Genomic DNA, 50,821 nt, shown 5'->3' with positions numbered 1-50,821 from the left:
CTCTGGTCTCTGTCTGTTCCTCTGTTCTTCAGGTCAGAGAACCATCACAGCTGAACCTGGACAGAACGTCACTCTGACATGTCGAGCTCCCAGCAGCACAAAGATCTTAGCTCTACAGTGGACCAGACCTGATCTGGATCCAGAATATGTGTTTTTGTACCGGGACGGGTGGTTTGATCCAGTAAACCAGCATCCATCTGTTAAGGAGCGGGTGGAGCTGAAGGACTCACAGATGAAGGATGGAGACGTGTCTGTGACTCTGAAGGATGTGACGTTTACTGACACTGGGACATACGAGTGTCGTGTCTTCCAGGGTCAATCAAAAGCACCTGAACTCACCAACATCATCGACCTGAGAGTCTCAGCAGGTGAGTGTGTGTTTGTCTGAGCAGCAGAGCTGAAGCTGCTTCCTGGTTGTTGATGTGAGACCAGATGTTTGTGTTTTCTCCAGATGTTGTTGATGAGACTTTGTAGAAAACAGCTGGATGAGTGATGTGGTCAAAGTGCAGGAGATAATGTCTGACAGGAGTTTGTTCTGTTCTTCAGTCATCACCTACCTGACACCTCACACCTGTTCTCTCCTGCAGGTCACAGAGAGGATGGAGGAGACCAGGGTGGACGAGTCAAGGTTGCTGTTGGAGTGACAGTTGGTTTGTCGCTTGTTCTTCTTGCTTTAGTTGCTGCGGTTTCATATATATAAAAATATGTTTAAAGGAGTAAAATCCCCAAACTCAGCTGGACACAGGCAGGTGTGTTGGTGGACACACAGTAGTAGAAGTACTGAGCATGTACAGTATCTACATGTACGATGAAGTTTTTATTCCTGATGATTTCAAACCTTCTGCATTGAATAAAATCTCTTTGAGTCCATGGTTTCTTGTCTCTACACATGAATGTAAAAGAGATGTGTTGACAGGCTGGTGATGCAGGTCAGACTAGATCCCGAAAACCTGGAATCCTGCTGGGTTGGGGTCTAAGAAACCGTCTGACTGTTACCATTTAAACACATATAGACACAAGACAACAAACAGCACAAAGCAAAAGAAAAACATGGCTGATGCCTCTAACAACATGGATTTCCAAGGTTAGAAGTTTCCAAAGTGTCTACATGTCCCTGAGACCAGACAGAGCTGTTGTCATGTTTTATGTTGGCCACTAGAGGTACCAGTAGTACTCTCATCTGGATCTTGTGCCTCTTGTAATCTGTGCTATTGTTTTCACATGTGCCTCGTTCTGGGCTGTGTATTGTACCGCATTTGCTTCCTGCTTCTGAAGAGTGCAGACACTTTTCTGCTTGCTCCTGCTTCTGCCAGCTTTACTTTGCTTTTATTCCTTTTCATTTCATTTATTTTTACCCAGTGATTTTATTTACCCCTTTTTTTAACTACACTTGAAATTTTAGTGAGGATTTTATTTTTCTTTTTAACACTTAATCTGACCTATTGAGGGACTACAACCATGGATTGTTTAAAAACACATTGTGCCAAAACTGCTGGATATATCTTTAGAAAATCAATGTGTTACAAATGAAGATTCTTGCTCTGGAATCTGAAAGAGGACTTCACGACACGCTTCTGTTCAGACCCAGTGGTAAGAAGCCAAAACCTACTATCAATAATAAGTGTTATGTTGACCAAAACGCTGCTCTGAACCTGGACGATACAGACAAAACTTTCATGAGTGGGAATTGATCAAAATGAAGCCACCTGGCATAAACTTGGTGCCAAGCCAAAGCGTCACAGAATTAGAAAGAAGAATGGTGGCACCCCAGGACCACATGTAGCATCAACAAACATACAGCTCAGTAACAGGCTTCAACCACTGTCTGAACTAAATCTTATTGAGCAAGAAATGTCTGCTGTGCCTGAAAACCAAAAAAGCAATAACTTTAAAAACAGGAGCCATGGAGCCAGTTAGAGAAACAGATACAAAGAATCTATGACAAATGTGAAGGACAGAGATATCCTTCTGCTTGGAGACGGTGCTATCAGTGACATAAACAACAGCAGAATTATTACATGCAGCTACCCAAGTGCCATGGTCACTGATATAGCAGCTCTCCTCCCCCAGGTCATCTCAAAACACCAAGGAGTCAAACAGCTGATCCTGCATGTGGGTGCAGTGGAGACCAGAGGCCCAGGGAGAGAACACTCTCCCCTAGTGCTATAGCTACAGTCAAAACACGCAGAGTGGCTAAAAGAGAGAGACTGTCCAATCAGAGAAATCTAATTCAAATCACTTGCAGACAGATAGTTTCAGGTCCTACTCAAACTAATTTGAAAGTTGCAGTGCTCAATGTCAGATCTCTATGTAACAAATCATTTTTAATCAATAATTTTATCTCCTTTTACAATCTTGATTTTATGTTTTTAACAGAAACATGGTTAGATAGCAGGCCAGCTAATGCAGTTCTTATTGAATCCACCCCCCTAATTTCTATCAGAAACACGAGAAAACAAAAAGGGTGGTGGCATTTGTGCCTTTTTTAGGGATAATATGGTTACCCACAGGCTGTCATTTGGAGAGTTCTTGTCATTTGAGTATGTATCTTTTAAAATGGAGCAAAAATGATCTCCCTCTGTACTTTTTATTATCCTCTACAAACCTCCCCAATGCTGTCAAAATTTTATTGATGAATTTACTGAGATGCTTTCAGTCGTCTTCACAGAGTTTGACTGTTTGGTTATTACAGGTGATTTCAATGTTCACATGGATAAGGCCTGTGACAGATATGCCAAAGAACTTTCTGCCGTCCTTGAAACGTATGGCCTTAGCCAGCACGTTAGGGAGCCGACCCAGACCAGAGGTCACACTTTGGACCTTGTCATTACTAAGGGTGTTAACGCTTCTAATATCACTGTGATTGATGTTGCTTTGTCTGACCATTTTTGTGTCTCTTTTGATTTGTCCATAATTCCCAAAGATGCAACTGGACCTACACTTGCTCAGAAAAGACATAAATGACAACACCAGGAAACTGTTCATGGAGATGATTAGGTTTGAAAATACCACTTTCTCTCATGTTGAAGATTTGTTGACTTCATATACTTCTAGTGTACTAAATGTCATAGATGTGATTGCTCCTGTTAAGGATAAATTAATCAGGAACAGGCAAAAGCCACCGTGGAGACATGATGACTCGGTCAGGGCACAGAAAAGGGAGTGCCAGAAGGACGAACGAAGATGGCGTAAATCAAAGCTCCAGGTTCATTATGACATTTATAAGCAGATGTTGTGTGTGTTCAATGAAACTCTACGTAGAAAGAGAGAAATGTATTTTTCTGAAATCATCAACAACAGCAGTAACAACTCACATGTCCTGTTTGCTACAGTGAGTAGGTTGACAAACCCTCCATCTCCATTGCCACTGGAACTAATTTCAACATCCAAATGTAATGAATTTGCTTTTTTTTTTTAAGATTCAGGGTATTAAGTAAACAATAAATTGCACAATTTATTTATGGATCTTCTGTTGCTGTTTATCTGCAGCTTCTGCCATTTTCCTCTGATTGTCAGCTCCCTGCTTTCCTTCAGGTCATACAGGTGCATATGATACACAGTTTCATCCAGGTGCAGACTGAAAGACCCAACCTGGTTAGTCTGAAGCCGAACCCACCGAGTCCTTTTCCTTCTGCTCTGAGCTGCAGGTGCCAGTTTAGAACAGCAGGTGGCAGAGTTGTCCCATTTAGCAGGAACCTGCTGCATTTAGTTTGACATTTCCATGTTAATGACTCTGATGATGATCAGACAACAAGTAGCACAAACAGTAACAATGAAGTATTTTATACTGCAGTATTTACAGTACAAAACTACAGGAGCTGCTGCTGTTTCAGACTGGATCACTTCAGAACTGATGCTCTGTGGTGACGTCATCATAGTCATCGTCCAATCCCTGCTCAGCATGGGTGGGCGGGGTCATCACCATGGAGACAGACAGGTGATTTCCTGCAGTCAGAGCAGGTGAGAAAGAAAATGGAGAATTTATCAACATTGGACACAAGAAGAGTCAGAGACAACTGGTATTGATTGATTGATTGATTGATTGATTGATTCAGAGTGTTACCTGTGGGTCTGTGTCGATACAGAGACACCATGAGGACAGTGGAGATGACGTAGGGACAGAACACCACCAGGTAACGGACCACTGGGAACACCTGCTGGAAGGGGGTGGAGTCTGGGGGCGGGGCTGCAGTGGTGGGTGGGGATACAGTGGTGGGCGGGGCTGTGGTTGTAGGTGTTCCTGCAGACAGAAGCCCACCTGGTCAGGTGAACATGTGGCTGAAATCAGTGTCAATCAAAGTGAAGCTGCTGACCTGTGACAGAGATCCAGCTGGGTGGAGACTCTCCATGGCCCCTGATGTTACACCTGTAGACGCCTTCATCGGCCTTGGAAACATGGAGGATGGTCACGTGACCCGTAGGCCGATCGATGATGAGGGAGCCATTTTTATAGAAATCAGCTGGGAGGTCGGAGGATGTCTGGGTTCTACAGATCAGGGTGATGTTTTCTCCCTCCGTCACAGGGAGGACAGGACTCTGCAGGATCACTGCTCCACCTCAACACAGAGACAAACTACAGCATTTCATCCATTTCCACACAGCTTCATCAATACTAACTCCACAGGCTCATCTTACCACTGACAGTGATGTTGATGCTCTGACTGGTTGCTCCCTCTCTGGACTCACACCAGTAAACTCCACTGTGCCAGGGCAAGACGTAGCTGATCTTACAGGAAGAACCAGCTGATGTTCCCCAGTCAGCTCCACACTGAGTCCTGGTTTCTCTGGTTGTGTTCCTCCTCAGGGTCCATCCAGCAGAGCTGTCATCCTCCTCACAGCTCAGAGACAAAGAGTCTCCTTTAAAAAACTGGGAGCTGCTGGGACTCAGAGTCAGACGAGCTGTGGGAACAGGGGAGGATTAGTGCTCTGGACCTTTTCGGTGAAACTAAATATTCTGTGAAAAACTAGCTTTTTAGCCCATAAAGTTGGTAAATGAAGCTCATGTTCATAAATATTCAGATGTTTTGGCAGCTAATGGAGACACAGGCTGGGAATCAGCTGGAACAGGCTTCTGAGGGTCTCAGCTTTAACTGGGACAGCAGAAGAAGCTCACTGACCTTGGTCTGTTGTGCAGCTCAGCAGAGACGTCACTAAAAAATGAGAGTCAGGTCAGTGGGAGGTTTAACATGGAGCAGAGACAACTGGACCAACACTGGAGAGGGAACGCAGCCATGCTGGTTAAACTGGTGCAGGAGGAACCAGCTCAGTGTGAGGTTCTACACCAGATCTTACACTGGGACATCTTCATCAGTCTGACCCAGTGTTTCCTCAGGGACATCAGATAATCACAGTTTGTCTGGATCCTGCTGCTCCTACTCTGTGTATTACTGTGTTTCACTGTATAAAGTACTACAGGAAGTACCTTCAGAACCTCCAATAATGATCCTTCAATTCATAAAGAACATCTGACGTCCAACGTTCATGTTTTATGTCTGTTAGTCGACTCACAGAATATTTTCCACTGGTCTTTGTTCTTGGTGTCAAACTATGAGACTGTTCTTTTGAACACTGTTCTACAACACTGTTCTCCTAATGAGAATGTTGGAAAAACATGGCCAGAACATGTCAAAAGAACTTCCTCATGATCTGATGTTAAATGTTTGGGTCTCAGTGGATCAGAACTGTCTGGAGTTCTGCTCAGACTGAACGAACCTGTCGAGAGAGAGAGATTTACTCACAGAGCAGACGGAGCAGAGACGTGGTCTCCATCTTCACACTCACTGATGTGAGGTCTGATCTCAGATCAGTTCCTGGTGACAGGAAGTCAAACCCTCGTCCTTCCTGTGTGGCTGCTCTGCTCGTCTGTTTGTCCTCACACAAGAAGAAGGTTTGTCTGTTCAGCTGCAACAAATCAGACAGTCTCAGATCAGACTGGAGCTTCAGGAGGAAAATCAACCAGAGAGTCAAAGAGAAGAAGAAGATGTGCAGGAAGCGCTGACCTGAGGCATTCTGGGATTGTAGTTCTGACCTGACGTGTAATGAAACACGTGAGTGTCGTCCTGAAACACTGGGTCACAGTCAGTCTTCAGGATTAGTGAGAAGCTGTAGATGATAGTGGTCTCTGACTGACAGGAAGTGACACTGAGCTAATGTGGTTAGAGGCCCGATGCTCTGTGGAGCTGATCACACTATCAGCTGTCAGGGCTCACTGCTCTGCTTGATCAGACTGGACACAAGGAAAACCAGACGGTTGGCGTCTCAGGTCTTTGGTGAAGTTTGTCCTGAACGTGCAGGGACAGACTGGGAACAGTTTCATTTGGAAACGTGATAGAATCAACATGTTGTTATTTCCTACTGTGACCACATGATGGCGTTATAATCCCAACACACACACAGTCCATGAGCTACAACCTGATGGGAACATGGAGGGGCTGCAGTGAATGTTAGATCCCAAGACACAGGTAACTGGTTAGACTGGGATCAGATCATATTCACATCACAGGACTGGTGAGTGTTAAGGTGAAAGTCAGTGGAAACACTGAATCTACTCACAAGTCTTGGAATCTAAGACTAGTCCAGCTTAGAAGAAGTTGATGTAATTTCCAGTGGTGCAACAACTATTGAGACACTTTACTGAAAAAACAGTAGTAATAATAGTACTGCATTCAAATATTACTGCAGTAGAAGTCCAAAAGTACCATCATCCAAATGTACTTGAAGTATCCAAAGTAAAAGTACTCATTGTGCAGAATGGCCCATTTCACATGAATGGATCTGATATTATTGGACTCTAAATTTCAGAACCAGATATTAAGCCTCATTTGAGCCTCATGGATTTTTATCCTCATCACTTAGAAACAGGCAAAATGATCAGAGCAAGAAAACCTGGTTTTAATGTGAATGAAAAAACGGGAACTTTAGCATCACTTCATGGTGCAGCTGTGTCTCTTAGCTCCAACACAGTTTCTTCAACATCATGTCTGTGATGTTGACGTTTAAACAGCGTCTTCATTTGAATCGTGAATCTTAATCTCAGTATTTCACAGATTAAAGAAACTCTTCAAAGCCACAGTCTGTGCTGCTGCTTCATCTCTGCAGGTTCAAGCTGTCGCGGTTTTTATATGTTTGTTCTTTTTATCTGCTCAGCAGAGAGGTGTGGATCGGTTAGCCAAAACCAAACCAGAACAAGTCAAATTTTCCATCAGACAACTTTATGAAACCCACAGAACCACACGAGAAAACAAAACAAGATCAAGTTTATTGATCCTGCAGAGAAACCAGATCGCTGCTGCAGCAACAAGAACATGGTCCAAAAACCATCAATAAAATATAAATAACAGTAAAATCACTGAGGACATTATCCACAAAACAGCTGGTTATCATTCAGTTCTGTTAAGTATAAATACATGTAAATTGTACACTACAAACTGTTTTCATGTGGTTAAAAGCTTAAAATATAAGTACTTCTACTTTTAATCCTGTTTTAATATTTTCATTTCACAAAGTTTGCATTAAAATATGATCCACATTTGAGTTTCATGAGTCTAATTCATTTAGAGCAGGACACACAACTTATAAAATGCTTGAAAAAATGAATGGAGTCTGGTGTGAGTGGCTCTGGGGACCATTGAAAGACCAGCAGGAGGATGTTGGTGGGTGGACTGGTGTGAAGGTCTACCTCCTTAGTGACGAATATAGGACGTCTGGCTGTGCTGGAAACTCTGGACACACACACACAATTCAAACAATATGAGACAACAGGAAAAAGAGGCAACAACTAAATGAAAGAAACGGACAAAGTTAAAATCTAGACAAACCAAATAGACATTATTTCCTTTCTACCACCATTCACAGATTGTTTTTTGTTTTTGGAGAAGCATCTACTGTGGGTACGGAAAGTATTCAGACCCCTTTAAATTTTTCACTCTTTGTGTCATTGCAGCCATTTGCCAAAATCAAAAAAGTTCATTTTATTTCTCATTAATGTACACTCAGCACCCCATCTTGACAGAAAAAAACAGAAATGTAGAAATTTTTGCAAATTTATTAAAAAAGAAAAACTGAAATATCACATGGTCATAAGTATTCAGACCCTGTGCTCAGTATTGAGTAGAAGCACCTTTTGAGCTAGTAAAGCCATGAGTCTTCTTGGGAATGATGCAACAAGTTTTTCACACCTGGATTTGGGGATCCTCTGCCATTCTTCCTTGCAGATCCTCTCCAGTTCTGTCAGGTTGGATGGTGAACGTTGGTGGACAGCCATTTTCAGGTCTCTCCAGAGATGCTCAATTGGGTTTAGGTCAGGGCTCTGGCTGGGCCAGTCAAGAGCGGTCAGAGTTGTTCTGAAGCCACTCTTTTGTTATTTTAGCTGTGTGCTTAGGGTCATTGTCCTGTTGAAAGGTGAACCTTCGGCCCAGTCTGAGGTCCTGAGCACTCTGGAAGAGGTTTTCTTCCAGGATATCTCTGTACTTGGCCGCATTCATCTTTCCTTCAATTGCAACCAGTCGTCCTGTCCCTGCAGCTGAAAAACACCCCCACAACATGATGCTCCCACCACCATGTTTCACTGTAGGGATTGTATTGGGCAGGTGATGAGCAGTGCCTGGTTTTCTCCACACATACCGCTTAGAATTAACGCCAAAAAGTTCAATCTTGGTCTCATCAGACCAGAGAATCTTATTTCTCATAGTCTGGGAGTCCTTCATGTGTTTTTTGGCAAACTCTATGCGGGCTTTCATGTGTCTTGCACTGAGGAGAGGCTTCCGTCGGGCCACTCTGCCATAAAGCCCCGACTGGTGGAGGGCTGCAGTGATAGTTGACTTTGTGGAACTTTCTCCCATCTCCCTACTGCATCTCTGGAGCTCAGCCACAGTGATCTTTGGGTTCTTCTTTACCTCTCTCACCAAGGCTCTTCTCCCACGATTGCTCAGTTTGGCTGGACGGCCAGGTCTAGGAAGAGTTCTGGTCGTCCCAAACTTTTTCCATTTGAGGATTATGGAGGCCACTGTGCTCTTAGGAACCTTGAGTGCTGCAGAAATTCTTTTGTAACCTTGGCCAGATCTGTGCCTTGCCACAGTTCTGTCTCTGAGCTCCTTGGGCAGTTCCTTCGACCTCATGATTCTCATTTGCTCTGACATGCACTGTGAGCTGTAAGGTCTTATATAGACAGGTGTGTGCCTTTCCTAATCAAGTCCAATCAGTTTAATTAAACACAGCTGGACTCCAATGAAGGAGCAGAACCATCTCAAGGAGGATCAGAAGAAATGGACAGCATGTGAGTTAAATATGAATGTCACTGCAAAGGGTCTGAATACTTATGACCATGTGATATTTCAGTTTTTCTTTTTTAATAAATTTGCCAAAATTTCTACATTTCTGTTTTTTTCTGTCAAGATGGGGTGCTGAGTGTACATTAATGAGAAATAAAATGAACTTTTTTGATTTTGGCAAATGGCTGCAATGACACAAAGAGTGAAAAATTTAAAGGGGTCTGAATACTTTCCGTACCCACTGTATATGAACAAATACACCAGACAACATAGTGAAATGCAGGAAGACGACAAGTTCTTGCACCAAAACAAACATGGCAGCTTGGACTGTCTCTGTGCAAACGCATTTGATCCCCATCCTCCTCCCACAGGTCCCTAAAAGGCCAGAAGGTAAATGTAGACTGGACCCTCTGGTGTTATCACAAGATCAACACAATCCACCTCTTCAGTCTGAGGTTGGACAGTAGGAGGTTTCCCTAAGCTATGAGGTTCCTCTGAGCTGCTGCTCTGTTTTATAAAACCAACCTGTCTACAGGTTCTGGCCCAACGTCTACACATCACTGCAGCATCGTAAGACATATTTTTAAGTTTTAATACAAAAATTTGAGCGTAAACACCAAAACTTAATCATCAAAAAATCTAATAATGTCAAGACTCTTTCTTCTCCAAACAGAGGTGTTATATTTGGTGTTGATATAGTAGACAAACAGAAAATGCAGCAGAGACAGACGGATCAGCAGCTGTTTATCTGAACAAACCAACTCCTGATATTCACATCCTTTATTGGTTTAGTTCATATCTGGGCTACATGTGAAGAGAAACCAGACGACTGTCACAGTAGCTGCTGTGTCCAGGACGTCACAGACCCTTTCCTCTCTGAAGGACTCGACCAACTCTACTGGACAAACAGCATTTACTTGTTTTATTTGTGAGACGAGAAGACAAATATCAGTCTCATGTGAAAGTGATGTAAGTACAGCATATTTATCAGAAACAGGGAAGTGGACGACCACAAAGCTGCTGTCTGCTGTTAAATAACAAACACATTTTCCACTCATGTACAGACCACACAATAATCAGAAGTGTCACTGCTGTTCACTGGAACCAACAGGAGGAAGCTGCTGCTGTGGTTTAACAACTCTAACCCTTTTTGTATCAACGGTCAGTTTGAGAAGCTGAAAACACGAAGCCGCGGATGTTTTTCTGCTGCTGTCACCACTTTTACATCCTGTGTTAACCTTTTTCTGCATCTTGTCTGTGACACCGAGTCATAAACATTAGACTTAAAAACATCAAAAACTCATTTTATATATATAAATATAATAATAACTCATCAGATTAGTGTTTTAATTCCTTGGTTTGTACAAATGTTTACAGTCTGACACCAAAGGAGAGCCCAGTGATCGCAGGTCCAGTCGTAACCAAAGGTTTGAGTCTGAGCTGCCCTAAACTAACAGAACTGCTGATACCAAAATCCTTCTTTATGTGTCTCTAATGGTCAATCCACCAGTATGTGCAAGCTAATACTAAAATATAATTATTTCTGTTATGATGATTTTATAAAGTTGAAAAGCACATTATTCATATTTTTTATTCAGATGCCCAGATATTTATTTACGTTCTTTAATGAGAAAATAGGTTTTAATGCCAGAAAGATCCAGGCTGTTATCAAGGCCAGAGAAGGCCACAGAAAATATGAAGTGTTTTGGTTAATATGTGTGAAATAAAGATTATTTATTTATTGTTTTTGATGTCTGGGCTGTTTTCAGTTCCTCTCTCACATGGTTCAATTACAAAACTGTTTGAAGCTGAAACAGATCAAATGATCTAATATGTAAAAAGTCAAAGTTTTGAGAGAACGAAGACATTTGGAAATCAGATCTTAGTTTCTCTTCTTACTTACAGAACTACTCACTTTCCCATGATCCTCAGCTGGACTTTGTGTTTCCTGTTAATCAGCTAATGCTAACGCAGTATAAACATGTCACATGGCTGCAGAATGTATTTCTCCTGATAATACTCAGAGGACCAGCTGTACCTTGTTTCTTTGCTTTGGTGTCTCTGATGACGATTTGTCCATAAGTGACGTCTTCAGTTCTCACTGCTGAGTAGACTGGAGCTGGATCTCTGTCTGCACAGGGAGCACATGGAGGTCACATGACTCATGCTGCTGCTGTCTGTACTGCTGCTGTCTGTACTGCTGCTGCAGCCACTGTTCAAACTGCTTATTGATGCTACAGTCACTTATCAAACAATCAAGCATCTGATTCTGTTTTTAGTTGATTTCTGAAGCAAAAAGAAGCAAACACACATTAAACATGAGCCTTTCTGCAAATGTTCAAGCTCAGTTTCTTCTTTTTATTCTACAAACTTTGTGTGTTTGGAACATCAGACTCTTTAGGTCTGAACTGAGACAGAAACTTGTTAGTCAGGACTAAAAATAAAGTTTCTGCTGTTTGAAATGTCAGAAGACGTGAGAGGAAAGAACAAGTGAGGGAGTCGAGAGAAGTTTGAGCTGCAGCTGCAGGACAGAAACTAAACTAAACCTCCAGACTAAATGTTTGTCCAGAAATTCTCTCTCATGTCGTCACTTTGACGTCCATCTTATTAAAAATCCTCAGTCTGTAAAATCTCCTTTCTCTCTGAGGACGTTCCCTGTGTCTAAGAACAGACTCTTATTTTCCTTTCTGATGTCTCCACTTTCTAAAAACACAAAAACCAACAGCTTCTCTCACTTTATGAAAATGTCCTAAAGGTTCCAGCAGGTTCCAAACCAACAGAAACAGGAAATAGAAACCTCACCTCTGCTCCGTCTGCTCCTCTGCTCTTTTTGATTGAATGTGTTGACCTCACTGTACGTGATGGGATGTTCTCCAGCATCATCTTCAGCAGCTGCAGGGAACCAAGATAAATAATAATAAACTGTGATGAGGAACCATTTGTCAGTGGATAATAAGCAGGAACATGCACAGACGCAGGATGGAGAGAAAAATGCAGCTGTGATGATCTGGAGAACATCTGTATAAAGGTTTGAAATCCAGAAGTTTGTGTCTGACCTTTAGGTTTCCTCTGAACATGTCGTCTCACTAGTAGAACCAGTAACACCAGGAGAACCAGACCACAGACTGATGCTACAGGCAACAACACATAGAGAAGTAGAGGAGGAGGAGAGGTGGATGTAGTGGTTGGTGCAGGTGCAGTGGCTGGTTTCTCTAAAACGAAGCAGAAATAATGATGAAAACCATCAAAGGACAAAGCTTCAGTGATTTAGCTGCTCAGTGAAAAATGAGATGAAACAGAAACTGGAGTTTCTTCTTCTTCTGATCTTCTCCAACACATTGAACATGAATGAAGCTGCTGATTGTAAAGTTGAGAGAACGACGACGCCGATCAGAGCAGGAACCTGTTAACATCAGCACACACACATCCACTGATTCAATGAGGAGTCTGTGACCTCTGACCTGTGACAGAGATCCAGCTGGGTGGAGACTCTCCATGGCCCCTGATGTTACACCTGTAGACGCCTTCATCGGCCTTGGAAACATGGAGGATGGTCACGTGACCCGTAGGCCGATCGATGACGAGGGAGCCGTGTTTATAGAAATCAGCTGGGAGGTCGGAGGATGTCTGGGTTCTACAGATCAGGGTGATGTTTTCTCCCTCCATCACAGGGAGGACAGGACTCTGCAGGATCACTGCTCCACCTCAACACAGAGACAAACTACAGCATTTCATCCATTTCCACACAGCTTCATCAATACTAACTCCACAGGCTCATCTTACCACTGACAGTGATGTTGATGCTCTGACTGGTTGCTCCCTCTCTGGACTCACACCAGTAAACTCCACTGTCTGATGGGACGATGTAGCTGATGGTGCAGGAAGAACCAGCTGATGTTCCCCAGTCAGGTCCACACAGAGTCCTCTGTCGTCTGGTTGTGTTCCTCCTCAGGGTCCATCCAGCAGATCTGTTGTCCTCCTCACAGCTCAGAGACAAAGAGTCTCCTTTAAAAAACTGGGAGCTGCTGGGACTCAGAGTCAGACGAGCTGTCAGGGTGAGAATCAAACACTGATCATCCTTTTTATTGTCGTCAAACTGAAATAGAGGAGAAACCTGTGAGGATCAGACAGAAGGGAACAGCTCACTGACCTTGGTCTGTTGTGCAGCTCAGCACTGACAGCAAAGCTGCAGAGAAATGAGAGTCAGGTCAGTGGGAGTCAGTTCTGCACAAACACAAAAGGCAAAGGCAAAGGCAAATTTATTTGTATAGCACCTTTCATACACTACGCAATTCAAAGTGCTTTACAAGGCATATAATAAAATTAAAAGCATTAAAAGCATTGAAAAGAGCATTTAAAAATAAAGACATTTAGCATAAAATAAATTTAAATCAAGTAAAGTAAATTAAAATAAAACATAAAAGCACATTAAGAAAACAAAGATAACAATTATTCGAAGGCAGCAGTAAACAACAGAGTTTTCAGTCCTGATTTGAATGAGCTGACAGTTTGAGCAGACCTCAGGTGTTCAGGAAGTTTGTTCCACAAGTGAGGAGCATAGTGACTGAATGCTGCTTCACTTTGTTTGGTTCTGGTTCTGGGAACACACAATAGACCTGTCCCAGATGACCTGAGGGGTCTGGAAACCTCAACCAAAAACACAAACATGATCCAGCATGAAGAACCAGGATGAACATGAGGCACCAGGTTCCTATAGAACACATGGGAACTGGGTTTAACTGCTGGTTTGTAAATCCCTCAGTGATCTGGATCAGGTCTCAGACCCAGCAGGACTCCACAGAGCCCGGGTCAAAACCAAAGTCAGATGGAAGCAGCTTTATGATGCTGCTGAATCAAAGTGACCAACGTTCAAAACCTGTTTTCCTGCCGTCAACTCATCAGTTTGTCTGCTGCACTTTGTTTCTTCAGTGACAAACTGCACTACAGTTTGACTCTGTTGTTATCTTTATTTCCATTGTTTTATCTCATTTTATTTCTTTTGTTTGATTTTAATTCTGATTTTAATACTATACTATATTAATTACAATTCAGTTTAATCAAAATTAGATCAACAGACAGTCATCATAAGTGCTGTCATTTTTCTCTTTACAGAAACCTCAACATTGAAGTCACTGTTAGAAGTCAATTTAAGTTATATAATATTGAAGGCAATTTATAAAGTCCTGACTTTGTACTGTAACACACAAAATAGTGTTTTGTGTGTTTTTATTTTAAAAACTACACTTAAAATTAAAGTTATAATCCTGTCCTGTAACATATGGATCCATGTACCCACTCCAACAAACAATAAACATGTTTCCTCTTTACAGCTTCATTCAGATAATCTGAGACTTATGTTTTTCAGAACCTGTCTCCTCCTGTCTTTTTCTTTCTGCCTGGTTTTGTTCCTAAAGTTCAGGCTTGTATCAGGCAGCCGAGCTGTGAGCAGCAGAAGGTAAAACAGACAAAGTCTGGACTTACAGAGCAGAAAGTGCAGAGACGTCTCCTTCATTGTCCTGTTCCCTGATCACTGATCAGCTTTTTACATTTGTCTCAGTGACACCAGGGGAACCCGCCCACTTCCTGTGTGTCTCAGGCCTTTTCTCTTCTCCGGGTACAAACCGGACCTTAAACCCAGGTCCACCTTAAACACAGGTCCACCCTGAATACAGGTCCACCTTAAACACAGGTCCACCTTAAATACAAGTCCTCCTTAAACGCAGGTCCACCTTAAACACAGGTCCACCTTAAACACAGCCATATAGAGACGTGCACATATAACCAGGGGTGAAGGGCTGTTTCCACAGGGTCCCAGCAGCTGCAGGACTTTATACCATGAACAGTGGATCACACAGAGGAAATGAGGAGAGATGCCAAACAAACAGACGTTGTAGTGACTGAGCCTGAAACTGTCGATATAATTCTTGTTTTAACATCATCTGAGTCTTCAAATGTTCAGTCCAAATGATCCAATCAGATGTGAACTACTTTGTCCAGCTGGTTTCTCAAAGTCCCTTTGCCCAGACGGTTTCAGCTGATGGTCAAGTTTGCTCTGATGTAAACAACAGATTGTTCAGCTGATGTAAATAACAAACACTGTGCTGAGGACAGAAGTCAGCTGGATCTGGATTAATGAGTCCAGCAGAGGGAGCTGTCTGCTTGGACCAGTTTAAATGCTGCCTGACGGAGAGTTAACAAATCTGGTCTAAGCAGTGAGAACAGAACCAAAGGACTGTTTGTGGCAGTGTATATATTATATACTCACATTTCAGACCATGACTCTGTGTGATGCTCCATCATGGAGCAGGTAGACACACAGGAAACATTGTCCTGTCCCTGGAACATGTTCAGGGCTCTGATAGAAAAAGGCCTCAGGAGTTTTTCCCCTAATATTCATAGTTAGCATTCTTTAATGATATTCACTGTCACGTATGAATACTGTATTTTATTTATTTATTTTTTTTATTCTTACACGTTGGCCCTGAGAGCTCAACAACAGAGAAAACACGTGCAAACAGACAAAACATTAAGAAAATAACTTCACCATTTTGATAGTACAGGCACAGCATATTTTTAAAAAAGCTCTGCAAAAGAGAAAACAAAACCGAACACGGGAACGTGCTGCAAATACCTGAGACCAGCTTAATAGAAATATATACTGTCTCCATTTCCGCCACCAAACATTGTAAACGTTATATGATTAGAGATAAAGTTTTAAAAAAATGTTTGTGAAAGTCACGTGATTTACTAGAAATCGCTACGCCCTTTTGGTGAGTGGCACATGCGCAATAGAGCCCAGTCTCGCTTCAACAGAAATGAACGTACTGTGGAAAAAAGACGCTGCAGGATCCTCTTTCAGTTCAGAAGAAAGAGAAACCTAACAGACTCCACCCTGATATAGAAAACAGGAGAAGGCTGTTTCTGCAGCTCACACGTCTTCATGTGAATCCACAGATTCTGATTAAACAGGAACCTGTGGTTCTCTGCACAGACAGTGTAAAGAGCTACAAGTGGACTTGAAAATTTAGTACAGACTGTCTGAGGATTAACGGCACCAGATGGACATTAAAACCTCACTGCTGTGTTTCTCAGCCAGTTTCCTGGTCTGTGTGTCTGGAGGTGAGTTCTGCTCATTCACAGCCCCAGTCTCATCTCAGGTACAAACGCACTTAGGGTTTGTACCTGAGATGAGACTGTTAATTTTTTATGCAACGCATAGTGGCAAATATTACAACTAATACCAAAATATAAAAACACGTGCAAACACTTATAAAAACAGATGACAGTAAAACAGATTTTTCTGGCAAAATTTTAATAAATCTTTGTCTTTGAACATACTGAACATAAACAAGGTGGACTGTCCTCTACTGGGGCTTATTGGAAAAATGAGAGGAGAAGAAAACTGGCAGAAAGATATAATTTTAGTTTTGTATCAGTCAGTCTCTTGATTGAATGTAATGTTCTTTCGTGTGATTCTCATTTTAAACACTCATTTCACATTCTTTATCAGTGATACTGTTTTCAAAATGCTATTGCAAGATAATCTGTAGCCAGTGTTTGGGAAAAATAAGATTTCAATTTTTGACCTGTCTGACTTAGACAGGGGCAGCATGGGGGATTAGTGGTTAGCACTGTTACCTATAAATTTTGTGTTTTCTCTGGTACTCCATTTTCCTTCTCCTTTGCTCCTCAACTCAATTTTTAAAATATTTGAATGATTCTAATTTCCAATTTCCTAGAGTATAGATTAAAGTAATTTGAAAAATGTGTTGGAATTCTAACCAGACTGGAATATGATTTTCATGTACTTGATATGATTCAAATATTTTTATGGTTTAGTATAGTTAAACTATTTATGGAATAAAATCTTGAATTCAGTACACAATTATAGAATAATTCAAGGCTGTGATTTAATAAAGTGCAATGTAAAGCAGAGCATATTATATTATTGAATGCATTTTCATGCAATAGCTCACACATATATTATATATACCTTAAAAATCATATTAAAAATAAAGACGTGTGCGCACTCAAAATACGTTAACAAACATATTGCAATATGTAGCCTATAATATCCCTAACTTAAAAAATAATATAGTAAAACGTAATATAGGAATAACTTATTTTCTACAAACTTCCCTGATTACTAAGTAATGTACCAGACTAGTAAACACACAAATAAAATAGGTGTATTTTTATCCTGTCAACTGGACAGTAATTTATAGATGTCCCTACGAACAATAAGAAAAGGAAAATTACAAGTTTGTGTGTCAAAACAGGGTTTTTTTTCTGTCACGTTATTCGTCTCACAACCCTTCAGATTCGTCTAGTGACCGTTTGGTGGGTTCCACCCACAGTTGGAAACCATTGAACTAAAAACTTGGTTTCTTCTTAGTTTTAAATTTATTGTCCTTTTTCTGAATGACTATTAAAATATGTTGCATGAATTAAACAGTGTTTTTCTACATGAAAATCAAGAAAACACTCTGCCCAAAACATACTGTACAGAGTTTGTGTGTGGACAGAAAGAAGTTGAAGGATATAGAACATTGTTAACATTATTAAAAGATTGTTTACAAATATACTGCATTTTACTGGTTAAACTGGCCTTTTCCAAAAAAAAGTTTAAACTGGTAGAAAGACAATCTTTCAAACATGATCCACAGCGTCTGACAGTAACAAGACATCAGTCACTGATTGATGGGAGAAGGTGGTTGTTTCAAACGTCCATGAGCTGCACATCTGGATTTACTGTTGTTCTGTTTGTATTTGTTCTGACTGTTACAGCAGCAGGTTTGGTGTTCAGGTCAGACTGAATGATGCAGATCCAGTTCCTGCTGGCCCCTGTGACCCAGTTCAGCAGAGACCAGTGTGAAGTTACACCTGGACCCTCTAACCTCTGTGCTCTCTGTCTGTTTCTCTGTTCTCTAGGTCAGATAGACATCCCAGCTGAACCAGGACAGAACGTCACTCTGCCATGTCGAGCTCCCAGCAGCTCAGAGATCTTAGTTGTAGAGTGGACCAGACCTGGTCTGGATCCAGACTTTGTCATTTTGTACCGAGACAGTCAGTCTGATCCAGAAAACCAGCATCCATCTTTTAAGGAGCGGGTGGAGCTGAAGGACTCACAGATGAAGGATGGAGACGTGTCTGTGACTCTGAAGAATGTGACGTTTACTGACACTGGGACATATGAGTGTCATGTCTTCCAGAGACAAACAAAGCGCAGGAAGAGAGGTGTTTTAGAGACTGTGCCAATCAGCACCGTCCACCTGAGAGTCTCAGCAGGTGAGTGTGTGTTTGTCTGAGCAGCAGAGCTGAAGCTGCTTCCTGGTTGTTGATGTGAGACCAGATGTTTGTGTTTTCTCCAGATGTTGTTGATGAGACTTTGTAGAAAACAGCTGGATGAGTGATGTGGTCAAAGTGCAGGAGATAATGTCTGACAGGAGTTTGTTCTGTTCTTCAGTCATCACCTACCTGACACCTCACACCTGTTCTCTCCTGCAGGTCACAGAGAGGATGGAGGAGACAAGGGTGGAGGAGACCATGATGGAGGAGACCATGATGGAGGAGACCATGATGGAGGAGACAAACATGGACATGTTGGACTGGCAGTGGGTCTGCCAGTTCCTGTTCTTCTTGTTGCTGCTGTTGTTGGTTCAGTTTTCCATAGAAAACACCAATCTCACAGATCCAAAGAGCAGATTTCAGTCCAACAGTCTGTTGATGGAGAAACTGTCCAACATCTGGCGTGAAACCTGAAACCTAAATGGACAATGGACTATATGAACATGTCCCTTAAAGTCAAACCACTGGACAGTCTGTGTGTGACAAACCAGTCTCTCCCAAGGACTGAAACTAAATCAGTGTTTCTGCTCCACCAGCTGTTCCTGTCATGTGACCTCTCCTTGAATTGCTACCTTATCGAGGTGTGGGCAAAACAAGCTGCTCCAGATATATTAATGTTTTTATGAAACATGGTTGTCAAACAAAATACATAATACTGAAATTGATGTTGAAAATTACAAAGCTTTTCACTGTGATTGACACTCTAAAGGAGGCAGTATTGCTTTTTTTGTCATAGATCATCTTGCTGTTGGACATATCAACCTCTTTGAGCCTTGTATGTTAACTTTGGAAATGATGATGCTAAAAAAGTTGCAGTTGATGATCGTGCATCATCAGGACCTGGAAGTGCGCTCATCTCCTCCTTAACTAGACCTGACCATAAACATTTAGAAAAGGCTACACTTTTGTGTATATCATGGTTTCCAGAAGAAAAAGTGGTTACTGCACAGGCCATGAATATCTATACTCTCATGGACCCTCCCTGAATAAATAAAGATTATATATTTTATATAAGATTATTGTCAGATTATATTCTTGGACATTTTCCTCTTTTTATTCCATATTTTCACTCTATATATTTATCTTTATATACACTCTATATATCTGGTGGATTCACTGTTGGTTTCCTTTCTGCAGAAGTGAGACTCAGAGTTATTTACCCACAGAAACTGGATCCTGTTGCTGCTCCTGTTATTTGAATCATTTGAATCCTGCTGAGCCAGTTCCAGGAAACCACAACACAGACACACCTGAGCGGTTACCAGTCAACAGCAGGTGAGTCAACACAAAGGTCTATAGTCCAACAGAACAAATTATTTTCTTATATAATAAATCTATAGGGTGTTTTTTGAAAAACATCAGCGTGTGTTAACACAGACCAGGTTACATCAGATGTTTGTCTGCTTTAGAACAGATAGAACCAGGATTATATTCAGTAAAACATGAGGATCTTTAAGTTTAGTTGTGAAACAGGGAACTGAAAATGTCTCTGCCTGTCCCTGTAATAACAGACAGTAAAATGGAGCAATATGTACAGACGTGTTGCTGCTTTGAGCAGATTTAAACTTAACCACAGCTCCTCCTCTGTCAGTCTGAATGAGGATGTGGTTTCAACATGCTCCAGCACGTTTAAGAAGTTTGACTGCAGCTGTTTGGCTCCAACATGAACTTTGTCTGATAATGTTTCTGTGTGTAAAATATTCAGCTGCATAAATACTGAAAATAATCTGCTGCATGAAAACGTCTCTTCAGTTAGTCTGTGGGCAACGTGAAGGTCACATGGAAAGTCCCTCATGTTTCCCTGTGAGAGTCATCACTTCAAAATAAAACGTTCCACTGTGACAAATTTCTAAAATTACACAGATGATGATGGTGATGATGAGAGGAAAGTCAGAGGACGTCCTGCACTAATTCACTGAATCATTAATGAACTGATTAATGTTTCATGATGGCAGCTGGATCAGTTTCTAAACACTGATGATGTTTCAGAGTCCTCAGAGTCCTCAGAGTCCTCAGAGTCCTCAGAGTCCTCAGAGTCCTCAGAGTCCTCAGAGTCCTCAGAGTCCTCTCTTTACTCATGACAGGATGGAAAAACACACTAATCCTGTGTATATATAAACAGCTCAGCCACAGTAAAGCTGTTCTCATGGTGCAGAGCAAACTCATCACATTATTATTTAGTGTGTCAACATATTTACCATCAGGAGTCACAGAGTCATGGTGTGATAAGAGATGAGCTGTATTTGTCACATGCACAGTCAAACATGTAGAAAGTTCCTTTGTTATTTTAATGTCACAGCTTTTATTAAAATCATTTTTAAATGAAAATTATCATGTGGTTTTTTTCCATCAGTCATTTCAGAAAATACTTTAACAAATTTTAACAAAAACCTGGTGCTGCTGCTCTGAAGGGTTTTCCAGGGTCTTCACAGACCTTTTGAGTCCTGTGTACTTTATATTAGTACAACATGTGACTGTCTATGAGGCCCAGGGTGTTTTTCTGTGGTGTCACGTTGAACCAGTTTACTTCCTGTAAACAGCTCGAGCTCTGATCAGAAACAAGAAGCAGCAGAGACAAAGTCCTCAACAATAATTCAAGATCCCATGGACCCTGTTAGGACACAGTTACAGCCAAATGTCCTGCAGCTGATAGTCTGATCGTTTCATTCACTAATGGATGACTGGACGTCTTTAAACTGAGCCACATGTTGTTAATGCAGCAAACTGAACAGGCGGCAGCTGGTCTGATCCCATGAGGCCATAGGTGTTGGCTTACAGAGAAATGAAAGAGAACTGTAATGAGAGCACTGTAATGAATAGTTATGGTTCAGAGAAAACAAAACTGAGACAGGGAATTTTATCTCAGCCTCTAGTCGGGAATAGATTTCAGTCTTCACATTACACAGAATGACAAACTGGAAGATTTTTGTCTTTTATAAAGAAAGAGGAACCAGAGAACAACAACAGCCTTAGTGTCTGGTATAAAATGTGGCTGTTCTCTGTAAAACACTTCCTGGTTCTGGTTCCTCCTGTTTCTGCTGCTCAGTCAGACCACAGGCAGCAGGAGCAGCTGCTTCCTTCATCAGCATTTGAAATGAATTTAAGCTGCAAAGACAAAGTTTTCACCTGTTTCTCTTGTTTTTCTGCCCAAAGTGTGTTTCCTGTCTCATCAGTCTCTGACTGAGGCAGTGAGGGGTTGGGCTCTGAACATTTCAAACATGAGGAAGTGTCTTTTACAGAAAACAGTCTCTCCTGATCAATCAGACTGTCAGGATGAAGCCTTTTATCATTTCTTCCTCTTATCAGTCTGTTCCTCATTAGAACAAAATGATTCAGTCTGTTCCTTCAAATTAAAAGCCTCCAGTCTGATAACCTCAGTCTCCTCCATGTTAAAGTGACTGACCCTTGTCCTGGACTCAGACTGTGTCTGGTTTGTCATAAAAACCTCAGAGATTCAGTGAATGTGTTTGCAGACAGAGGGAGGAGACGTCATTCAGCAGGTTAACATCACTGACTGAGGAAAATCACTTCACTCACAGCTGCTCTGATACTTTAAAGTACAATCCTGAGGTTTTTGTACTTTACTTGAGAATTTACTGTTTGACTCTTCAACAGTTGGAGCAGCAGCTGCCAAAGTTCAGATCTTAGTCTGTTGTTTTTATACAGGAGACTGGACTGTCTGGTTATGATTATATGGTTCTGTCAACATGAGCAGACACGTGACCAGCAGGTATTTTTGTTGTTGTTGTATTTTGGTGTGTCTGTGATTAGACAGTTTGAACAAGACGCCTCTGTTCCTAGAAACGTCTGTGAAAGTAAAACTTACATGTTTTACATATTTGAAAATGTTTTGCATTTAGTCAAATCCCAGTTGGACCTGGAGTGAGTCCAAACTGAGCCAGCTTCTGTGTGGAGTTTGCATGTTCTCCCTGTGCTTGTGTGGGTTTTCTCCAGGTACTCTGGTTTCCTCCCACAGTCCAAAAACATGTATGTCAGGTTGATTGGTGACTCTAAATTGCCCATAGGAGTGAGTGTGAGTGTGTGAGGTTGTTTGTCTCTATGTGGCCCTGTGATGGACTGGTGACCTGTCCAGGGTGGACCCCTGCCTTTCACCCAAAGAGAGCTGGGATAGGCTCCAGCTAATCCCTGGGACCCTGGTTAGGACTAAGGGGGTATAGATGATGGATGGATGGACCCTAAAATGACTGAAGTGTCTGTGCTGCCCCCTGCTGGTTGGTCCTGGTCACTGTGTCCACCATGTTCACACAAAGACTCAGAACAACAAAGAACCCAGAGACGACAGAGACAGAAACCCACTGAAAAGAAAAAGATCCAAACCCTTTTGTTGCTGTGAAAACAAAAAGAGCAGCTGCTCCACCATGAGTCAGTCCCACTAAGGGCAGAGACCTGGAATAAGCCCCCACCTGAGTAACCACATGATCTCTCATCATGTTGTTTTCTGTCTGTTCAGACTCAGGTTGTGTTTGTTTTGCATCAGTTGTTCAGTGTCTTCATGTTGTTCAGTGTGTTCCTGTCATTTTATCATCTTTGGGGGGTTTTCAGGCTCTTTCTAGTCGTTGTGTCGTTTCTTTGTGGTCCACTCAGCAGCTTCATCCCACTGAAGTTCACGTCTGGTTTCTTCTCTATTGTTTGTTATAATTTAAACCTATGTTGATATCTCCTCTGTGATGGTTTCTAACCTTCTATTTCTTTTCCAGGAGAAAGTCCTGGACCGTGTGCATCCCAGTCCCCAGGTGGCGCTGTTGGTTTCTTCTGTAAAATATTTAACATGAGTAAAGTCCCTTCACATCGTTTGTGGTGAGGAGGGTCCAGCTGCTCCCTATGAAGATTTAAGGCCAATTAAGAAAATACAAGGCTTCATATTTTCCAATGAGGAAAAGACCTGGACCTGAATGAACCCTGAACAAAGGCACCATCAGTGCTGAGGATTTGAATAAAAGACCTGCAGGTTGGTTTGCATAGATTTGTTAAGGAAATTCTCGTCAGCCTGCAGTAAAGTCCGGTAATGTACAATCAGTCTGATTATTATTGATGGTCAGATCAGTGTGTGAGAAACATCTGTCCATGCTGCAACATCTGTCCTGTGACAGGGTTGGAGCCAAAACAGGAAGAGACTGAAAACACAGACTCACAGTGTTTAGGCCCATCTATCAATGTAAACACCTTTTTATATGACACATTTAGACAAACACCTGCTGTCACATGTCATTTATTTCTACACAATAATATTAAATAACAGTCTAATAAAAACATGAGGTGTGTGTCCAGCAGGTGTCGCCACCAAGGGACCAGCCAAACGTTCTAGACCAGTGGATCAGACGGACCAGTTGGAAAGCAGCAAACCAGCAGGAGGGTCAGTGGGAGGACTGGTGTGTCTTCAGGGATGAGTAGACGACCTGTGACTCTGCTGGAACCACTGACACACACACACACACACACACACACACACACACACACACAGGTCAGACCTGATTATTAACCTGAGTCTCAGCTCGTCATAACATCTATTTTTTCTCATTTTGAACTCATTAGTTTGACTTTCCTACAAGAATGTTAACAGTCCCTCTATGGTTCTCTGCTCTAGGGCCTCCCTGACCCTTTAGGCCCCTGGACCTGGTAGTCCTGTTCAGTGATCCACCCATGACTATAGAGTAAAGCAGCTGCAGGTCAGTCAGTCAGGCCGTACCTCTCCTGCTGCTCGACCTGAACTCAATGTGTCCGTAGTCAACTTGTTCTGCAGCTGGGTCAGCGTCTGCAACAGGAACCAGAATTAATGATCCACAATCTTTACATGTTTCCTTTAGGCCAGTTAATACGCATCAATAATGTGTCCTACCATAACTATGCAGATGACACTCAGATTTACATTTCACTCACAGCTGGTGAACATGGACCAGTGGATTCACTGTGCAGCTGTATTGAACAGATCACTGTGTGGATGAAAAACAACTTTCTCCAAATAAACAGAGACAAGACTGAAATAATCATCTTTGGGCCTCAGAAACAAAGAGAAAGTGTCAGCAGTCACCTCGAGTCTCTTTCTCTAAAATCTAAATATCAGGTTAGAAATCTAGGGGTGATCATGGACTCAGACTTGAACTTTAACAGCCACATTAAATCAATAACATCATCAGGATTTTATCATCTCAGAAACATCAGAATCAAAGGGATCAGGTCTGAACCAGGAAGTACAACCACATTACTCCTGTTCTCAGATCTCTGCACTGGCTTCCTGTCTCTCAGAGAACAGACTTTAAAACAGCCCTGCTTGTGTATAAGTCTCTTCATGGCTCAGCACCACAGTACATCTCTGACATGTTGGTGCCATATGAACCATCTCGGACTCTGAGACCATCAGGGACAGGCCTTCTGCCCAGAGTCAGGACTAAACAGGGAGAAGCAGCTTCAGTTCATGTGACATATGACAACTGACAGTGATTTATCTGCTCAGTCTCCTTTCATTTTAATTTCACTGTTTGCTGTTTCTAATTTTGATTCTTGCCTTTGTGCTTTGAACTTGTGTTTTATTTCTGTAAAGCTCTTTGAATTACTCTGAGTATGAGCTGGGCTGTGGAAATGAACTTCACTTGCCTCTGAGCATTAAACAGAAGCTGTTTAACCTGCTGCCACCTGGTGTCCACATGTGTGAACATCACATTTTTGGTCGTCTGCACCATAAACTACTGAAACTTGTCGTGGATCAACTGCTGCCACAGACAAAAGGACATTTCTAGTTTGGAGCAAACACAGAACATAAGCACATTGGACATGTTGCCTGTTTTGTTTGTCCATGTCCGGAAGCTGACACAGTTAATGATGGTGTCTTGACTGTGTCCTGAGGAAACTCAGACCAAGTGTCCTCATGTGTGGATCATACCATGCTCAAAGATGATACCTGGTTATTGTCTTTAATGGTTCCACCTAACCCCGAATGGAGAAAAGAAACTAAGACACAAGCCAAACCAAAGCTCAGGTCTTGTTTGTGTTACATAATGAGGAAATACAGTTTCACACTTTAGGCTGAAACAGTTCACAGTTTTTTCTTTTTAACGCCTGAGACGTGAGCAAACTGAACATGGACGACCACACAGAGCACACTGCTGTTAGAGACGGTTAAACATCTGTAGAAAGTCCCTCCAGATGTTTCTCCACAGAGAGATGAAGTGTGTGAAGAGCAGCTGTACCTGTGGTCCTGTGGGGGTCCTCAGGGCAGGATGCTGTTCTTCTCACTGCTGATATTAATGAAACTGCTTAAATCTACTGGACATAAAAAGATATTTGACACTGAGGAAACAATGTTCACACTTTAACCTGAGCAGCTACAGTTTCACACCTGACACATTTCCTGCAGTACTGTACTTCAGTACAACTCAGTACATGCTGAGTATTTCCATGTTGTACTTCAAATTAGAAGTATATAAGGTAGTTAACGTCAGCTACCCAGCAGAATATAAAGTACTTCAAATTAGAAGTATATAAGGTAGTTAACGTCAGCTACCCAGCGGTATATAAAGTACTTCAAATTAGAAGTATATAAGGTAGTTAACGTCAGCTACCCAGCAATATATAAAGTACTTCAAATTAGAAGTATATAAGGTAGTTCAGATCCATTCATGTGAAATGGGCCATTGTGCACAGTCACTACTTTAACTTCGGATACTTCAGGTACATTTGGATGATGGTACTTTTGGACTTTTACGGCAGTAACATTTGAACAGAGGATTTTTACACTGTATTTCTACTGTTACTGCAGTAGAAATACCATCTGAGTACTTCCCCCAGTGCTGCATCACGGTGAAGGAAACCCTGTAAATCTGTGTGTGTCAGGTCAGAGGTTATCAAAGCTGAAACATCTGTACAAAGTTCTCTGTCCAGATGTTGAGTACCTGTCGTCCTGTTTGCTGCTTTTCTGACTGAGGCATAAACTGCAGCTGGATCCGTGTCTGCAAAGCAAAGTCAGGCAGTGAATCTGTGAGTCCACCTCTATTCCAACAAACATCAGCTCAGCACCATCTTGGAGCTGAAGGAAACTCATGTGACTCACGTGGCAATAAAAACTGAATTAAGCAGTAAAATGTCTGAATCACTTCTGCAGTGAAACTGGTGCAACAAGAAGCAAAAGTTTTTATCAGCAAACAGGAAACTAGATGCAGCTTCTCTCGAGTCACGATAACCACGAGGCACAAACGTCCGCACAGTGTCAAGAAAACAACCCAAACCAGAGTCCAAAACCACTCGGACTAAAGACCCTTCAGTTGACGAAGACGCAGTTTTGTTGTTTATTCACTAAAAACCCACAGTTGATGTGACAGTGTCACTTTTACACTGTAAACTGAAAAACCAAATCTAACACTGAAGTAAAATCATGTGTGTCTCACCTTCAGGTTTCTTACGAACGCGTCGCCTCACCAGCAGCACCAGTACAACCAGCAACACCAGTACAATCAGCAGCACCAGTACAACCAGCAGCACCACACAAAAGATAAATGGAAGAGACAACTGCTCAGAGGCAGCAGGAGGAACAGAGGGGGAGGCTGTGGGTCTCCCTGGAATAGATCAAAAACAAGAATTAGAGGGGACATCTGGTCTCATCGTCTCTTTGTTCTGCATCTGTGACCTCTGACCTGTGACAGAGATCCAGCTGGATGGAGACTCTCCATGGCCCCTGATGTTACACCTGTAGACGCCTTCATCGGCCTTGGAAACATGGAGGATGGTCACATGACCCGTAGGCCGATCGATGATGAGGGAGCCGTGTTTATAGAAATCGGCTGGGAGGTCGGAGGATGTCTGGGTTCTACAGATCAGGGTGATGTTTTCTCCCTCCATCACAGGGAGGACAGGACTCTGCAGGATCACTGCTCCACCTCAACACAGAGACAAACTACAGCATTTCATCCATTTCCACACAGCTTCATCAATACTAACTCCACAGGCTCATCTTACCACTGACAGTGATGTTGATGCTCTGACTGGTTGCTCCCTCTCTGGACTCACACCAGTAAACTCCACTGTCCCACAGCAGGACACCACTGATGGTACAGGAGGAACCAGCTGATGTTCCCCAGTCAGCACACTGAGTCCTGGTCTCTCTGGTTGCGTTCCTCCTCAGGGTCCATCCAGCAGAGCTGTCGTCCTCCTCACAGCTCAGAGACAAAGATTCTCCTTCAAAAACCTGGGAGCTGCTGGGACTCAGAGTCAGACGAGCTGTGGGAACCACATGTGTGGTTAAACACAAGAACTAATGGAGACTTGACTTATTTAATTAAGAGAGGATAAAATATATGCATGTGTTTGGACTGTGGGAGGAGAAAACCCACACAGACACAGGGACAACATGCAGACTCCACACAGAAAGGCCCCGGGTCCACCTGGGTCCAGACATTAATCACAAAGCAAACACAGCTCAGCAGTTTTCTGTGATAAAGCGGTTGAGGAAGTGTCTCCCTCTCAGCAGTTAAAGCAGGTTTGCTGCTTCATGGTTTTACCTTGGCAGGTTGAGCAGCAGAGCAGCGAGGCCACAGCTGAGGAGAAATGAGATCAACGTGTTTAGAACCAGCAGCCTGTGGTTTGTAAACTGCAGGTGATGGTGGAAACAGTTTCAAACTAATAAAATCTCAAATGACCAAACGAGATGCTGCTTTGAGCTGCAGCGATGAGACTAGAGCGACGATCGAGCTTTAACAGATGAACTACAGAGGTTTTTGTCGCAGCGTAGGGTCTGAGGGTGGAGGACAGTCTGCAGCTTTGTTCATTAACTCAGACATTTCTCAGCAAAATAAAGAAGATTTAAAGATTTGATTTTAACCTTTGTCTTTACTTTTTCCCTGCAGGACATCAACAAATCAACATTTCTGTCTCACGTCTCTCCGGACTCCTACTCCACGCTGCACATATCTCACTGAATTTAAAAGCAGTTGTCACTCACAGAGCAGCCACAGAAGAGATGTTGGTCCCATTGCACCAAACGTTGATGTGAGATTCAGACTTTTTTTCCTCCTGAGCAGCTGCTCATGTCCTTCCTGTCAGCTCGGTGCGGTTTCTCTTCAGCACCTCGCCCGTCGGCCAAGATTCACACAACTCCAACTTAAAGTGAGAATCATTTAAAGTCAGATTTCAACCTGAAGCTTTACCCTGAACACTTTTTCATTTGTAGTGTGCATTTTATTCTGAAAGGCATTTCAAAGAGACACATTTCCCTCTGAGTCTGTTAAACTTAACTCTCATGAAACAGCCAAACAAGAAAAACCCCAGACAGGCTGTTTTTTTTTTTTTACTGTGAGAAACAGAGATTTTACTTTATGGTGCAGAACAGGAAGAAGCTGTGCTGGAGTATTTCCACGCAGAGAAAAATAAAGTTTGTCCACATGTGTTGACAGGTGAAATAAAACAAAAACAACGTGATGAAGTTTGAGAATAAAAAGACAAACAGCTCCTTTATAGAGAAAAATAAACTCTACTGTACTTTTCAAAATAAAAGCACCATAAAAACAAGGAGCATAGAGGTTTGAGCACATTTTATACGACAAAGAGAAGAGGCGTAAAATCTGTGACTTTATTTGGCTGATTTGAAAATGTTTATGGTAATGACCACAGACGTTTCATCTTTCCACTTTGATTTGATCAGTTTACAGCTTTCCCATGCGAAGTGAACGCAGCACGTCCTACGGGGAGTTGCGGTGTGGGTGGGTCTTTATTTGACCACATGAGTCCTGTTACTCACTGGGGACTGGAGGGTCTGTGGACCCCAGAGGGTTAAACGCACATTCACGCACTGAGCGGATTTATTGTTGCGGCGTCTGTGGAAAACGACACCGAGACGGACGGAACGACCCCGGACCTGGTCTCCAGGTGCGCCCCCGGACATCGAGGACCCACCGACGGTTATGGAAATCCCCGGAAAGCTGAGAAGCTGCTTTTATCCGGAATCTGCCCCCGTCACCTAAAGACACGATGAACAGGTGAGTGAACCGGAAACAGGTCTGGACCGCGTTAGTTTTGGTGTGTGTGTGTTTTATGTTCTGGTCAGCGGACAGCAGGATGATTCCAGATGTGCCTTGGTACAGCGTAAAACCAGATGTTCAGGTGGTAGAGACAGCACGTGACTAACTCTGACCAGGACGTGAGTGGGGTGAAAAAAAAACCAACCAGTAACAGTAACAGAACTGGATCACAGCGTCGCCTGGTCCTGCTCATACAGACACAGGTAGCTGCAGAGCTGCAGGGTGGACACGTCACTGAACCTGATAAAACCAGACTGAATGAACAGTATCCCAAAGTCAGACAGAGCCTGAATGCAGCCTGAGATCCGCCGCCTCCCTACCCTGTGGACTTGGATCCGATTTCCTGAACTCACTGGTGTCAACAAAGATTGTGCAGCGCGTCAGGAATTTCGAGGAAAATGTTTTTCATGAGTTTTTCCGTGTCTATCCTGATCTTCGCTGTGGTTTCTGCACTGGAAGGTGAGTTGTGTCAACTGTTACTAATAAAATAAGATGTGCGTGTGTGACAGGACAAACCCAAGACCCGTAAACAGGCCTGTCATGTTTACGTGTCACTTCCAGGTGGATCTGCAGCTGCTGGATGAGTCTCTTTGATCAGGATTGTTGTGACTATTTGCTGAATAATCCTGGTGCGTTGGGGAACGTTGTGTTTCCTGTGTTGTTACTTTAAAGAAAAAAACAAGACAATTTATGCAGAGTCTGTTTTATTTTAGTTGCACTTTCAGTAGAAGTGAAACTATTGAGCAGTGTCACAAAAACAAGACCTGATCTGGTGGTTTAGATTTTCAGGCCATTATCCAGCTGCTGCATCATGAACCTTCGCTGCAGACGACTCTTCTCTCCTCCATCCATCGTCATCTGGACTGACTCTGCTTGAGGTGCAGCATCAGCGGCATCAGGGGCAGAAAAGCAGCGTCAGTGCAAACACAAGAAACCAGATATAACTGGAAACTGGAGAACATGTTATTTACTGTCAACATGTTTATGCATCCGGGAGCTCAGTCATCAGGTTTCTCTCCTGTCCTTGACCTTCTGTTGGAAGCAAGTCAAACAGATGATTGATCGACTGTGAAAATACTGTAACTGCTTATAATTATCAATCAGTGTGAAAGTTTTTTTCATTACTGACTGTTGCTTTCTAAGAATTTCTGGACTTTCTTTTCTGTTTTTTAGATCAGGTGAAGGCGAAACCTGGAGAGAACGTCCTCCTTCAGTGTCACGGCCCCAGAGAGGCTGCAGTCACTGTGCTGGAGTGGAACAGAGCCGACCTGAAGTCAGAGGGTTACGTCTTCCTGTACCGCAACGACCGCTCTTATGAAAAATACCAACATCCGTCTTTTCATGGCCGAGTGGAGCTGAGGGACAAATCCTCCATGAAGGACGGGGACGTCTCTGTGATAGTGAGGAACGTCAACGTCAACGATACCGGAACATACGAGTGTCGAGTGATCATCAGCCACACGGGAGGCAGCCAGACCACACGCAGTGAACTCAGTCAGCTCGTGATCCTGACAGTTACAGACCCAGGTGAGTCCAGACTCAGGTGAGGTTGAAGCTGCTTCCTGGTTGTTGATGTGAGACCAGATGTTTGTATTTTCTCCAGATGTTGTTGATGAGACTTTGTAGAAAACAGCTGGATGAGTGATGTGGTCAAAGTGCAGGAGATAATGTCTGACAGGAGTTTGTTCTGTTCTTCAGTCATCACCTACCTGACACCTCATTCCTGTTCTCTCCTGCAGGTGAGAAAGCTGAACAGGTTGTGGACGGAGGAGACGTGGAGGTGGGAAAGACTGAAAAAGTAACAAAAGAGGAAGGAAGTTATGGACATGTTGGACTGGCAGTGGGTCTGACAGTTTTTGGTGCACTTTTTGCGGTTTCTGTCATTATGTTCCTGAAACGGTGGAAGCGATCCTCATACCAACGTCCTCCAGAACCAAAGGTGTCAAATGTCTCAGTGCAAGATATTTCCAAACCAGAACATGTGTGATACCTGACAAATACTGTTTGATTTTTTCATTTCATGTGACACTTTTTCACTGAGCTTATCTCTGAGTTTTGTATTTTGACATCACACTGACTCAATCATCCTTTAGGAGGCAGGATCAGCTGCAAAGATCAATCAGTGAGAAATGCTGTAACACTAAGTCTCTTTCCTTAAGGTGAACTAACAAACACTCAGCAGCACAGTATACAACTGCATCGTCTGCATAGGAATGAATTTTGATCTGCTCACTAACTTCTGGTGAAAAACAGCCTTTATAGAAAAAGGTGTGAGCTTCTTAAACACTTTACTGTCATTAACCACTTTGACCAGTTTCAGAACAAGCTGCAAAGGTTTGGTCCTTTTTATCTGTCACCTACAGAAACAATGTGATGTTCACAATGTTTCTGAATTCAGAGGGTGGAGCCTAAATGATGATGGTTTGATTAATCTGGTCAATTGTTAATTCCTCGTTGTGTCTGCTCTCCTGTGTATGAATAAATAAACTAAAGGAAATGTGTGAAAACAGGAAGTGTCTGATTTGACATATTTCATAAGGCGTCTGTGTGCAGAGGGTGTTGTTTACCAGAAGCTGGATCTGAACCGTTGGACCTTTTGTTTGTGTCTAATCTGTGGGTGTATGAGGACGTGTCTCAGCCTGCAGAGCTGATCAGCTGTTTTTGAATCAGGCAGCAACAAGCAGGTTAGAAAGTTACAGTCAGGGTTTAAACCCAGGTGGATCCAGGGCCTTTCTGTGTGGAGTCTGCATGTTGTTGTGACTGGCTGCTGATCTGTCCAGGGGGGACCCACCTCTCACCCATTGCATGCTGGGATTGGAATTAACATCATGTTATTTACAAAGGTCACGAGCTCAGACCCTGATGAGTTGGTGCCTGGTGACTGTGTGTGGTCTGAGAGGTTGTTGCTGTTAACCAGCACTGAGCTGCAGTCTGTCCTGTAATTAGTCCATCTCCTGAGCTCAGCCTATGATGTCGTCCCCAGCCGATTAGTCCCAGTGTCTCCAGTGAAACCAGCAGCAGTGATTTGTCATCTGGAAATGAGATGCTGCAAAGACTGATTTCAGTAATAAAGAGCTTTAGTGGTTTTAGATGGAGGGACAGGAAGAAAACTGAGCTGTGAAAGAGCAACAACTGGACAAACTGAGAAATAAACGAGGTGAATGTTGTAATCGAAGAAAAGCTGTTTTATAAAGTGGACAATGGAGTCACAGCAGGACTGTTTGTCTGGAAACAGACAGTCATTACTGAAGGATCCTGATCAGGGTTATTGTGACACAGACTCTGGCACATTTGTTAGTTTTGTTTCCAACTTTTCACTTATTGTTGCTCATAAACCAACAACTTTAAAACTAATGAAAAACAAATTCAATCTGCAGAAACACAAAGGTTTTCCTGCAGCTCAGTGATTTCTAGCCGCTGGACTCCTGCATGATGAGATTTGTTTCCTATGATTAGGTCTGTCTGGAGACCTCTGGCTGTGCTGAGTCAGACACATGCACCTCTGTGGTTTTTGCCGTCTGCTGCATGATAGTCATTCAAATGTGTATGAGCAGCGTGACCGTCAGCTGATGAAGCTTTGTTGACTCCTCAGACACACAAAGGTCAGTGTGTCCTACCTCCTGCCTAGAGCCTTTGTTTTCCATCTGAACACAGTGTTCTGAGCAGAACCTGAACAACAGAGACCAGATCCAGGGACTTATTGTTTGTTGGCCTGTATGGGCGGGTCCTCCCTCTTTGACTTTCATTTCCTTTGAATTGCCTTAGAGCCTAACCTCCAACTGTAGGCTGATTGTTTTGGCACCAAACACAGGAACAAAACAGTCACGCAGCCTGGAAAAGTCCTTGAAACAGTCATTTTAAAATATGTTACCTGAAAAAACTGATGATGCAAAATCCTCTGAATCTTCGTTTTTCCCTTTTCAATAGTGACATAAAATTAAAGCCTTAATAAACAAACTGCTGAACTGGTTTATAGTGACTGTTGTTGTGTGTTTCGATGGGAAACAGCTGCTGGTGACGCCCATGTTACTGGTGTGGACTGTGCTGCCCCCTAGTGATCACAAAATGAGGCTTTATGAAGATCTGAACCTTTTTGAACCACTGTCAAAAACCGGTTCACTCCTCGAAGCTTCATTCAGTGCACCCATGGGTGACATCTACTGGCAACACCGGTTGTTGTGCAGCCACATGAAGCTTTTCAAAGTGACGCACCTTTGATGTGTGTTATGAGACTGAACTCATGTTGTGACTGAAATGACCTGACAGCCTCATTTTCTCTGTCTCTGGTGTTTGTGTCCCACATTAACAATGACCTGCCTGAGTCCTTCTCTCTATGGAATAATGGTCTAAGACAAAACTACACATTTGGAGATGGGCTTGGCATTGTTGATTCTGAATTACAGCCTATGGAGGTAACATCACTGCTGCCCCCTGCTGGCAGAAACATCAGAAGTGTCTGATGGTCAGTAATCACTGGTTGTATTGACATATAGTGAATTTATTGTTCATCCACAGTTTGACGTCTAACAGCTCTTCTCATGTTTCTACCTGCTGCTTGAAATGGTTTTATGTTTAGAGAACAGAGCACAAACACCAGCACAGCTTTGTTCCACAGATCTACCTGTTAAAGTGATACAAATACTGCGACCAGAACTATCAGAACACGTACTTTACATACACGACTCGTACTGTGTGTTTCAGATTGTTTCATCCAAGTATTTATGACACACTGATAATAAACACAAAGACAATTAGAACATGATGGACACAGCTCATAATATATATGTGCTGTGTCCATACAAGCATAGTATATATGGATACATGTACACAATAAGGGTTTGTGTATTAGTAGTAGTACTTTGTTCTGCCATAGTATTATTATCTTCGTACTGTAAATGTGGTGCTGGTTCTGTTTGTTCTTTAACCTGAACTTTGTCGACTTGAACTCGTTTGTGTTACGTTAAATGGACCAATCACGTTTCTTCTCATCTGACTATCACTGAGCTGCCTCACCCTCAGGAGGCGGGGTCACCCCCCAGGGCATGCTGGGTAAGTAGTGCCCCCCCCCCCCCCCCCCCCCCCCCCACCCTATGGACTTGGATCTGATTTCCTGATTGCACTGCTGTAAACAAGGATCCAGGATTTTCCAGCAGACGATGTTTTTCATGAGTTTTTACGTGTCTCTCCTGCACGTTGTGATGGACTGAGACTGATAAACTGAGATGTGTCTGTAACTGGACAAACCAAGAAGAGTCAACGTGCCTGTTGACGCCATTTTCACTTTGATGAGTCTCTTTGATAAGGATTGTTGTGACTATTTGCTGAACTATCCTGGTGCTTTGGGGAACGTTGTTTCCTGTGTTGTGTTAAAGAAAAAACAAGAGAATTTAATGTCTGTTTTATTTTGAGATGAGAATCAGCCCTGAGTTCCCTGGAATGAGGTGGCTTGCCATCTCCAGGTCAGGGGAGAGATCCTGGCTCGTGAGATTGACAGACAGATCAGTGCAGCAGTCTGTTGTGGTGAAGAAGGTAGACTGACTTACTGGTCAGTCCATGTTCCTCCTCTCACCTTTGGTCATGAGCTTTGAATCTCAGATACAAGTGGCTGAAATAAGCTTCTGTCACAGGGTGGCTGGGTGCTGACCTTAGAGAGAGGGTGAGGAGCTCGGAGTAGAGCTGCTGCTCCTCCACACTGAGAGGAGCCAGCTGAGGTGGCTCGGGCATCTGTACCGGATACCTCCTGGACTCCTCCTTAGGGAGGTGTTCAGAGTGTCCAGAGTGTGACCTCTGGTGCTAACTAAAGCCGTAGGTTCCATGGACAGCAGAAAGTTCTTTGGTGTTTCTGTCACAGGCCTTATCCAGGTGAACATTAGAATCAGCTGTAATAACTAAAGAGTCCAACTCTGTGAAGACGACTGAAAACGTCTCAGTAAAATCATCAATAACATCTTGACAACATTGGGGAGGCTTGGAAATGATGATGTCGAGAACAGAGGGAGATGATTTTAGCTCCATTTGAAAAGATCCATCCTCAAATGATGAAAACTCCCCAAATGACTGTGGGGAACCATGTTGTCCCTAAACAAGGCACAGACACCAGCAGCCTTCTGGTTTCTCCTGTTTCTGATAGAAATGTGACATTAGGTGGTGGATTCAATAAGAACTGCACTTCCTGTCCTGCTGTCTAACCAAGTTTCTGTTCAGAACATCACATCAAGATTAGAAGAGGAAATAAGATTATTGATTCAAAATGATTTGTCGTCCATCAGCTCCTTCACCTCCATTTTCTCTCTGATCCAAAGTCAGATCTGATCAATAATCAAAGACTGATCAAACTGATTGATCAGCCATCAGAGGAGTTGGATCAGTGGAGCTGCTTCTGTTCCTGATGGACCTTCCTGTTGTCTTTGTCTGTCCACTTCACTGAGGAGACTTGAAGCAGGTTAACGAAAGCTCTGCAGGGCAGTTGGACAGACTCCGTCCCCGAGTCCACCTCCACTTGTGGGACTGAGAGGACAACAGACACAACATGAGCTGGACTGACAGGAACAGCAGCTCCCTGTTCCATCCTTCTCTAACAGAAACCAATGGAAACTAGTTTGTGAATGAAGACATGTTTCATTGTTCCTGACATTTGGAGCAGTTCCCAAAGAACGAGTCAGGAACCAATCAGATGAATGAATCAGTAACAGTGTTCCTGAAGAACTGACTCAGGGACTGTGCAGTCCATGATGACAAAGGACTGAGACCAGACTCTGAGACTCTGTTAGTGAGATTATTGGGAAACTACAGTTACAGACAAAATCCAACAATTACACAGCTGGATAGAAAAGGTCAGAAACAACAAGAACATGTTTGTTGTCTGGTCCCATTGGACTGGAACTGGACTAATGACTGCAGTGTTACTGAAGTCCAGGTTTCAGTCCTGATTGAGGATCATCAGCAGCTACTTATTAGAGACTGATTCATTCTGTGTTTGGTCCTGAAATGAGCTGAGACACAGTCAAAGATCAACTACAGGAAACATGGTAACCAACAGCATTATGGGTAATGTAGTAGTGACATACCTGTCCTGAAGTAGTAACAATGTATAGGTCACTTCAGAATTGGAGGACATTTTACGTCCCACCCATCAAATCTTAAATAATCCACATATAAAATACTAAAAAAGAGAAAAGAATGCTTGAAAATAGTTTTTAAAAATAACAAATATGTCTGGAGTACCCCCTAAAATGCAATTTTTCTCTTGTCCCACCCCCTTAATGACCAAATTTAATCTCAAATAAAACAGTTTAAATCAAACTTTAATTTATTATTTGTTTCATGCCTGTCTCTTGTAACTGTGGAATCATTTGTTTTAATAAACATAATATTTCAAATAATAATAATTATTCATGGAACGTGTGTCCCACAACATGCACGCAACCCTGTTACCATAACCTTTTTATCCTGGTAGAAGAAGAAGAAAGCAGTGAATGACACGACATGCTGGACATGACATGATCAAACAGTTTTCCAAAAGAATGGCTAGAGCAAAGGTATGTCCTCTCTTCTATTTTTCATATTTTCATAACATATTTAGCCTTGACTGAATGTCTCAATCCACCTCATGCAACAGAATAAGAGGATTATTTTTGTATTTTGTCTTCACTTATTTACATAAGTAAGTTTGTCCTCTTGGTCAGTAGTAACAGCTAGATAAACAGCTAGCTTCTACTCCTGAGAGAAAGCTAACATTAGTAAGGATTTACAACCCTGTTACCTGTAACCCTGTTGCACCAAGTAAGTAAAGTAGGAAGTAAACAACAGATAAATCATGTAAAAAATATTGTAAAATTGATCTGTAAGCTGAGCTAATCAAGCCTTTGATAGTTTATTATCTATTATTGATCAATATGTAGCAGAAAATCAGAAAAGTGAAGGTTTATTTTTCAAGAAATTTGAAGCTCAAATGTCCTTCAATTCTGGAATGACCCATATGAAAAGACCCACAGCAACAGCAAGAACCACAGACACAGTCATAGATCAACTAAAGGAAACATGGTAACATGTTCACACTGAGACATGAAGCACTAAGTGAACTCATCAATATAATCTGATCAATAATGTGATCAGACCCCCTGCTGTGTTTACTGCACTAATGTGCACTTTAAATCTCTGCATCACAAAGATCAATAATCAATTCTCATCAATGATTCTGTTCAAGTTTGGACTTAAAGCTTCAGAAGCAGAAAATCAATGCAGACACTTCTTAAATTGACTCAGTGACTTGTTGTTTTATTGGAGCTTGTTTGATGACAGAGGCTGGACTCAGATAATATTAGAGAAGAAGAAAACACAATAGTCAGCAGTCAGTAAAATAAACAGTCAGTAACTGTCCAGCTGACCCTACAGAGGACACCATACCAAGGCTCAGATAATCACATGTTGCTGGATGGTCAACTATATACAATACACATACTCAAGAAATACTGCTAATACTACATCAATACTATATACAATACACATAACTCAAGAAATACTGCTAATACTACATCAATACTATATACAATACACATACTCAAGAAATACTGCTAATACTACATAAGTACTATATACAATACACATAACTCAAGAAATACTGCTAATACTACATCAATACTATATACAATACACATACTCAAGAAATACTGCTAATACTACATAAGTACTATATACAATACACATAACTCAAGAAATACTGCTAATACTACATCAATACTATATACAATACACATAACTCAATAAATACTACTAATACTACATCAATACTATATACAATACACATAACTCAAGAAATACTACTAATACTACATCAATACTATATACAATACACATAACTCAAGAAATACTACTAATACTACATCAATACTATATACAATACACATACTCAAGAAATACTACTAATACTACATCAATACTATATACAATACACATAACTCAATAAATACTACTAATACTACATCAATACTATATACAACACACATACTAAAGAAATACTGCTAATACTACATGAATACTATATACAACACACATACTCAAGAAATACTGCTAATACTACATGAATACTATATACAATACACAAAATCAATAAATACTACTAATACTACATCAATACTATATACAATACACATAACTCAAGAAATACTACTAATACTACATCAATACTATATACAATACACATAACTCAAGAAATACTACTAATACTACATCAATACTATATATGTGTATAAGTTATGTCTGTGTGTTTGATGTGTGTCACATGTCTCTGACGTCACGTGGTGAAAAGGTTGAAGAGAAGATTCTGTATCGAGGCCAAAGATCAGATTTTAATATTCCCTCCCTATAAACACAGAGCTCTCAGCAGGAAAACACTGCAGGAACAACAAGGATTCATTCTGGCATCTGTGAGGACACATCTCATGATGGACCCCTGGACTTCCTGTCAGTTCTCTGTTCAATGCTTCTTCCGGGTGGAGGTGGTTCAGGGTTACTGCTCCACAGTTTGTTGGAAACAGGTGAAATCCAGCTGTAAATATTATATTTAGGTTTGTTTACAGTAAAGCTCAGTAAATACCAGCATCCTTGGAAATAAGTCAAAGTACCGTAACTGTTCTTCAACAGGAACCGACACCAGAAGAGAAAATGTTCGATAATAAACCTGCGTCACTGCTGAGTCTTTGTTTCCTGGTCTGTGTGACTGAAGGTGAGTCCTGTTTCTGGACTGGTTTTCAACTGAAGACTGAGTCAGTTCATTGAAACGTTGTTATTGTTGTCGTGGACTCTGAGCTGTTGTTACTGCGACACTCGCCTTCGATGATGACGCAGTCGATTGTTTTATCGGTTCTACAACAGCAGGACGTCCCACAAACAAACAGCCAAACGCTTTGACACCTTATACAGTCCAGCACTGACTGACCTCAGGTCTGGTTTTCTTATTTATGGCCAAAGGAGACCAAACCAGCTGCTCCTGTTCCACAACCAGCCTTCACAAACTGACCCAGACTAAGCCCAGATAAGGCCCATCAGTGACCCAGTAGGTCTGGACTTTCATCTCTACGTCCAACAGAACCAAACATGGGGCTACACTGGCAGCTCAGAACACCAGACTCCTATAGAGGCTTTTTGAAACCGTCATGGTCTGATACAGTCCTCTATGAGGAACCATAGACAAGCAGCAACAGAAAGCAGGAAACCCAAACCTGTGGACCCCCCTCTGGTCCAGTATGTCCCTGTCATCAGACAGGACATGTGTGATAGAAACACACTTGTTAGATTAAATACAACAAACCTGGAAATCTGTTGTTCCTCAGTGTGAGAACGAAAGAAAAGAAAAGATCCATGTTCTGGTTTGTCCTGCTGAGAGCAGATATTTGATCAAATGTCAAAACTAATAATCCACATGTTGTTTTTAAAATACAAACAGAAAAACAATTTTAAGTCCAGCTCCTGTTTGTTTTGTTGGTGGAAGGAAAAAAGCAGCTCCTGTTTCCATTTCTGCTCTTCTGTAAATCAGGAATGTAGTCCGGTCACAGACAGCAGCTGAATTTATAGACTCCACCTGACTCCACCTGACTTCCTGTTGTCACAGGGACACACCTGCTGTATCATAATCAGTTCCTCATTTAACACAATGACTGGATGCAGCTTCAAAGGAAACATCAGCTAGTTTGTACTTTAACACCATAAATGGGAACTAAAGACCAAACTGGGCCTCAGAGCTGCTGCTGTTCAGAAACTGGCCCAGAGACCCAGACTAGTGGGTGTAAAGCTGCAAAACACACAGCACAGTCTGAGAGCAGGAGTCACAGAAACCAGTCCGTCTCAGGTTTGTTGTAGGTTTAAACATGTTCCCTGCAACAAATGAATGAATCACTGGTTGACACAATAACGTCCGACACTATGACACCTCAGAGCTTCAGCGTCTGATTGTGTCCAGCTCAGCCCAGGACGAGGTCGAGTCTCCTCAACTAAACAAAGATCTGATTTTCATACGTCTCCAGTCTGAGCCCAGTGTCACTGCAGAGATCAGGCTCCGTTTAAACTGAGTCCACTGGAAAATCAGATGTAGTTCAACATTTGAAGATGTTTGTCAGTCTGACTTTGGATCTATCAGAGCTCTGAACAGGGTTTTGGATTTTAGTCTGATGGAGGATCTGAATCCGTCCTGTCCAACCACAGTCCCCCTTTGGAGGAACACATCAGTAATAACTTCATCATCTTTGCTCAGTCTGTAAACAGATTTCTTTGGATTTAGGCTGTTCTCTGTCTGTTCCTCTGTTCTTCAGGTCAGAGAACCATCACAGCTGAACCTGGACAGAACGTCACTCTGACATGTCGAGCTCCCAGCAGCACAGAGATCAGAACTGTAGAGTGGACCAGACCTGGTCCAATATATGTCTTTGTGTACAGGAACAAGAAATTTGATCCAACAAACCAGCATCCATCTTTTAAGGAGCGGGTGGAGCTGAAGGACTCACAGATGAAGGATGGAGACGTGTCTGTGACTCTGAAGAATGTGACGTTTACTGACACTGGGACATACGAGTGTCACCTTGCCCAGGGTCAAACAGATCCACTTAAACCCATCAACATCACCCACCTCACAGTAGTTCCAGCAGGTGAGTGTGTGTTTGTCTGAGCAGCAGAGCTGAAGCTGCTTCCTGGTTGTTGATGTGAGACCAGATGTTTGTGTTTTCTCCAGATGTTGTTGATGAGACTTTGTAGAAAACAGCTGGATGAGTGATGTGGTCAAAGTGCAGGAGATAATGTCTGACAGGAGTTTGTTCTGTTCTTCAGTCATCACCTACCTGACACCTCACACCTGTTCTCTCCTGCAGGTCATGGAGGTGGGCACAAGGATGGAGGAGACCAGGATGGATGAGACCGGGGTGGTCTTGTTGGACTGACAGTGGGTCTGACAGTTGCTGTTGTTGTTCTTCTTGCTGTTGGTTTTATGATCTATAGAAAATGTCGATGTCAAAGATCCAAAGAGCAGATTTCAGTCCAGCAGCCTGTTGATGGAGAAACTGACCAACATCTGGTGTGAAACCTGAATCCTAAGTGGACATTGGACTGTATGAACATGTCCCTTAAAGTCAAACCATTGGACAGTCAGTGTGTGACAAACCAGTGTCTCCAGTCCCACTGTCCACTTTCAGGAGGACACAGTGGGTCCAGGACTGAACATAAATCAGTGTTTCTGCTCCACCAGCTCTTCCTGTCATGCAACCCCTTGAATTGCCACCTGTTTGTTTGGTTCCTCTGTGTTGAATCGAGGTGAAAATGTAGTTTATGGTTGTGGACTCCAGCTGTTGTTTCCTCCATCAAAGCTCTGACAGCTCAGTTCTGTAGCTGCTTCACTATAAAAGTCTGCAGCTGGTTGGAGAATTTTATAGTGAAGCAGCAGCAGAGGAAGCTCCTGACACAGACCCTTGGACACTAGTATAGAGCAGTGACAGTCCCAGTGGGTCCCGTGGGGTCTTGAACTGAGCAGGTGTGTTGGTATTAAAAACCAGTATTCATATTGTTGTTATTATCTGATTGTGTGTTACACATTTCTCTGTATGTGTGTCCTTTGTTTTCATCAGCAGAGACACACACACTGGTTGTACAATAAAGTGGGTTGTGACAGAGACGTTGTTGTGAGTCAGTTCAACAACATGTGGTGTCCAACAGGCTGTGAGCAGAGGGCCCACAGTAGAGACATGGGTCATGTTGTGTAGCTCAGTAAACACACAGACACACACACAGCAACACAAACAGCAGCTCCACTAAGTCCTTCCTGTGGGAACATGTTGAAGCTGATGGTTATTGATCCTGGACTGTAGTGCAGCTGATTGTGTTACTGTGATGGCTTTGGAAAACACAATGACACAGTCACATCTGGTCACGTCTTATTCAGTGTTTGTGGAGAATCTGGTGGATTCACTGTTGGTTGGTTTTCTGCACAATCACACTCAGAGGTTTGGACCAGAAACTCTGGTAGATCCTGTTGAAACTCACCTGATGTTACCTGGATGCTGCTGAGCTGGTCTTAAACAAGTCACATCACAGTCACCTGACTGGTTACCAGGCAACAGCAGGTGAGTCAACACAACACAAAGAGTTGAACTATAGTCAAACAGGAAGTGAACTTCCACACCTGGACTCTCCTCATGTGACGGATTACAGGGAAAGGCTGGTGGCATCAGCAGAGACTGTCCCTCCCAGGAGGAGAAGACCCGCTCAGTTACTGGGCTACACCTGCAGCTATGGACCCCCATGTTTTTGGGATGACCAAGATTTACCTTCACATGGCAGCTCCATCAGTGCCATGTGAGCAGGTCTTCTCCAAAGCTGGAGAGGTATTGAGCCCCAAGAGGAGCAGATTAAAGCCAAGACTGTAGAAATGATTCTTTTTCTAAATAAGAAGATGCAGTTCTCAAAGACAACCAGCAGGTGTCGCTGTCTGACTGTCAAAGGCTTCGAAGCAGTTTGTGTTTTCAGGACAGTTGTCTCAAAGTGGCTCATAAAGCTTTGATTTCACCATCACTAAGTCAAACATCCATCCATCATCTGTACCCCCTTAGTCCTAACCAGGGTCCCAGGAATCTGCTGGACCCTGGTTAGGACTAAGGACCCTGGACAGGTCACTAAGGCAAACCACTCCACTGAAGTAAGTCAGACTGTCGTCTTCTTCTTCTTCTTCCTTTGTTTTTATGACTGTGGCACTCAGCGTTACTGATGCATTACGCCACCTACTGTGTTGGAGTGTGAACCAGTGGTACTGACACATTCGTATGGATAATAGCAAACACACAAACACATTTATTGAGCACAGAATATATTTTTGCACGAATGTAATTTTATTGGAATTTTATTTTCAAAATATGATTTATGTGCTTGCAAAATAGATTTTTCTGTGCTGCTCAGAATAGAGATACAATAATAACACCATAGGTTCTGAATAGATGCAATGACTGAAATGTAGAAACACACCCAGCAGAAGGTCAGATAGTCTGCAGTCTCAGTTTCATGTTTGTTCTTCTGTGCACAGTAGAGAGGTGTGGATCGGTTAGCCACAACCAAACAGCAACAAGTCAGTTTTTCCATATGAAACCCACAGACCCACACGAGAACAACATTTTTATTAATTTCTTTAATCTTTGTTTTTAGTTTTTAGTTCCAGTGGTTTGTGCTGAAAAATGCATCTAAACGTTTCCAAAAATAAGAGACAACAACAACAAAACACACAACCTGTAAAATGAGAGATGTGAGAGTCTCTGGGCACCAGTTACAGACCAGCAGGACGTCAGCGGGTGGACTGGTGTCTGAAGGTGTCTGAAGGTGTCTGAAGGTGTCTGAAGGTCTGAAGGTGTGAAGGTCTACCTCAGTGGTGAGTAGACGACATCTGGCTCTGCCTGAAACTCTGAACACACACACACACACACACACACAGTTCAAACCATATCCACCATCAGAGACACCGTCCTAATGTGTCCTCACCTTCATTCATGTGTTCTGTGTATCTGGGTCTGGTCTATGGGCCAGAGGCTCTTTTAACAAACTGGTTTCCAGTGAACTGTCCAGACTCCAGTCACTACTCACTGCACACGTCACTGTGAAGGCTGGACTGAGCCACTATCCACCTGTTCAACGTGCACATTAAGACCTGAATGATCCACATTTGGTTTTGCTGATTTTCTCGGACTTTGGTTCCAATTTGAGCTTCAGGTGGATGGAAACCAGACGACTGTCAGAGTGACCTCTGTTCTCATGGCACAGCACGTTTGGTACCATCACATTCACACTGAGCCTTTAAAGAACATTCCTGCTCTAATTAGATCTGAGCAGACAGAAACCTGTACAGGTCCAGACTCTCCTCAGGAATGATGCCAAGGTCTTTAAGGCCAAACTTCAGCTGACTGACATTTTTATGCTCCTGTTCTTCTCTAAATGAACAGCCCAACATTTCTGGGAAAAACAGTAGTAGTGGCTCTGTCCACAGTTACCTCTGCTCCTGTTTGGTACAATTGTAAAGAGATGCAGATGCAGTTCTTCAAACATTCGCTGAGAAAAAGTGAGACTGAACAGAGGTGCAGAGAATTTAACAGAAACAGGAAAGTGGACGACCACAGAGCTGCTCACTGACACATTTCACCACATGACTTAAAACAAACAAACCTGTTGTCACACCATATTCACAGAATCATCCCCCACAGTGGAACATGCTATAGTCAGAAACCAGACCAAGGTTCAGGGGAACCAGCAGAAAGAAGCTGCTGCTGTGGTTTAACATGCAGAGTTAAAAACTACAAAGTTATGAACAGTGTTTTTGGTCAGTGTGAGATGCAGAAAACAACCAGTTTTTCTGTCCAGGTAAAACTTCAAACATGTGAGATCTTGTAGAACATGATGCTCTGCTGCAGATGAAGTTACCCACAGTTTATAAAGTACTTCAAACTGGTCCCACTACTGCAGTAAAGTTCAACATGTACTTTAATGCAGCAGGAATACTCATCAGATATTACAGTCAAACACTGAAAGGGACCAGTACTTTTACTGTGATACTTGAAGTACATTTAGCTGATAATACTCAGAGGAGCAGCTGTACCTTGTTTCTTTGCTTTGGTGTCTCTGATGACGATTTGTCCATAAGTGACGTCTTCAGTTCTCACTGCTGAGTAGACTGGAGCTGGATCTCTGTCTGCACAGGGAGCACATGGAGGTCACATGACTCATGCTGCTGCTGTCAGTACTACTACTGTCTGTACTGTTGCTGTCAGTACTACTGCTGTCAGTACTGCTGCTGCCAGTACACCTGCTGTTAGAACTACTGATGTCTGTACTACTGCTGTCAGTACTGCTGCTGTCAGTACCGCAGGTGTCAGTACTACTACTGTCTGTACTGTTGCTGTCAGTACTGCTGTTGTCTGTAATGTTGCTGTCAGTACTGCTGCTGTCTGTACTGTTGCTGTCAGTACTACTACTGTCTGTACTGCTGCTGTCAGTACTACTGCTGTCAGTACTGCTGCTGTCAGGACTACTGCTGTCAGTACTACTACTGTCTGTACTGTTGCTGTCTGTACTGGTGCTGTCAGTACTGCTGCTGCCAGTACTACTGCTGTCAGTACTACTACTGTCTGTACTGTTGCTGTCTGTACTGGTGCTGTCAGTACTGGTGCTGTCAGTACTGCTGCTGTCAGTTCTGCTGCTGTCAGTACTGCTGATGTTAGGACTACTGCTGTCTGTACTACTACTGTTAGTACACATACTACTCGTTTTACTGCAGCAGCCACTGTACAAACTGCTCATTGATGTCACTTATCAAACTGTTGTTTATGCAGTACAAGAACAGCAAATAACTACAGCAGCAAACAGCAGAGTACTACAAGTACTGCAGTATTATTTCCATGTGGACTGGTTTCTCTTCCATCCAACTACTTTCCAGCACTGACGGGGACTGACTGGACCTGAGTCTGAGCAGTGAACGGCTGCAGGACAAGTGGACGTGATTGAGCACAGGATGAACATCCTACAAACTCCAGGTATGTGAAGCTGAAGCTTTGGTCCCAGACAGGAACCTGGACGACCACAGAGCTCTGAGCTTCTGTTAGCAGCTTCACCACAGGCTCAACTACACACTGACTGACACGCAAAGCTCAACACACACTGTGTGAGACCAGAATAAAACAACAGGTTTGAAGAGAAGCTTCAGGCTGGTTCACCAACATCACAACACTGATGCAGATGCAGTGACTGGTTCAAACCACAGAGACTGTAAAAGCATCTACTTCTGTTTCTGAAGCAAAAAGAAGCAAACACACATTAAACATGAGCCTTTCTGCAAATGTTCAAGCTCAGTTTCTTCTTTTTATTCTACAAACTTTGTGTGTTTGGAACATCAGACTCTTTAGGTCTGAACTGAGACAGAAACTTGTTAGTCAGGACTAAAAATCAAGTTTCTGCTGTTTGAAATGTCAGAAGACGTGAGAGGAAAGAACAAGTGAGGGAGTCGAGAGAAGTTTGAGCTGCAGCTGCAGGACAGAAACTAAACTAAACCTCCAGACTAAATGTTTGTCCAGAAATTCTCTCTCATGTCGTCACTTTGACGTCCATCTTATTAAAAATCCTCAGTCTGTAAAATCTCCTTTCTCTCTGAGGACGTTCCCTGTGTCTAAGAACAGACTCTTATTTTCCTTTCTGATGTCTCCGCTTTCTAAAAACACAAAAACCAACAGCTTCTCTCACTTTATGAAAATGTCCTAAAGGTTCCAACAGGTTCCAAACCAACAGAAACAGGAAATAGAAACCTCACCTCTGCTCCGTCTGCTCCTCTGCTCTTTTTGATTGAATGTGTTGACCTCACTGTACGTGATGGGATGTTCTCCAGCATCATCTTCAGCAGCTGCAGGGAACCAAGATAAATAATAATAAACTGTGATGAGGAACCATTTGTCAGTGGATAATAAGCAGGAACATGCACAGACACAGGATGGAGAGAAAAATGCAGCTGTGATGATCTGGAGAACATCTGTATAAAGGTTTGAAATCCAGAAGTTTGTGTCTGACCTTTAGGTTTCCTCTGAACATGTCGTCTCACCAGTAGAACCAGTAACACCAGGAGAACCAGACCACAGACTGATGCTACAGCCAACAACACACAGAGAAGAGGAGGAGGAGGAGGAGGTGCAGTGGTTGGTGCAGGTGCAGTGGCTGGTTTCTCTAAAACGAAGCAGAAATAATGATGAAAACCATCAAAGGACAAAGCTTCAGTGATTTAGCTGCTCAGTGAAAAATGAGATGAAACAGAAACTGGAGTTTCTTCTTCTTCTGATCTTCTCCAACACATTGAACATGAATGAAGCTGCTGATTGTAAAGTTGAGAGAACGACGACGCCGATCAGAGCAGGAACCTGTTAACATCAGCCCACACACATCCACTGATTCAATGAGGAGTCTGTGACCTCTGACCTGTGACAGAGATCCAGCCGGGTGGAGACTCTCCATGGCCCCTGATGTTACAGCTGTAGACGCCTTCATCGGCCTTGGAAACATGGAGGATGGTCACGTGACCCGTAGGCCGATCGATGATGAGGGAGCCGTGTTTATAGAAATCAGCCGGGAGGTCGGAGGATGTCTGGGTTCTACAGATCAGGGTGATGTTTTCTCCCTCCATCACAGGGAGGACAGGACTCTGCAGGATCACTGCTCCACCTCAACACAGAGACAAACTACAGCATTTCATCCATTTCCACACAGCTTCATCAATACTAACTCCACAGGCTCATCTTACCACTGACAGTGATGTTGATGCTCTGACTGGTTGCTCCCTCTCTGGATTCACACCAGTAAACTCCACTGTCGAATGGGTAGAGGTCACTGATGTTACAGGAAGAACCAGCTGATGTTCCCCAGTCAGCTCCACACTGAGTCCTGGTTTCTCTGGTTGCGTTCCTCCTCAGGGTCCATCCAGCAGAGCTGTCGTCCTCCTCACAGCTTAGAGACAAAGAGCTCCACTGGAAGAACTGGGAGCTGCTGGGACTCAGAGTCAGACGAGCTGTTGAACAACAACAACAACAACAACAATCTTAGTCTGTTAGACTCTTAGTTCCTGCAGCAGAAAAAGTGTTTTAAAGCTGCAGCTGCTGAGTGAAGATCTTCATGTGTGTTTGGTGGATCAGACAGTTTCTCACAGCAGTGAGTTAAATTATCTAAAGGTTAGATACACCATCTTCACTGATTTATAAATAATAATTACAGACCAGGATCAAAACCAGGATTAGCCCAAGATCAGATCAGACCAGGACCAAACCAGAGCCAGACCAGAATGAGACCAGTATCGGGCCAGGATCAAAGTCTTACGGTCTGCACCATTTCTCAATATACTGATAAAACAAATTAAACTTCATGGTTTAAAACTCAGGATTTGTGTTAGTCTGAGTCAACTCTGATGACATCACTATGACATCATCAGACAACAACAGGTTTTCCAGACCAGGATCAGACCAGGATCAGGGCTCTGACAGACTATCAGGACCAGCTGTCTGACCTCCATGTGTAAAGTCAGATGATCGGAGAAGCTCACTGACCTTGGTCTGTTGTGCAGCTCAGCACTGACAGCAAAGCTGCAGAGAAATGAGAGTCAGGTCAGTGTGAGGTTTAACATGGAGCAGAGACACAACTTTAACAATCACACACCAGATATTTACTGTCATTTATTATTAACAACAACAACAACAAGACAAAGATCATCCATCATTTTTAGATGTGAGTTTTTAATCAGTTCAGTTGATTCTCCAAACTGTTTCTATGAATGAACAGGAAGTGATGATAGTCTAAGAATAATAAAGATAATAATCATGGTGAGAACAGATTATTGTTGCCTGGAACTAAAAGAATCTTTCTGCATTAAGTTAATGAGTCAAAGAAATTTCTTCAAATGATGTTTTGTTCAATTTTCCTGCTGGTTTTCAAAAACCACCTCAGTGGATCAATGAACTAAAAACAGTAATCGATAAAACCTGATCCAGTCTAAGGTCTGACTGACACCAACATCCAACAGTCCTTTAATTCTTCCTCACAGATCAGTGTTAGTTTAACAGATTATTTGTTGATATTGATCATCAATGATCTGAACCATATTGATCTATTGATTTGGATCAAAGTCTATGTTCCAGGTGAAGTCTCAGCTTCTCACTGATCAATATTTCATGGACTGATGAGGGTTTTTCTAGCTGTTTGTTGTATTTCCCTCCAAACTAAAGTGGCTGTGTATTTTCTTTCAGCTGCCTGATCTTAAACCTCCCTCGGTTCGGTCCTGGCCTTTCATTAGTATCTGACTACAGTCCTACTGAGCTGCTCTAAAACAGAAGCTGGATCATTCAGACCAACAGACTGTACTTACAGAGCAGCAGCTGCAGAGACGTTTGGTCCATGGCCCCACTGATGCTATGAGACCAGCCTGAGTCTGGTCTCAGCAGTTAATCCCACTTCCTTCTTCTGTAGCTGACGACGGTGGCCTGTAGTTCTTGATGGGGTTGGTTTATAGCAGCAGCAGCAGCAGCAGCAGCAGGCGCCTCCTTCACTTTATATCATCAGTTGTTATTCCACTTATTATATATTGTTTAGTTCATGTTGTTGCCACAGAGGAAACTGTTTGGCTGGTGGATCATTTCCTGCCAATGAACTGAAGCTTCTTCATGTTTGTGTTGGTAAACTCAGTTTTCTGTGGTCAGTGAGCTGCCAACCTTGATGCTGACGACAGTAACTGATGTGGGGCTGATACAACTGTCTGACAAATGGATCCTTATGGTCCCAACATCATAGGTATGATGGTACCACAGTCCTGCCCTGACCTTAGGGACCATGAAGGTGTCAGGTACTGCAGTGAGTCCTCATTGTGGTTGTGTTGGGCTGCAGTTTGACATAAATCACCTTGTATGTCTCAGTCTGCGTCAAACTGAGAGTCTGCTGACTGCAGCAAACTGGGGGGACTGACCTGTCCAGGACTGGGCACCCCCCTGGGGACTACACCCACATACAGACCAGATCTATGGGGGGCTGCATGTAGAAGAAGAGGAGACAAACAACAACAGTGCAGACGTTCAGCAGCGCTCACTGGGACAGGAAATAAAAGGCATTAACAGTCTCCAGTCTCAGCAGTGATGGTCTGCTCTTTAGCTCCAACCTCAGTCGCTGAGCTGGATGTGTCTGCTGCTGCCCCTGTTCCAACAAAGAACAGCTGCAGACTCTGAATTCAGGACCCAACTCCAGGTAAAGGAGAGTTTGCTGCCTCACCTGTTCTCCCCTCCAACAACACAACTCCTATAAACAGAAACAGGCTCACCTCTACAGTGTTTCTGGCCCCTAGTGGTTGGCAGCTGTCATCACACCCAGAGTCACATAAATGGAATAAATAATATGATCCTGATTTCAGGTCTTCTCAAGACTTTTGCTGCTGTTGTTCTGTTTATTTCCAGTTATTATATTATTTTCTGCCTGAGTCTCTGAGTTTCATAGTGAAACATCAGTCAACTGTAAAAGTCTCAGCCTCAGGTCTTTATCAGGGGTTTGGACCCTGTTCTATAGACCTGCAGCTCTGCTCATCAGTTGAACTGTGGTTTCTTACATTAGACATGAAGAAGCAGTTCTGTTTCTGACACTGATTGGATCACTGTG

The 50,821-nt window shown here is 42.7% G+C and overlaps 6 protein-coding genes and 1 long non-coding RNA gene across 8 annotated transcripts; 2 read left to right on the top strand and 5 right to left on the bottom strand.

The window, feature by feature from the left end:
- Positions 1-3,767: 3,767 nt before the first annotated feature.
- LOC113141858 (uncharacterized) lies at positions 3,768-4,198 on the bottom strand. Its single transcript, XR_003296848.1, has 2 exons — positions 4,064-4,198; positions 3,768-3,945 (listed from the first exon to the last, which is right to left on the bottom strand). It is a non-coding gene; the product is annotated as an uncharacterized LOC113141858 (long non-coding RNA).
- Positions 4,199-4,288: 90 nt separating this feature from the next.
- On the bottom strand, positions 4,289-5,911 carry LOC113141047 (Fc receptor-like protein 5). Its single transcript, XM_026325238.2, has 5 exons — positions 5,739-5,911; positions 5,260-5,262; positions 5,118-5,150; positions 4,636-4,899; positions 4,289-4,556 (listed from the first exon to the last, which is right to left on the bottom strand). The coding sequence occupies exons 1-5, from the start codon at positions 5,767-5,769 to the stop codon at positions 4,291-4,293; spliced, it is 597 nt and encodes a 198-aa protein (XP_026181023.1). The 5' UTR covers positions 5,770-5,911; the 3' UTR covers positions 4,289-4,290.
- A 1,325-nt stretch (positions 5,912-7,236) lies between these two features.
- On the bottom strand, positions 7,237-14,796 carry LOC113140049 (low affinity immunoglobulin gamma Fc region receptor II-like). The gene is made up of 8 exons (XM_026323778.2): positions 14,751-14,796; positions 13,420-13,455; positions 13,053-13,316; positions 12,731-12,973; positions 12,326-12,481; positions 12,072-12,161; positions 11,308-11,400; positions 7,237-7,721 (listed from the first exon to the last, which is right to left on the bottom strand). Exons 1-8 carry the CDS (start codon positions 14,779-14,781, stop codon positions 7,675-7,677), a joined length of 960 nt encoding a protein of 319 aa, XP_026179563.1. The 5' UTR covers positions 14,782-14,796; the 3' UTR covers positions 7,237-7,674.
- Positions 14,797-16,099: 1,303 nt separating this feature from the next.
- On the top strand, positions 16,100-19,631 carry LOC113140781 (uncharacterized). The gene is made up of 3 exons (XM_026324782.2): positions 16,100-16,388; positions 18,201-18,557; positions 18,777-19,631. Exons 1-3 carry the CDS (start codon positions 16,328-16,330, stop codon positions 19,022-19,024), a joined length of 666 nt encoding a protein of 221 aa, XP_026180567.1. The 5' UTR covers positions 16,100-16,327; the 3' UTR covers positions 19,025-19,631.
- A 4,261-nt stretch (positions 19,632-23,892) lies between these two features.
- On the bottom strand, positions 23,893-28,816 carry LOC113140007 (high affinity immunoglobulin epsilon receptor subunit alpha-like). 2 transcript variants are annotated; one of them, XM_026323721.2, is made up of 9 exons: positions 28,567-28,816; positions 28,127-28,162; positions 27,585-27,845; positions 27,263-27,505; positions 27,017-27,184; positions 26,525-26,581; positions 25,823-25,870; positions 24,325-24,390; positions 23,893-24,054 (listed from the first exon to the last, which is right to left on the bottom strand). In XM_026323721.2, exons 1-9 carry the CDS (start codon positions 28,595-28,597, stop codon positions 23,993-23,995), a joined length of 972 nt encoding a protein of 323 aa, XP_026179506.1. In that variant the 5' UTR covers positions 28,598-28,816; the 3' UTR covers positions 23,893-23,992. The 2 variants fall into 2 exon arrangements, with proteins under 2 accessions (XP_026179506.1, XP_026179514.1); XM_026323729.2 differs by having other exon boundaries at positions 25,823-25,867.
- Positions 28,817-29,610: 794 nt separating this feature from the next.
- LOC113140797 (sodium channel subunit beta-3-like) lies at positions 29,611-32,150 on the top strand. Its single transcript, XM_026324804.2, has 3 exons — positions 29,611-30,100; positions 30,815-31,168; positions 31,381-32,150. Exons 1-3 carry the CDS (start codon positions 30,040-30,042, stop codon positions 31,626-31,628), a joined length of 663 nt encoding a protein of 220 aa, XP_026180589.1. The 5' UTR covers positions 29,611-30,039; the 3' UTR covers positions 31,629-32,150.
- Positions 32,151-43,941: 11,791 nt separating this feature from the next.
- Positions 43,942-50,058, bottom strand: LOC113140058 (low affinity immunoglobulin gamma Fc region receptor II-like). The gene is made up of 8 exons (XM_026323788.2): positions 49,548-50,058; positions 48,733-48,768; positions 47,937-48,200; positions 47,615-47,857; positions 47,213-47,365; positions 46,959-47,048; positions 45,255-45,347; positions 43,942-44,069 (listed from the first exon to the last, which is right to left on the bottom strand). The coding sequence occupies exons 1-8, from the start codon at positions 49,576-49,578 to the stop codon at positions 44,026-44,028; spliced, it is 954 nt and encodes a 317-aa protein (XP_026179573.1). The 5' UTR covers positions 49,579-50,058; the 3' UTR covers positions 43,942-44,025.
- Positions 50,059-50,821: the final 763 nt, after the last annotated feature.

Source organism: Mastacembelus armatus, chromosome 18, assembly GCF_900324485.2.
Source record: "Mastacembelus armatus chromosome 18, fMasArm1.2, whole genome shotgun sequence".
In the NCBI taxonomy this organism is placed as follows: domain Eukaryota; kingdom Metazoa; phylum Chordata; class Actinopteri; order Synbranchiformes; family Mastacembelidae; genus Mastacembelus; species Mastacembelus armatus.
Note: the sequence above shows the minus strand (reverse complement) of the source record. Positions and strands in the feature narration are given on the sequence as shown.

Excerpts from the sequence above, each read along its gene's own strand:
- LOC113141047 (XM_026325238.2), bottom strand. The coding sequence starts at position 5,769 with ATGGAGACCACGTCTCTGCTCCGTCTGCTCT. Across the intron at positions 4,900-5,117 it reads GAGCTGCACAACAGACCAAG|CTCGTCTGACTCTGAGTCCC; the intron begins GTCAGTGAGCTT and ends CTGTTCCCACAG. Across the intron at positions 4,557-4,635 it reads CATCAACATCACTGTCAGTG|GTGGAGCAGTGATCCTGCAG; the intron begins GTAAGATGAGCC and ends CTCTGTGTTGAG.
- LOC113140781 (XM_026324782.2), top strand. The coding sequence starts at position 16,328 with ATGGACATTAAAACCTCACTGCTGTGTTTCTCAGCCAGTTTCCTGGTC. Across the intron at positions 16,389-18,200 it reads CCTGGTCTGTGTGTCTGGAG|GTCAGATAGACATCCCAGCT; the intron begins GTGAGTTCTGCT and ends TCTGTTCTCTAG. Across the intron at positions 18,558-18,776 it reads CCACCTGAGAGTCTCAGCAG|GTCACAGAGAGGATGGAGGA; the intron begins GTGAGTGTGTGT and ends TCTCTCCTGCAG.
- LOC113140058 (XM_026323788.2), bottom strand. The coding sequence starts at position 49,578 with ATGGACCAAACGTCTCTGCAGCTGCTGCTCT. Across the intron at positions 47,858-47,936 it reads CATCAACATCACTGTCAGTG|GTGGAGCAGTGATCCTGCAG; the intron begins GTAAGATGAGCC and ends CTCTGTGTTGAG. Across the intron at positions 45,348-46,958 it reads GAGGAGCAGACGGAGCAGAG|ACAGAGATCCAGCTCCAGTC; the intron begins GTGAGGTTTCTA and ends CTCCCTGTGCAG.
- LOC113140049 (XM_026323778.2), bottom strand. The coding sequence starts at position 14,781 with ATGAAGGAGACGTCTCTGCACTTTCTGCTCT. Across the intron at positions 13,317-13,419 it reads GAGCTGCACAACAGACCAAG|CTCGTCTGACTCTGAGTCCC; the intron begins GTCAGTGAGCTG and ends TCACCCTGACAG. Across the intron at positions 11,401-12,071 it reads GAGGAGCAGACGGAGCAGAG|ACAGAGATCCAGCTCCAGTC; the intron begins GTGAGGTTTCTA and ends CTCCCTGTGCAG.
- LOC113140797 (XM_026324804.2), top strand. The coding sequence starts at position 30,040 with ATGTTTTTCATGAGTTTTTCCGTGTCTATCCTGATCTTCGCTGTGGTT. Across the intron at positions 30,101-30,814 it reads TGTGGTTTCTGCACTGGAAG|ATCAGGTGAAGGCGAAACCT; the intron begins GTGAGTTGTGTC and ends TCTGTTTTTTAG. Across the intron at positions 31,169-31,380 it reads CCTGACAGTTACAGACCCAG|GTGAGAAAGCTGAACAGGTT; the intron begins GTGAGTCCAGAC and ends TCTCTCCTGCAG.
- LOC113140007 (XM_026323721.2), bottom strand. The coding sequence starts at position 28,597 with ATGGGACCAACATCTCTTCTGTGGCTGCTCT. Across the intron at positions 27,846-28,126 it reads CTGCTGCTCAACCTGCCAAG|CTCGTCTGACTCTGAGTCCC; the intron begins GTAAAACCATGA and ends TGGTTCCCACAG. Across the intron at positions 24,391-25,822 it reads GGACCCCCACAGGACCACAG|ACGCTGACCCAGCTGCAGAA; the intron begins GTACAGCTGCTC and ends TTCCTGTTGCAG.